General features: G+C 40.1%; 2 protein-coding genes across 5 annotated transcripts in view; both read left to right on the top strand.

Annotated features, from left to right (window-relative positions):
* DNAJC28 (DnaJ heat shock protein family (Hsp40) member C28) overlaps window positions 1–2578 on the top strand; it is a 3235-nt gene extending 657 nt beyond the window's left edge. Inside the window, exon 2 of the mRNA XM_046647921.1 lies at window positions 604–2578. Coding sequence (XP_046503877.1) covers window positions 635–1795 — 1161 coding nt within the window. The 5' untranslated portion in view covers window positions 604–634 and the 3' untranslated portion in view covers window positions 1796–2578. The remainder of the gene's footprint in view (window positions 1–603) is intronic.
* A 13159-nt stretch (window positions 2579–15737) lies between these two features.
* Window positions 15738–65454, top strand: TMEM50B (transmembrane protein 50B). Of its 4 annotated transcripts, none has more exons than XM_046648290.1 (7): window positions 15738–15864; window positions 46302–46406; window positions 51968–52080; window positions 53620–53687; window positions 57544–57636; window positions 60801–60858; window positions 63950–65454. In XM_046648290.1, the coding sequence occupies exons 2-7, from the start codon at window positions 46308–46310 to the stop codon at window positions 63993–63995; spliced, it is 477 nt and encodes a 158-aa protein (XP_046504246.1). In that variant the 5' UTR covers window positions 15738–15864; window positions 46302–46307; the 3' UTR covers window positions 63996–65454. The 4 variants fall into 4 exon arrangements, with proteins under 4 accessions (XP_046504246.1, XP_046504244.1, XP_046504245.1 ...); XM_046648288.1 differs by having other exon boundaries at window positions 46268–46406; XM_046648289.1 differs by lacking the exon at window positions 15738–15864 and adding an exon at window positions 16332–16444 and having other exon boundaries at window positions 46268–46406.
* The last annotated feature ends 6224 nt before the right edge of the window (window positions 65455–71678 follow it).

The raw sequence follows: 71678 nt of genomic DNA, 5'->3' as shown, positions 1-71678 counted from the left end.
TCCCGGCATGTAACAAATAGCTCCTTCCTAATGAGATAGAGCTTAAAAGTCTTTTGGACGCTTGATTCTATTCAGTTTAGTGTCAGACTAGTTCCGTACTATGTTCTCTGATTCTTTTGTGTGTAAGTTTTCTCATGAGAAGACTCCTTGAGACTGTAAAGACCGTGATACATTAAAGAAATCGTGGTGCTGATGAAGTTTATAATATGCTGGAGATACAGACAGTTAAGCAAGTGTCTTGTGCCCTAACCCTAACCATTTTGCTTACACCTTGCTATGTGACTTGGTTATGTTGCTTAACCTTCTGGGCCTAGATTTTCTCCTAAAAGGAAAAGATTGGATTAGATGATCTCTAAGAACTTGCCAGCTGTAAAATTCTGTGGTTAGTGAGGAGTAGATTCCAGATTATATCACAATATATTAATGCTAAACATCAACTTCCGTTTCTCTGCTAACATAAGTGAAATAAGCTATAAGAATTTTGGCAGCAGCGTTAGAAAGAATTTCACCTTCTTGTACTTGTAATTTCTTCTGTGTTGTTCAACATATCTAATTAGCTGGTAATACAACTTTCTTCTCCGTTTACTTCTTGTCGTTTTATAGAACATCACTAGGAAGAACTCTGGGTACAACAATGAACACAATGTATGTGATGATGGCTCAAATCCTTAGATCTCATCTGATAAATGCTTCAGTGGTTCCTAATCGAAAGAAAATGCTTCCATATCTTGGTGTTATTAGAAATAGGATGATGTCAACTCATAAATCCCAAAAGAGGATCACAGAATATTATAGGCTGCTGAATCTGGATGAAGGATGCTCTGCAGATGATGTCAGGGAATCTTTTCGTAAACTTGCCAAGCAATACCATCCGGACGGTGGCTCTGGTACCGCTGACTCTGCAACATTTATAAGGATCGAAGAAGCTTATAGGAAAGTGCTTTCCCACGTGATAGAACAAACAAATGCCAGACAGAGTAAAGTTGAAGAGGCAGAAGAAGAAGAAGAAAAATTCAAATATAAAACACCCCAACACAGGCATTATTTGAGTTTTGAAGGTATTGGTTTTGGAACTCCAAGTCAACGAGAGAAGCAATATAGGCAATTTAGAGCAGACCGTGCAACTGAGCAAGTGATGGAATACCAAAAGCATAAACTACAAAGCCAGTATTTCCCTAATAGTGTAACTGTTAAAGATGTAAGACAGAGTAAGGAACAAAAGATAACTCAAGCAATAGAGCGATTGGTGGAGGATCTCATTCAAGAGTCAATGGCAAAAGGAGACTTTGACAATCTCAGTGGGAAAGGAAAACCCCTAAAAAAATTTTCTGGCTGTTCATATATTGATCCCATGACTCACAACCTGAACAGAATATTGATAGATAATGGATACCAACCAGAATGGATCCTAATGCAAAAGGAAATAAAGGATACTATTGATCAACTCAGAGAGGCAATTTTAGTGTCAAGGAAAAAACTTGGGAATCCAATGACACCGACTGAACAGAAACAGTGGAACCAAGTTTGTGAGCAGTTTCAAGAAAACATCACAAAACTAAACAAGCGCATTAATGATTTTAACTTAATTGTTCCCCTCCTGACCAGGCAAAAAGTCCATTTTGATGCACAGAAAGAAATTGCCAGAGCCCAGGAAATATATGAGACCCTTATAAAAACAAAACAAGTCAGAGATAAAAACCCAAATAACATTGATCAGGGAGAAGGGGAGAAAACACCTGGAGTCAAGCCAGGTTTTCTAAACTGGATGAATGTATGGAAATTTATTAAAATATGAGCATTTCAGTGTTCACAGTACTGCCCCAAATCATTTTCAGTTGCACTGACATCACACATAGAGGCTGATTTATTGCTATAACACAAGAGTTTGAGAATTGTGTGCCTCTGTACTTTTCAGAAAACCTGATCACGTCTCCAGTGTCAGGGAGAAAGCTGTAAGAAACTGAGCCAGCGAAATGTTCAACCAGCTTCGTTCTGAGCATATAGCAAGAAGAGAAAAGAACTTCCAAGAAAACAGCTTAATCCGTTTCAGAGTTTAAATATCAGTCGTCAGGTGAAATGAGTTAAGACAGGGACTCAGACTGGGGATCATAAAGCGTATTCCAACATCTTAGTGCAGTTTTAAGGTTTAATAACTTAAAAACAGTTGCTGTTTGCCATATTCAAACACAGGTACTTCAACAACAAAAACTAAAAATGTGTTATCAAAAGTCACAAAACTAAAGAAGTGTAAAATGTAGGCAAGTTAAACCTCCAGATGATATATGTTTTTTTGAAAATTTGCTGCATTTATATACCTGAGGTTATTAAAGCTCAAAACTGTTCTAAGACTTTTGGGACACTCTCTGCATGGTTGGAAATGTTAAGATCAGGAAACTAGCCTAATGGAGTTGCTGCACTCTTCTTTTTTTATAAAGGCCTTCTCCGTGGGTACTGAATTAAAAATATCTGGGTTGTACTTTTCCTGCCTAACTTCATGATCCATTGGCTGCAGCAATTGATCAGCCAAGCTAGTTGATTTAGTTTGTTCTGGAAATAAACCCCAGTGTCCACTTTTAAAGAGTCTGAGTGTATTTTCTGACCTTTTGGAGGTGAAAAAAAAATCACTGGGTTCAGTGAAAACTTAAGATTTCACTTCTGGCTTCATGTCTAATCGGAGATTGAAATGTTAGCTTTTCACAAATCTACCTGCAGTCTGTGTCGTGTGTCAGACTATCCAGAGGGTTTTTCACAGAAATGACAATCTCAATTTGCTGTCTTAGGGATCCAATTTCCTGTCTTAGGAACCCTATAATAAGCAGAGACAAGATGTCTGAATTTTATGCCAGTTTCCCCTTTCAGCAAATGACAGGAAACTGACATTCATGAGGTTGTTGTGTCCCATCCACTTTCAGAAAATCTGATTTTTAGGTCTGTGTAATTGCTTTAACCACAGAATTGGACAACTAGCAGGATATGGAGAGTGGTCAAGAGGAGCAGATCTGTTTCCTTATTTAATCCAGAGCATTGTTATGGACGTGGTTCAGAAACATGACATTTGCCACTCCGATTTTGGAAGAACAAGTTATTTTGTAAAGTGTTTGATAGTTAAAACAACAAATAAAACTACATCTTCAAAAGGAGATTTCAAGCTTTTCTGCTTAGATGATGGGACATTAACTGGTATCATATACGATTATTTTATTGAATGAGTTATCGTTTGGCTTCTCCAATGATCATATTACTCTAAACAAAATTGTGAACAGTATGAAGTAGAACTTTATAGTAAGAGCTATAGTTCTAAAACATTTTAGAAGGTATGATTCTGGGAATCTTGTCAAAAATGGGAATTAGGTATATATTACCTAACTGCATTGCAGCAACTTAAATGAAGGAAGCCACTTTCAATATTGGATAATGGGAAGGTAAGGTTACCAGAAAACTCTAGTAAATTCTTTCTTTCTTTCTTTTCTTGTGAGGAATATTGGCCCTGAGTTAACATCTGTTGCCAGTCTTCCTCTTTTTGCTTGAAGAACATTGTCCCTGAGCCAACATCTGTGCCACTCTTCGTCTATTTTATGTGAGATGCTGCCACAGCATGGCTTGACGAACAGTGCTGGGTCCGCCCCTGGGATCTGAACCTGCAAACCCTGGGCCACCAAAGCAGAGCGCAGAACCCGACCACTACGACACTGGGTGGCCCTCTGGTAAATTCTTAATTTTAACATGGCACACTTTATGTTTGTAAATGTCTTTATTAATAAAGTTAATTTTAATGATTATGCAATGGTCCATTGTATGAACAACTAATAGTAATAATAATAACCATATTTTTGGCTGACCACCTAAATAAGTGAATTTTATCTTTTCGATTGATGATATCAAAATTGACTGTGACATAGATAATCTTCTTAAGAGGGCAAATTCACTTATGTAGAAACAGATTTACTTATTTAAGTAACCAAATTCCAGGCCAGGAAAAAAGATTTTGGCCAGTTGATCAGAGTTTCTTGAATTGGAATTTGACACTTATTTCTCTTATGAGGCAGGATTGACCTTTCGCTGTTAAGTTTTCACCTTCTAACTTTGTCAGCTTTTCAGGTGTGGTGGTAATCTGTTGAGATTTGTGAAGTCGCTATTATATTAGGCACATATCAAAGTCTGCCTGCTTTCCAGCCTTTTTGTGGATCCTTTCTTCAAACTGTAGGACTAGGACCCTGGCCCAACACCCAGAGGAGAGAACCTCAAACTCCTGGCTTTGGTCTCCCAGCTCTGTGAATCATTTTTTTGCCCTGGCTCTATATGCCTGAGGTTCGGCACAGTAGTTGGCTACCTCAGGACTATGGTTTTAAATTCCTTGATAGAATGACCGCAGGACATTCGTTTTCTTCATCGTGCCCCCAGAACACGATGGGGGTGCCCCTCCCACAGGTAGGAGTCTCCTGAAACCTTGTCTCTATGGCTGGGGCCTATTACTTCCTGAAATACTTCCCTGCTGCCAACTGCCTGGGTCCCTATCACTGGGCCTCAGTCACTTTTTGGGACATTCCTGATACCTCTCAGGGGCGACTCATGCTGATTTGCCTATTCCTAGAAGTGTTGCCTTTCCTTTTTGACAATGTTCTGTTTACTCAACGTACGTTTATTGAAGTCCTGAAAGGGAATCCACCATTCCACTGTCTGGATTCTCAGAAATCAGTAACTGAGAGGGACAAATGGACCCCTCAGCCCCAAATGTAACCCTCAGATACTTTCCTTGGTATTACGGGTGTCAGCACCACCCAAGCTCCACCGGGGGGGACAGGGCTCCCTCTCCTCCTCTGGCCTAAGGGTAGACCCACAATTGCTGTCATCATGCCTCTTGCTGGGCTGAGATCATCAAAATGCAACTTTCCTCAGGGCTCGGGGATGACAGAAGGGAAGGGGAGACAGTCCCTGGAGTGAGAGAATCTGGCCTGCGGCCCTCTCCAGTTTGCCTCTGAGCCCGGTCCCCAGCCTGCTGTGGAGTGGCCGTGCCCACCATTCTCCCACCTCTGGGAGAACCCTCGAGTGGCCTGAGCATGCCTCCACTCCGCCGAATCTAGGCCTAGGAAAGTAAGGTCTAAGGGGTTTTCTTTCCTGCCAAGACCAGTTTCAAAGGTCTGGTTTCCTCTTCAAGGACCCACATCTTCTCTAGATGATTGATGTATGCCACTGTCCCCCAGGCCACCTAAGTGGCAGACCCTACCTGAAGGTCTCTAAGGACACATACATCCAAATATACCCCAATAAGCTTGCCATTGTTATGAGAGAGACCTACACACACTTGCGGGGCGGGGTCCTTCCTGCTCCTCCCCTTGAGGACCTTGTCGTGAGGATTATGGTCCAGTGGCAACTCACCTTTGGCAGTTATAGCTGGGCCTCTATGGTCTCTGTGGTTTCACCTCTGGATCAACCTGGTTCCTTCACCTCGTCCTCTCAACTTTCCATTCAACCACAGTTTACACCACGATTTGCCCAGTTGAGTGCCAAGATTTTCAGTGAGCTTTGCTTAAATGATGCCATGGACAGCTGTTGTCCTTTTGGCTGCCTGTCATGTTCCAAATGGCCCATCTTGATGGTGGCATGTGTCATTCATCTGGGGAAGATGTGGTTCTTAGCATAGGAAGTCAGAATTCTGAAGGTGGTCTTGGCAGGAGAGAAAACCCCTAATTTTCTTAAATATGCTCAGAAATGGGCATGTGACCCAGGCTCTGCCAACAAGACTTCTCCTTGGGAGATGTGGGTTCAGCATGAGGCACGGAAGGAAATGCGTGGGCTCAATGTGGCAGTTCCACTCAGCTGGTGCAAGAAGCAGTGGCTGCCAGGTGGAGCTCCTGGCACAGAGTGATGGCAGTGGCAGTGGCAGTCAAGTTCCTAGCTTGTAGTGGGTGGTGGTGACCACAACAACTTCGTTGTTTTTCTCGCCAGGCTAGTTCCTGAGTCTGGTTTTAGGCATTGTTCCTGGAAACAACCTTGGGCTACTTTCTTCGGCCCTCCCCACATCCCTGTGTCCTTTAATAAATCCCTATTCTGCTTAATCTAGCTAAGTGGGGACTGCCATTTGCAACTAAGAACTGTGATTGATACGGATGAGATCACGAAAATCTCATGGCTCTGGGATGGACAGGAGGTACACACTGGATTGAGCTCATGGAGCACGTGGACTCTGGTTAAACTCTCAGCTCTACCGTGTTGCAGGTGTGTGATCCTGGGCGAATTACCAAACCTCGCTGACCTACAGATTTCTGAGGTGTAAGCAGGAATAATAGGTTATTGTGAGGATTCAGTGAGATACATGTAAAGAATCCAGCTCAGTTACTGGTGCATGAATGAGCACTCCATTCTAAGTATTAAATTATATATGCTGTTGTGCTAATATAATAATAAATCGAAGTTCTTATTATTTTTGATTTGTTAGGAAAAAATGTTCCATAGATTTCTCTTGGGGGAGTATAGATTTCAAAGCTAGTCAATTTCCTAAAGTTCCTGAAACTGCTCTCTGTCATGCCTTCAGCTAGCAAGGGGCTCTAAATGAAAATGTAGAAGGAGCCAGTCAAGAAAGACCACATATTGTATGATTCCATTTATATGAAAAGTTCAGAATAGGCAAATCTATAGAGACAGAAGGTAGATTAGTGGTTGCCTGGGGCTGTAGAGTTTGGGAGGAAATGAGTAATGACCACCAATGGTTAACGGGTTTTCTTTGAGGGGGTGATAAGAATGTTCTAACCTTGATTGTGGCAATGGTTGCACAACTCTTTAAACATACTGAGAACCATTGAATTGTGCCCTTGAAATGAGTGAATTTTATGGTATGTGGAAAGACTGTTTTTTTTTTTTTTTAAAGATTTTATTTTTTTTCCTTTTTCTCCCCAAAGCCCCCCCGGTACATAGTTGTGTATTCTTCGTTGTGAGTTCTTCTAGTTGTGGCATGTGGGACACTGCCTCAGCGTGGTCTTATGAGCAGTGCCATGTCCGCACCGAGGATTCGAACTAATGAAACACTGGGCCGCCTGCAGCGCAGCGCGCGAACTTAACCACTCGGCCACGGGGCCAGCCCCGTGGAAAGACTGTTTTTAAGAAAAGAGAAAAGTAAAAGAAAATACAAAGTGGTTCTGAATTTGGCAGGTCGCTTGCTACTTTTTTTTTTTCCTGCTTTTTCTCTCCAAAGCCCCCCGGTACATAGTTGTATATTTCAGTTGTGGGTCCTTCTAGCTGTGGCATGTGGGATGCTGCCTCAGCGTGGCCTGATCAGTGGTGCCATGTCCATGCCCAGGATCCGTACCGGTGAAACCCTGGGCCTCTGAAGCGGAGCACATGAACTAAATCACTCCGCCACAGGGCCGGCCCCCCGCTGCTTTTCTATAAGCAAGAAATGTCTTCAGAAACATAACAAATAAGAGAACTGATTTAAATTGTGTTAAGCTTAAAAACAAGCACCAATGTTTTAAGAACTTAAGTTTAGATGCTTTTACATCCACAGCAAAAGCTGATTATTACTTACAAATTTCCTCCCCAAAACCCACAAAACTTTGTTAATATTTCCTGGTATTTGCTACTGTGTCTTTCTTACAACAAATAGTTACTCTTCCCAATTGAGTGGTGGCCTTACATAAACAACAACCCACAAAGTGGAGAAAAGCTAAGTAAAAGCAAATGCACATCTTGTAGAAATGACTGACAGAAAATGGTCTTTAATTACATATACAAAACTTTTAATTCTGAAACTCAGCAGGTGATCAAGCAGTAGTTAAGATGGCAATTCCTGTTACACATCATGTGGCCCACAGCCTCTCTTCTCTTTCTTCTCTCCAACACCCAAGAAAAAGTGTCTTGAGAAGCCATGACTCTGTGGCCTTCTGGAAACGAGTGTCAGGGAGCTGGCAGAGGGAAGAAGTGAGCCTTTGGGTCCCACTCTTCCAGACTTGAGTGTCTTTGGAAGATGCCTGGTGTAAATTTATCACTTACAATGCCTGCCTGTCCACAGCCCCACAGGGGCTAAGGACAGCAAATACATCAACTCGCTGATGAAGCGTTATATAGTACAACAAAGTAAGGTGTTTTTAATTTTGAAAATTCACATGTATACAGTAAAAAATTCTATCAATGCAAAAGGATAGGCAATGAGCAAATGGGTTCCCCTTTACCCCAGACACCCTCAGATCCAGACCTCTTGAGCCTACTCCCCAGATCTAATCACCAGGAACAATTTCTTGCATATTCCTATTAGTTTTCTATTGCTGCTGTAACAGATGACTACAAACTTAGTGGCTTAAACTGCACAAATTTATAATCTTACAGTTCTGGAGACCAGAAGTCTGAAGCAGATCTCACTTGGCTAAAATCAAGGTGCTAGGGGGCTTCCTTCCTTCTGGAGGCTGTAAGGACGAATCTGATCCTTGCCTTTTCCAGCTTCTAGAGGCTGCCCAAGTTCCTTGGCTTGTGGCCCCCTGTTCTATCTTTGAAGCCAGCCACAGCAGGTTGAGTCCTACTCATGTCACATCACTCTGACTCTCCTGCCTCCCTCTTCTACTTTTATTTATTTATTTTTTTTGGTGAGGAAGATTGTCCCTGAACTATCATCTGTGTCAGTCTTCTTCTGTTCTGTATGTGGGACACCACCACAGCATGTCTTGATGAGCAGTGTGTAGGTCCGTGCCTGGAATCTGAACCTAGAACCCCGGGCCACCAAAGTGGGGTGTGTGACCTCAACCACTATGCCACCAGGATGACTCCTCCCTCTTCCACTTTTAAGGACCCTTGTAATTACCTAAGGCCCACCCAGATTATCCAGCATAATCTCTCTATTTTGACGTAGATTGATTAGCACTCTTAATTCCATTTGTAACCTTAATTTCCTTTTGCTATGTAACAGCATATTCACAGATTCTGAGGTTTAGGACATATTTGGGGGGCCATTATCCTGCCACCACAATATCCTTCAAAAAATTTACACATATAAATTAAACACACACTGTCTCTCCATCTTTCTCTCAAAAACACACAAATGTGAATACACTATACATACTCTTATCTTTTTCTTCACCTGCCTATTAATATATCTTAAGATCTTTCCAAATCAACACATGTGGCTCTATCTCATTTGTTAAACCTGCCTGAGATTGTTGTATGCTGTCACGGAAATTAGAACTAGTCAATACTGAGCAAATGAAATAAACAGCAGTGCAAGGTTATGCAAAGAGAGAGCGCAAGGCGTAGAGAGGGCAAATGCAAGCTGAAGTTATCAGGAGTCAGGAATGAGATACGGCACAATAACAAGGCATAAGGTATGAGGTCCAGAGAAGGTACAGTAGCTCCTGCTTGTTGAACACCTTCCTTGAGTTAACTAATTTAATCTTCTGTCGACGAAAATAATCCATAACCAATCTATAAATGAAAATTTGGGTGAGTTTATTCTGAGCTGAAATCTGAGGATTATAACCTGGGAGAGTCTTTCCACAAAGGAACAGAGCACTCCAAAGAAGTGGGGGTATACAGGGTGGTTATATACCCTCAAAGAGGATGTTTCACATATGATTGAAATGTCCCTTTTACAATAGTCATGAGGCTGCTCTGTTGGCACAGCGATTGATGGAAACAGCAGATAGGTCTGCTGTCTCGGTGAACGCCTCGAGCTGGGTGGTCACAGATGAGCACTGCAATCAGTTCCCAGCCTAAGGAAAGATGCTTAATCTTTAAGGAGATGCCAACGTTGGGAGGGGGAGGGAAGTTGCACCTTTATCTCAAAATGTCTAAGCAGATATACAATGCATGCTCAATGGCCACAGTCAGGCCCTTTTGGAAAAAACAAAGTCAGGCCAAATTAGGTTTATACCAAATGGCTTCCTCATATACTCCAGTATATCCTATTGCTTGCCATTTCAATTTCTCACTTCGCAACTCCATGAAATAGGCACTATTCTTAACTCTTTTTGAGAAATGAACAAACTAAGGCACAGAGAGGTTAAGTAACAGCTAGAATGTGGCGGAGTTGGGCTATGGACCTAGGCTGTCTGTGGCTGGTCTGATTCCAGATCCCTGTTCTTACCCACACGCTACACCATGGTGTTGGCAGAGAGGAGACCGGAGCAGATCACTTTAGTGAGAGCCTCTGGAATGAAGATTCAAGAACTCCGTACACTGAGGTTCCTGCCGCTGCCTCAGATTCAGTGTGTTTTACAGTTGGACTATCACTTGTGTTCTTTATTTCCCTCAAGGTCCCTGCCTCCCTGATTGCCCCTGATACCATAAGTGAGAGGCAGTGTGATGCAGTGGAAGGGGCATGGGCTTTGGTGCTAGGGAGATTTGAATGGACCCAGGTTTTGCCACTCACTAGCTACGGGACCTTCCTGAGCTTCCGTTTTCTCATCTGTTAAATGAATATAATCAGACCTAACCTGCAGGATTGTTGTAATCCCCGGAGATGATGAACATTGAAATGCTGGGTGCAGGCTGGGGTCCTCAGTGCCAAATCAGTGGTTTTCAGCAGACACATTACTGCCCCCGCGAGGACGTTTTTGAAATTTGTGGAGGAATCTTCAGTCGACAAAAATAATTGGAGGGGCACTACTGGCAGAGCTTCTATTTAGCCCGTTTGGAGGAGTATGTTGTGCTGGCTGGCATCTGTTCTGATTGGTTGGTAAGTCTACGCAATCCTAGCTGTTAAATATTTCTAACATAACCCCTGACCACAGGCATTTAGGAGGTGGGGCGAGGGGTGCTGGGTGTTCCACAATGTGCACGGCAGTCAACCAAAAAGAGGAATTGTTCTATGTCCCACCCAACATTCAAATGTCCCACCAGACATTGATGTGGGTGAAAAATCTGCTACAATCAACTGGCCTAGAACAGAATCATATTGCATATAAACACAACATACTTTTTGCATGATTTTAAATATACTGTTTTTTTCTTTCACAAATGCAACTACCGTGAAAACTGTAATTCATTTTCTTGGGAATTTTACCAAGAGTTGTACCCCATTTCAGAAAAACATGACTGATGGCACATGGCGTATGGCATTTGAATTACCAGTACTACACGCCTACTGCAGTTTGCATTTGTAGTGTTTGGATGCAAATATGTAGCAGAGGAGACTGGAGATCCCCACAAATTTAGAACCAAATATTACTAAATGAGTGGATGTCATAGCCAGAGTCCAAGATGATCCCCAAAGATCCCCACTTTCTTTCTTCATTTTTGTGCAGTGCCCTCCCACATGGTATCAGAGTTGGTTTGTGTGACCAACAGAATATAGCAGAAGTGATGGCATGTCACTTCTGAGGCTGGCAGCTTCCTGCTTCCTCACTTTCTCCCAGATCACTCACTCTGGGTGAAGCCAGTTGCCACGTCTTGAGGCAGCCTTGTGGAAGGGCACATACGTCCAGGGACTGAGGCCTCCAGCCAACAGCCACATGAGTGAGCTCTGCTGGCAGGCTTCAGATGTCTGCAGCCCTGGCTGACAGTTTAAGCTCATGAGGAATCCTAAGCCAGAACAACTTAGCTGAGCGGCTCCCACATTCCTGACCCTTAGAAATTGTGTAAGATAATAAATAAATGTGTGATGTTTTAAGTTGCTAAGTTTTGGGCTAATTTGCTGTATAGCAATAGACAACTAATACAGTAGACATACATGAAACTCATTAATCTTGTTAATTTCACCAATAAGCCTTCTTTTAAAAACACTTCATATGTGCTTCCATTCTAGTATAATTAAAGCCAATCTATATTATAAAAACTACATGTCAAAATGATTTATTTATTTGGGGTCACCTATTGTGTTTCTGTCTTATCTTATACTGTCTCTAGAGGCCTTCTACTTAAATTCTCTTTGGCTTCTTGTACTCCCACATATACTACAGTATCTTTTTCTGACTCATCTTCTGTTCCTTGTTACCAATTGAAGAATTCATCTCCACAGCAGTCTTTTAAACACTCGTCTGAATATATCCTGGACATAGACTACTTGTGATCCTTCATCACCACCTTTTCCTGTATCACAATATAGATGATTATTTTAACACACACTTACAAAAAAGCCTGACTCATTTTGTGAGAGTATCATACTTCTCATTTTCTCCAAACGTATCTCTATTTCAAGCAAACCCTGGTAGCCTAGTGATTAAGCTTCAGCACTCTCACTGCTGTGGCAGCTGTGTGTTGCTGTGATGCTGAAAGCTCTGCCACCGGGGTTTCAAATACCAGCAGGGTCCACCCATGTGGACAGGTTTCAGCAGAGCTTCCAGACTAGGAAGAAGGACCTGGCCATCCACTTCCAAAACATTAGCCATGAAAACCCTATGAATAGCAGTGGAACATTATCTGATACAGCACCGGAAGGTGAGAGGATGGCACAAAAAGATTGGGCAGGGTTCCGCTCTGCTGTCCACGGGGTCAGCAAGAGTCAGAATCAACTCCGTGGTACTAACAACAGCAATCTCCATTTCAACTGAGATTATGTTCCCCTTTTTCAGTTCTAAAACTACATTTGTTTCTTTTCTTTTTTTTTTTACTACTCTAAAAAGCCATTTTGAGATTACTTTTTCTGTTACTTTGAACTGAAAGAAACCAACAGATAAATGTATCCAATGTCGTTCACTCTAGACTGCAGAAAGAAATGTTTCCTCTTCAGCCCGAATCAAATAATCTAAGCTTTGGTATCCTGTTTCCCATCTACAGACCAGTCTTTCCTCCAAATGATTGACACGGAATATCCATCCTTTCATGAGAGGGTCATTTCAGATCCAATGGAATGTGACCTTAGTCTCAAGACACCTTTATCCAAATTCAACAGTTCAACTGACTTACTCACACAAAGTCTTTTTGTTACACAACCCCATAAGTTTATGGAGGAAAACAATTTTTTTTGCAAGTACGCGACTACACAACATGCTTTAATCTTTCAGCTAGTTCCTGCAGTACACATTTGGTGTGTACTCTTAGAAGATGGGAAGTGAATGCTACTCCATTAGAGGAAGTTCAAGAAGCGGCCTTGAGAAAGAAAGAACAAACCAGAAACTGTGGGACCTAGTGTGAAGGACAGCCTGGATTATTCCTTTCTCTTAGTAGGCTTGAACCAACTGGACTGGATTCTCTCTGTCCAGTTCAGGTGAAGTAGGTCTTTAAGAAACTATCCTGGCCCCAACCTTAAAACGGTCCTGAGTCACGAAGACTTAGAATCTCAGAGAGCTCCTGCAAGATGGTTAGGTAACAGAAATTTAAGAAAACATGCTTAGGTTTACATGATAGAAAACCAACTGAATGCGGGCATGTGTGGAGTTTTTTTAAAGCTGATTTGCAATTTTACTAAAGACAGTATATTTGAAATGCTGACATTGAAATGTTGACATTAGCAACTTAATCCCAGTATCTTTCAAATGCACCTATTTTTGAAAGCACAGCTACATATCTGTTTGAGTCTCTTTGTGAAGTAGAGGTCTACAGAATGAGAGAGAAGCAAGCTGCACTCAGGTAAGTCCCCACTCACTTCTGGAAAAGCAACTCAAAGCACGTGCATCCTAATGGTAGGTCAACAGTAACATCTTCCTTCATACATGGAGGTAAGCATTTTCTTACTGATATTCATCTGTAAAAAGGCTTTAAAAAATCTCAGGGAGGGGCCGGCCCGGTGGCGCAGATGTTAAGTGCACATGTTCTGCTTCTCAGCAGCCTAGGGTTCACTGGTTTGGATCTAGGGTGCGGACATGCCAATGCTTGGCAAAAGCCAAGCTGTGGTAGATGTCCCATGTATAAAATAGAGGAAGATGGGCATGGATGTTAGCTCAGGGCCAGTCTTCCTCAGCAAAAAGAGGAAGGTTGGCAGTAGTTAGCTCAGGGCTAATCATCCTCCAAAAAAAAAAAAAAAAATCTCAGGGCAGGGCCGGCCCAGTGGTGTAGTGGTTAAGTTCAGTGTGCTCTGCTTCAGCAGCCTGGGGTTGTGGGTTTGGATCCCAGGTGCAGACCTACACCACTAATCAGCCATGCTGTGGCAGTGACCCACAAATAAAGTGGAGGAGGACTGGCACAGATGTTAGCTCAGGGATAATCTTCCTCAAGCAAAAAACCCCCCCAAAAATAGGGAATCTGAAAATACTTAATACTTTCAAAAGTGATGAGATTTAAGACTATGGTAGAAACTCCTTCTTGTCCCCCAATAGTCAGTCAGCCTTCCTCAGCACTGAAATTCCATTTTCCAGCCTTCCTTGTATTTAGTGTAGCTAAGTGACTAAGTTTTTTGCCGGCAGAAGGAAAGCAGAAATGCTATATGCAACTTTTGGAAAAGGTTCTTAAAGAGAAGGCGTATTCCCTTCTTTGTCTTTTCTTCTGCTGGTTGGAATGCAGGCATAATGGCTAGAGCTGCAGCAGCTCTCTTAGACCATGAGATAATATTGGGAATGGAACCTGATATCTTCGCAAAGCCCATATATTTGAAAGCATAAATAAATGTATGTGTCTCTCTTCACTGGAACAAGGAGGCTGGATCTGTCTCCATGAAGTGCCAGCCCAACTCCAGAATAACTCTGGACTTCTTCAACCTAAGAGAGAAATACCAATTTGTGCTTAAGCCCCTTGCAGTCAAGTCTAATCCTAATACAATAATCAAAACAGAAGCAAGTTTTAAAAACTTATTTTTAAAAAGTCAACCTTTGTAGGTCACCAATTTAACTAGTTTTAAGGTTGCACATATTTCAAAAGTAATTTATTCAGCAAATATTTATGGGGAGTACCTAGATCCTAGCACATGTATGAGGATGATGGATACTGTAACTACAAGTGTAATATTTGCCAATTTATAAGATATAAAACATAGAAAAATAGTATCCAAGACAATGAGAACTGAGGGAGAGTCGAAAAATAACAAAAAGTAAGGATTGTTCCTCTTACATGTATAAGACCCACAGGAATAACAGGAACGTAAGAGGATGGGATTTTGTGATAACTTGAGACACAAAACCTTTTATTTCATTATCCTTCAGGTAAAAAATTTTTAGATTCCCATTGATAACACCTGGACTTAACATAGTGCCTTTCCCCCAAGCAACTAAATGGCGCTTTATGTTCTTTGGGAAATTTAGACAGAGCTTCCAAAGGCTGTTGAAGTTATGCTGAAAATTCAAGATGCAGTGTCTTTAAAAGAGACAGTAGGCAGGGACCCGACTATAAGAAAGCCAAAAATCTGGGTGGATGGCAAGGAGAAGCATCAAGATAGAATTATAAGGCCAGTCGTATTGCGTTTGTAACCTCGGGTTACATACAGCACTAGGTGGTAGCCTTGAAAGAGTAACTTCACTTTCTGGGCCTCCATTCTGAGCGGCAGAGATTAGAAAGGGGCATCTCTGCAGCCCTTCAGCTCCTGCCAACCTTCCCCGAGCACGCGCCCTACCGTGGGCAGCTCACGGCCAACGCCGCCGAGCCTACAGGCAAAGAGAGTCCCCGCCCTCTGAGTCTTGGGATCCCCGCACGTGATCTCACGGAGGCTGCACTTGAAGTGCTCGGGCAGAACCGCAGCGGTGGGAGCCGGGCCGCGGCCGCCGCCCAGAGGACCCCAGGAGTCCACGCGGCCAAGAATCCTAAAGCGCCGAGAGAAGCCGGCAGGTCCCGGAGGCCCGCGGAGCGGCGGCGCATCGCCCCGCCCCTTAGCCCCCGCCCCGCCCCCGGCCGGCCACTTGCTGCGCGCCGATTGGTTGCCGCGGTGCGCACGGCGCCGCGCCCCGCCCCGCCGGCGCCCTCGCCTCACGCCTGCGGTCCGCGCCCGGCTCCCGCAGCTGAGGTGGAACCGAGGACGCCCGCCCGGCCGCGGCGCCGCCGCCTCGTCCTCTGCGCGTGCGCCTGGAGTCGGGGAAGCCGGTGAGTGCGGTCGGCGCTCTCGGGCTCGCGGGGGGTTCGCGCGCGTGGGGAGGCGCCCCCGGCCCGCCCGGCCCGGCCTTTCGGTGCGGAGGGGCCCTCGGGTCACCCGGCGGCCTGCGGGGCAGGGGCCTCCGCCTCCTCCTCCGGACCCGCCCGCGTCTTCGGGCAGACGGTGGCCGTGACGCGCGGCGACCCGCCCTTGGCGGGCAGGGACCTCGCGGTCGGACGGTTTCGCCGGGAGGTCTGGAAGGGGTTCCTCTCGGGTCCGCCCGCTTCCTGGGGCCACGGGCCGGGGAGAGACCGCGTACGGCCGCGCCGGGCGTCGGGGCGAGCCGGGGACGCCGCGCCCTCTGCACCGTCGCTGGGGGCGCGTCCGTGTCGTCGGACTTTTCCGACCCGGTCCTTACGAGCGAGGGACTGAGGTGGGGAGAGGAAATGGGAGAGGATCACCGTTCCTGGGGAATTACTCATCGGGCGTGGAGTGTCCCTTCAGTTGGGTGGCAGCAGAGTCGCCCCTGAAGTCGTGGTCGTGGTGCTGGGAAGACCGTTTTGATTTTGAAGCAAGATATTGGCTTCCGAGGTAATCGCTGGGAGGTGCTTAATCTGAAAGGTGAATATGTGACCTTTTTAAAGTCCAAGCAGTGATGAGATCGACTGTGCGCGCCCTCCCCGCTGCTGGTGCCGTGTGTGTGTGTTTGGGGGTGGTCAAGCCTCCGATTGTGTAATCAGCGTTATGCCTCTCAAAGACGTGGATGTCTCTTCTTGGAGTGTCCCACCCCTTTTCTCAAACTCTTCACCTGCCTGTACTGTAAGTCCCTTTTCTTGACAGTTCCCGAGCCTCTTTCTCCCAGGCTTGTCCCATTTCTTTTCCATCATCTTCAGTCACTTCTTATTTGTCTTCTCTTCTTTCAGACCTGCGTAGGTTTCAGACGTAGAACAAACGTTAAACGTTCTTACCGATAATAGTGTTGCAAGACTCTTCCTTCTTAAGGTGAAAAGAGTTACCTTGAATATTGATGTCTCAGGAAAAGCAGGTTTGATAAGAGCAGGGGGAGGAGATCGTTTTCGGAGACACGCCCTCTCTTTTCCGTCCTCCTCTGGCGACCAGCATTAGGCCACCTTAACTGGCCAGTCTTTTCTGAATTCACTTCTGGAGTCCAAGATAAAGAACTTATTTATTCGTATTTGCTCCTTTTAAGTGATTACAGTAATACATCAGATTGTAAATTTTTTTTTAATTTTACAGAAGAATATCAAGTAAAAAGTTGGAATTCCTTGTTTCTTCACTTTGCGTCTTCCACATCCCCAATTCCGCTCCCTGGGAGGAGATCATCCCATTATACTGTTGGGCAACTGACTTAGTGTAAGGACACCTTGCCGTTTCAGCATATGTGCATCGAGCTCATTTTTAAAATGCTGCATACTATGCCATTGTTTGGGTGTATTCTGATGTATTTTATGGGTCCCTTACTGATGGACATTGTGGTTGTTTCTGGGTTTTAGCCATTAACAGCCTTGTTGCATGAAAATCCTTTTGGCATTGGAGGATACGTTTCAGGTAGATAATTTAAACAGATCATTGTACTTCAGTATAATTTTAATGCTCTTTTCACCAGGGATCTTTTTGTGACTTAAAAGATTTTGTAATTTAAAGGCAGTAGCTAATTCTGTTTGATTTAAATGCATTTCGTAGAATCTTTGTGTCCTTTTATATTTAGAGACTGGATCAAGGAAATTTTGAGGACCAGGCTAAATAATGGCGAATTTATTCACCTTGTTACCACTTACTGGTGTTGACTTTAGGGTTATATTGACTCAGTTGATTGGCTTGGCAGGAATGAATAGAGAGGGCCTTCAGGAAGAGAAAATGTGAACAGACCATATTTTGTGTAATACCGTCTGGTGGTAATTCCCTTGAATAGTCAACAGTAACAAAAATTCTTGTTCTCTTTTTAAATGTTTCTTTACTGTGAAGTGTATCTCAGGCACAAAAAATGTGTGTATAAAGTACATATATATAATTTAAAGAATTCTTTTGCAGTGATCATCATTGTATGTACGACCACATTAAGAAACAAAATATTTGTCTTTCTTCCAGAGATAGGCTCTATTCTGATTTTTTTGGTTAATCTTTCTCTCTTTTAAAAGTAAGCTTTACATGTATGTATGTTTAGACATGTATACTTAAATGCACGCACACACACACACATCCTAAATGATATATTTAGTTTTGAATGAGTAGTGTTAAAAACACTTCCCATACAAATAGATACTGAGCATGTTTCTGAGTTTTATTTAGTTGTTACTGAGAGTGCCGCAAGGAGCTGGTTTGAAGAGGATTTAAGGAATAGATATTTTTGTGGTCTGTAGGGAAAGGAATGTCTCAATAAAATTGCTGAGTTAGATATAATTGGTTAATGTTCCACAGGGCAACAAAATCATAATACCTTTGGGATTAATCTTTTCTACCAGGCTAAAAAATCATAACACCTTATTAATTTCTGCACTTAAACTCGTATCTTACAGACTGTAAGCTATGTCTTTATTAACAGTGGATTTCTCATTAAATAAACTGTGATAACAAAGTTATTTTCCCCAGAGCACAGCTCAGGTCCAAAAAGGCTTATTAAAAAATGCCAGAGCTTTCAAGACTGGAGATTAAAATTTTGTTACATAATTCTAAGCACAAACCTGACTGTGTAAGGACAGGACAATATTGTCACTATTAGATGAAGCCTTTCAGGAAAAGATGAGCAGAACAGAGTGGCTTCCGCCTTCCTGACTCTTTGCAGGGGCCGTGTCTGAGGAGGTCAGTGGGCAGTGTCGTGGGCGAGTCTTGGGAAACAGGGTTCACCACCGTCAGGGCACCTGGAGGGCTCCAGTGTGACCAGGTCCTGGAAGGACAGCAGAAATGCAGTCAGAGGGACTGCGCCGCTTGGTGTTTTCTGCCTTTTAGCTCACCGTGGCCTGCCTGCAGTTATCAGGGTGAGTCAAAGCAGAAACCTTCTGTGAGGGAAGTGAGTGGCCTCTGCTGATGGCGGCTGCAGGACTTGGAAGGCGAGCAGGAACTGCATCAGCAGATGATCAAGATCAAGCCAAGCCCAGCTGAGTACAGATAGGAATGGATCTGGGCCAGGTTCACGGGGCATTCAGTCCTCAGGTTAAAAAGCTGGTTTAGCAGCTGGGACATGTCTGTCTCCAGTTACACTGCCTCAGTCTGGCCTGGTTATCCTCCTTGTCTCGGGCACAGCTGGATTCTCTTCAGTTCTGCTGTGTTGGATCTTTCTGGGATTCTCTTTTATTGATTTACTCTCTCTGGTGGCACTCATACCACAGAAGCTTATTGACAAGAAGAGTTACATTTTTTGGAGGCTTTGCCTGTCTGAATATGTTGTGATTCTGTCCTCATGCTCAACTGATATTTTGAGTGGTAATAGAATTTTAGTTGGAAATAATTTTCCTTCAGAATTTTGAAGTATTGCTCCATTGTCATCTTGCTTCCAGTGTTGATGTTGACAATTCCAAGCTATTATGATTCCTGATCCTTTGTATGTGACCTGTTTTGTTCTCTCTGCAAACTTATGGAATCCACACCTTGACCCCAGTGTTTTGAAATTTAAAATGATGAGTCTTAGTGTGGGTCTGTTTTGATCCATTAGATTGAGTATTTAACGGGCCCTCTAAATCTGGAAATACAACTTCTCTTCTGGGGCAATTTTCTTGAAGTATTTTGTTATTTTCTCCCTTCTCTTTTCTCTGTATTCTCTCTTCTGAAGCACCTGTTATTTAGATATGAACCTGTTTAAAAGTCTGAATTTTCTTACCTATCGTCTTCTGTTTTCCGTCTATCTACTTACTGCTAGATTTTCTTAACTTTTTTTTCCCAATGCTTCTATTTGGATTTTTAAAAAAATTTCCACAGTCACGTTTTTAGTTTCCAAAGGCTATTTTTTAGTCTCTGAATGTTTCTTGTGGTAGCATCCTATGCTTGTTTAATAGATATGTATGTTCTTTTATCTCTGAGGTTATAATGATTTTAAGTTTTCTTTCTGTGCATAGTTTTCCAGCTTCCTATCTAGAAGGAAAGGATCTGGCTGCCGGTCTCCTGAGCCAGAACAGAGGAACAACGGTCCCTTATGTCCAGCTTTCAGTATGATACCTGCATCTTCCATTGTGCCTGGTATCCCCCAATCCAGAACACACGAAATAGAGAAAAAAACCTCAGACTTCTGCCAGGATGTGGAAGAAGCAGTTGCTAGCACCATGAAGAGAAAAGGGACAGGATCTGGGCATCTCCCTTCTGACTGCTCCCCCAGGTCCTTACTGGGTTGCTTCTTAGCCTTTCCCGCTGCTGGCTTGGGAATTCAGCTTTCTTGCGTGTGTTGAGTCAGTTACCATTGTCCATCTGCTTTCCCGCTTGCAAAATTTTCTTGATCTTGCCTCCTCTTCTGTTCTCCCTATCATTAGGGGTTTATGACTTTTTAAAAACTCCTTTTATTGTAGTTTTAGTGAAGTTTCAGGAGGAAGCAAAATGAGATGCTTATGTACGGTCTGCCATCTTTACCCAGAAATAGTAATAGTTTTTCTTGACCAAAGAGTGATAGCAGTACTACCAGGAGCAGAGTGCCCTCTACAAAGCAGTCATATGTATGTGAACCATCTTTTTGGCAGGTAGTGGTTGACGGTATTGAGTGATCACATGTGCTGGACACTGCTGTTCTTACTAATTCTCACTTTCTGAGGGACATGCTGTCATCACCCTAGGAGACCAGTGCCTAGGGAAGTTTAAAGCTCCAACAGCGCCTGGCACATAGCAGCTATTCCATGAGGAGTAGAATGGATAAATGAGCCTGGCCAGGCAGGCACAGCTGGGAAGTGCTGAATGTAGGAGGGGGCCCAGGGCAGTGCTAACCCCAAAGTCGGCACTTTCAGCTGCCTCTGTGGTGGCTAAAGATGGAAGATGATCCTTGGTACTTCAAGGTGTCCACTTCCTTTGAGCCCTTTGGAAATATTCTTACTGAGGCCTTTGCTTTCCCAGTACTGCTTTCCCAGTACTGCTTACCAGGAGGGTTTCCTTTCACCCGTGTGGGTTGAAAGCTGTGACCTGGAGCCAATTTCTCTGAACTGGGGAGTAGACCATTTACTGAGCAATCCCAGAGGATGCAGAGTTGCCTGAGCAGGGCTCCTGCTGGGGAGCCTAGGTAAAGATGGCCTCAGAGACTGAGTGGAATTTTGCCATGGCTGGATCAGCTCTTGGATTTGTAGCAGTCTGCGTTCAGGTGGCAATTCATGATAGAATGCCTTTCTATTTTTTCACTTTTTATTACAAAAAGTTTTAGGCATACAGAAAAGTTGAACAGTAGATTCAATATTTTAACATTTTGCCGTATTTGCTGTATCATTTTTTCTTTGCTTAACCATTGATAGTGTGTTGCTGACATTGACACTTTACCCCTACGTATGTGAGATTGCGTCTGCTAACCAAAAGTTCGTTCTCTTTACATAAGCACAGTTCTGTCATTATCACATTCAAGAAAATAATTCTGTAACATCCTCTAATGTCTGGCTTGTCGTATTTCTCCAATTGGCCCACTGGGCCTTAAAGGAAATTTTTTTTGAAGCCAGGATCAGTAAATGCGTGCAAATTTCACTTGGTTTGTTAATTGTTAAGGTTTGACATAGATGAAATTAATGATGAAATCCTTTGAAGTTTCTAGCTCATATTGCTGTTGGAGGCTGCCTCAGTGCTGGAGAGGTGATGATGCTTAGAATCTTGGCAATGGAAGGGACTCTTGAGGTAATTTGGTGTAGTGATTCCAAAACTTTGTGAGGATTAGGTTTACCTGAGGAGTTTTAAAAAATAGATAACCTGGTTTTAGTCTTGACATTCTGATCTTTGGGAAGGTGGGTTCCAGTTGCCTTTTTTTCTCTTAAACTCTCCAAGTTACTATGAAGTTAGCCTGGCACTGGTCCGTGGACCTGTGTTTGGAAACCACTGATTTAGTCCATCCTTCTCATAGGCTGGTGTCACACAGCTAGAGAATGTCAGAGCTGGTACTGGAAGCAGGGTTTCCCATGCTCATTTTTTTCCCAGACATTATTTGAATACCATTTGCCAAGCATACGCACAAAATAATTGCTCTACGATTGATGTACTATTGTTAAAACAAAACAAAAACTGCTCATGAAAGCATTTACACTAATTCTGCCTGGAGAAGAAAATGTTTGATGTGTATTCTGAAGGTTGAGTTGGGAGTTTGCCTGTAGACAAGAGATGTGTGTATATATATATATATAGTATAGATATATAGAAAATTTAGCAATTTGCCTGACAGTAGGTATTGAATAAGTATTGGCTCCCGTCTCCCTTCTCTTTCTTTGTGGCTGGAGTATAGAGTGTCAAGATAGTGAGATAAGAAATCTATGTTAGGGGAAGATTGTAAGTACACTGTATATTTTGGACTTTATCTCACAGGCTGTTGGAAGTTTTTCAGTGAATGGCGTGATCCAATCTTGAGTTTTAGAGAGAAAATTCTGGCAGAATATGGACTTGGGGAGCAGGGAGGATGATTTTAAGAAATAATATATTTAAATATATTGTCACAACAGAATTTATTTCTTTCACCAAAATGATGTTTCTTATTATTGGCTTCTACAAATTATCAGTTTAAATAAACCTAGGTATAAAGTTGACTGTATATGTTTTTGTGACAGGAAAGTGAGATATGTATTGCATTTCAAAATTCGAAGGCTATGGTAGTTAGATTCAGTTATTCAACAAGTGTCTGAGTGCCTGCTGTGTGCCAGGCACAGTGCTAGGCTCCGGGAAGACTACAGTGAGCAGAAATGGACTTGGACTGTCCTTCATGGATCTTGCTCTCTCCATGGGGAGGTAGGTATTAAATCATAAGATTAATAATGAAATACTTGGGGGGTTAGATCTGATCGTGGAGTCAGGAGGTCATGAAGTCAGTTTTTGTTTTTCACTTGGATTATTTCAACAGCCTCTTCACAGGTCTCTCTTTCCACTCTTACCCCTGCAGTCTCCCCACAGCACCCTTCGGGATCCTTTTAAATGTAGTCACTCCGCTCAGAACTCTTCTGGCTCCCTATTTCAGTCAGTAAAAACCAAAGTTCTCACGGTGGCCTGTGTAGCTCTCTAACTACCCTTCGTTGCCCCTGTTACCTGTCTGATGTTGTTTTCTCCTGCTTTCCCCTCTCACTCATTCCCCTGGGCCACACTGGCTTCCGTGTTGCTCCTGGCACAGTAGCCAGGCACTGCCTGAGGCCTTTGCCTGGTGCTCTTCTCTGTCGGATATCTGTATGGCTGACTCTCTGCCCACCTCCAAGTATTTGCTCAGCTGTCATCTTCTTGGCGGGGCCCACCTTGACCACCAGTTTGACCCTTCAACTGGCCCCACTATGGCCTGTACTCCCAATGCCCCTTACTCTGCTGTGTTTTTTCCCCCATGGCACTTACCACTTTCTAACGTGGTATATAATTTACTTCTTAAGTTATGTTTATTTTCTCTCCCCCTTGCCTGAAGCGCCATGTAGCCAGTGCTTTTTATCTGTTCATTGATGTATCTTAAGTGTCCAGAACAATGCCTGGCATGTAGTAGACACTCTGTAAATAGATGTTGAATGAATGAAGGGAAAGCTGATGTTTGAGTTGAAAACTGACAACGAAGCCGGCATCTGGCAGTCTGAATAGGAGTTAACTTGGTGAGCTCGGATGGAAGGTATCATACAGAGGGTGTGTGGGTTTAGATGGCGCAGTTTAGCAAGCATGAGGCAGTAAAAGAGAACCCAGGGTGACTGGAGGAAAGAGACAGGAGAAAATGTTATCAGAGAAAGCTGGGACAAGTAAGGGCTGGCTGTGCTATAGAGTTTTGTCTTTAGCTTCAAACAAATGGGAAGGTAATTAAGGTTTTAAGCAGGAGGGTTTGTGCTTTTTTTAAAATCGTTCCAGCTGCAGTATGGAGAACATATTGATGGGGACAGGAGTGGCTGTGGCTCGAACAGCTGGGAGGCTGCTCTACGGGGACAGGTGAGAGAGTGGCACTCAGGTCATGGTGGTGGAGGAGATGGAGAGAAGGTAGACTTGGGAGGTATTTAGGACGCATAATCAGATAGTGGATTGGAGGAGGTGAGAAAGAAGTTACAAGGATGACGCCTGCGTTTCTGCCTTGTACAGATGGATGGATGGTGGTTTATTCATTGTAGGGGATCCTGGAATGGAATCAAGTTTGGAGGAGGAGATCAGGAATTTGGGTTCGGAATGTTGATTTGGGGGTGACTTTCAGACAGCCAGCGGATGTCAGGCAGGGAGGTAGTTGGATGTATGGATCTGAGACTGGATATCGAAATCCGAATCAACTGCACAGAGAAGCTGTGGCGGGGAGGATTCACCACATAATCCACGTTTGGAATAACTAAAAGTTGTTAAGGAGGGGCTGGCCCCGTGGCCGAGTGGTTAAGTTCGCGCGCTTCGCTGCAGGCGGCCCAGTGTTTCGTTGGTTCGAATCCTGGGCGCGGACATGGCACTGCTCATCAAACCACGCTGAGGCGGCATCCCACATGCCACAACTAGAGGGACCCACAACGAAGAATATACAACTATGTACTGGGGGGCTTTGGGGAGAAAAAGGAAAAAAATAAAATCTTTAAAAAAAAATAAAAAAAATAAAAAAGTTGTTAAGGATATGACTGGGGGAAGCTATGTAGTTATAAAATTAGTCTCGTCAAAAATCTGTTCTCCCTATCTTTTACTTTGGTTTTTAGATTTAAATCTTTTACCAAAATTGGTGGCACTTAGGATATTTTATTTTTGTTATATGTCAGAAGGCAGATAAGCATTCCCTGAGATTAAGTATGTAAAATGTCTTTTCCAAAAGTACTTAGATCTCTGAATAATTCATGCTGTTGGATTTTAAGGCCTATAAAATATTCACACTGTGAGTACCTAGAAACCAGATTTATAGCAACCCCAAAACTGTGTTCTCCAGACTCCTTTGACAAGATTTGAATCAGCAGTAATCACCACGATCTTGCAGACCTCATTGGACTGCTTTCTTGTATTTCCAATGATCACAGTGTTCCTCTAAATTGGGGCTGTTTCTCTTCCACCTTGTTCTTCTCGCTCTCTTCACCACGGTCAGTGCAACAGTAACGTTCTCCTCATGAAGTCTGAATGCGAGAAATGCTGTGAAACTGTGATGAGCAGCGGTATAATGTAAAGGTCATGAGCACAGATTTTGGAATCAGATCTGAACTTCAGTGAAAATCCTGGCTGGCTTCCTTCCTAGCTGTGTGACCTTGGGCAAGTCATTCTCTAAACCTTTTCAGTAATATGAGGCAATAATAGTAACCGCATTAGAGTATCCGTGAGGATTCAATGGAATAGTCCACGAAAGGAGTTTTTCTGAGGGTAGAATGGAGTGGTCTGTAACCTGTAAGCACCCTATAACTAATAGCTAGTAGTAGTAGTAATAGTGGGGCACGTGTAGATTTTGTTTTCGTTTCATTTGAGTCAACTTGTTTTGCTCTGGCTGTGTAGACCTAATGTCTTAAATGGTGTTTCTATTTTGTTAATCTCCTGATTTTTGTAACAGATAATTGTAATTTAATTTTAAGAAGTGTTAATTGATTTTTCTCCTAGTTTGTAAATCCCTTAATGATGAGGGCTAAGTTTTATTCATGTTTATTTTCCCCACACTGCCTTACTCGTAGGAGTTGTTCTGTGAATATTCAGTACGTGCTCTAGAGGAGTTTTGTGCTGATTCAGTACTCTTCTGTGTGTCGGTTCCTGTAGTGCCTGGCACACGGTAGTTCAAGGAAGGAATGAGTGGGTAGAGGTGAGCTCTGAATTGAGCCTCACCCTTCTGCCGTGTTTTCTCCCAGAGATGCCAGCTGCCCTTATGACTTCAGTTACCACTTAATTACTGCGAACCTCTAATCTGTGTTTCTGTCTTAAGCCACTCTTTCACTGGTTTCTGTACGTTTGTGGTATGTACGTCTCCACTTGAATGTCCTTCTGTCATATGCGTGTGACGTTATGCATAATATATCACACTTAAACTCTCGTCTCCCATTCTCCCCTTCTTGTTTTAGTTAGTGGTGTCTCACCAACTGTTGGCCACCCAACCATAGTCGTTCTTAGCCCCTCCCTGCCTATTGATAATACCACTTTAATATTTTTCAAATAAAAACCCTTTTGTTAGCTTGTACCAATATGTCGTTAGGCACGTTCTCCGTATTCTCTTCCTGTCTGGAATGAGGGCAGATGTCTTTAACATTTCTCTTCAGTCCCTCCTCCACACTGCTGGCACTAGAACTATCTTTCTGAATCACATAGCTTATCTTGTTCCTTCCCTGCTTACAAGCCTCTGGTGGTGCCCTCTTGCTTAGAGCAGAGGTCTGCAAACTATGACCTGTGGGCCAAGTCTGGCCTGCTACTGGTTTTGTAAATGAAGTTTTATTAGCAGACAGCCATGCTCCTTTGTTCACGTATTGTCTGTGGCTGCTTTTATGCTATGGCAGCAGAGTTGAGTGGTTGTGACAGAGGTTGTTTGGCCTGGGAAACCAAAAACGTGTACTGTTCGGTTCTTTACAGAAAAAGTTTGCTAATCCCTGGCTTAGAGTATAGAATTCAGACTTGAGTGGGCTGAAAAATCCTTCACAGTCTTATTCCAAACAGGTTAATCATCACTTTTTGAAATAACTTAAACTCTACCCTCTTCTTTTCTGGGCCTACATAATTTTGCATGTTTTATTCCTTTTTCATCTGTCAAACTCCTATTCATGCTTCAAAACTCAGATAAATTTGTTCTTCCTCTATCAGGTTTTATTTCCTGGCAAATAGTATCCTGTAACACTTTTTTCATATTTCTGTTATACCACTTTTGTATTATGGCCCATAGTGAATGTGTATTATAGCACATATTGTAAAGCAATTATTTGTTCTTCTGACAGTGTCCCTAACTAGACGATTCTCTACGCTGAGTGTCTGAATCGTTTTTATCTACGCACTGCCTAACACTAGTAGCATTTAGCAATTAGTGAAGAGATGGATGAACAAACAGACGGTAGTATAGAAGTTTGATTAAAGGAAAAATTTGTGAATTAGATATGTTATTTGGGACTTTGATGCATACGGAAATTGCTCAGATCATGTTGGTGTGTAGTAATTGTTTTCTCTTCTTGGTTTTGCAGATGTCCTTTGGTTTCCCAAACTGAATTTTTGGAAATGAAATTTTGACAGTTGAATCACTTAAAATGCCCTATAAGAAGGGTTTATATTTTCTTTTATAGGGAGTTGCCTCTTTTAGTAATAGGAATAATTGCTATAAGACTTATGAGTCAGACTAGCAATCCATTAGTTTGGTTCAATAATCTTGTTTTTTTAAAATTTTAAAATTTAAAATTTAAAATTTTTTAAATTGACGTTATGATAGTTTACAACCTTGTGAAATTTCAGTTGTACATTATTATTTGTCAGTCATATTGTAGGTGCACCATTTCACTCTTTCTGTCACTCCCCGATCCCCCCTTTCCCCTGGTAACCACTAATCTGTTCTCTTTGCCCACATGTTTGTTTATCTTCCACATATGAGTGGAGTCATACAGAGATTGTCTTTCTCTGCCTGGTTTATTTCGTTTAACATTATACCCTCAAGATCCATCCATGTTATTGTGATGGGACAATTTTATCCTTTTTTATGACTGAGTAGTATTCCATTGTATATATACACCATATCTTCTTTATCCAGTCATACATCGATGGGCACTTAGGTTTCTTCCACGTCTTGGCTATTGTGAATAATGCTGCGATGAACATAGGGGTGCATAGGTCTCTTTGAATTGCTGATTTCAAGTTCTTTGGACTGATACCCAGTAGTAGGATGGCTGGGACATAGGGTATTTCTATATTTAATTTTTTGAGAAATATCCATACTGTTTTCCATGGTGGCTGCACCAGTTTGCATTCCCACCAGCAGTGGATGAGGGTTCCCTTTTCTCCACAACTTATCCAACATTTGTTGTTTTTTGTTTTGGTTATTTTAGCCATTCTAACGGGTGTAAGGTGATATCTTAGTGTAGTTTTGATTTGCATTTCCCTGATGATTAGTGATGATGAGCATCTTTTCATGTGCCTCTTGGCCATCTGTGTATCTTCTTTGGAGAAATGTCTGTTCATATCCCCTGGCCATTTTTTGATCAGGTTGATTTTTTGTTGTTGAGTTGTGTGAGTTCTTTATATATTATGGAGATTAAGCCTTTGTTGGATATATGATTTGCAAATAATTTTTCCAAGTTGGTGGATTGTGTTTTTGTTTCAATCCTGTTTTCCCTTGCCTTGTAGAAGCTCTTTAGTCTGAAACTTCATTTGTTTATTCTTTCTATTGTTTCCCTTGTCTGAGAAGACATGATGTCTGAAAAGATCCTTTTAAGACTGATGTCAGAGAGTGTACTGCCTGTATGTTCTTTTAGAAGTCTTATGGTTTCAGGTCTTACCTTTAAGTCTTTGATCCATTTTGAGTCTATTTTTGTGAGTGGCGTAAAAGAATGGTCTATTTTGGGGGCCGGCCCCATGGCCGAGTGGTTAACTTTGAGCTCTCAGCTTCAGCGGCCCAGGATTTTGCTGGTTCAGATCCTGGGCATGGACACAGCACTGCTTGTCGTGCCTCGGTGAGGTGGCATCCCACATGGCACAACTAGAAGGACCTACAACTAAAAATATACAACTATGTACTGGGGGGATTTGGGGAGAAAAAGCAGAAAAAAAAAAGAAGATTGGCAACAGTTGTTAGCTCAGGTGCCAATCTCTAAAAAAAGAAAAAAGGAACGGTCTATTTTCCTTCTTTTACATGTGGCTGTCCAGTTTTCCCAACACTGTTTGTTGAAGAGACTTTCTTTTCTTTACTGTATGTTCTCAGCTCCTTTGTCGAAGATTAGCTGTCCATAGATGTGTGGTTTTATTTCTGGGCTTTCAGTTCTGTTCCATTGCTCTGTGTGCCTGTTTTTATACCAGTACCATGCTGTTTTGATTACTATAGGTTTGTAGTATATTTTGAAGTCAGGGCTTGTGATGCCTCCAGCTTTGTTCTTTTTCCTCAGGATTGCTCTAGCAATTTGGGGTCTTCTCTTGCCCCATATCAATTTTAAGATTCTTTGTCCTATTTCTGTGGAGCATGTCATTGGGACTCTAATTGGAAATGTGTTGAATCCGTAGATTGCTTTAGGTAGAATGGACATTTTAACTATGTTTATTCTTCCAATCCATGTGCCTGGAATGTCTTTCTGTCTCTTTAGGTCGTCGTCAGTTTCTTTCAGGAAAGTCTTGTAGTTTTCATTGTATAGGTCTTTCACTTCTTTGGTTAAATTTATTCCAAGATATTTCATTCTTTTTATGCAATTGTGAATGGGATTGTGTTCTTGAATTCTCTTTCTGTTAGTTCGTTGTTAGACTATAGAAACGCTACTGATTTATGTAAGTTGATTTTGTATCCTGCAACTTTGCTGTAATTGTTGATTACTTCTAGTAGTTTTCCAATGGATTTTTTAGAATTTTATATGTATAAGATCCTGTTGTCTGCAAACAGTGAGTGTTTCACTTCTTCATTGCCTATTTGGATTCCTTTTATTTCTTTTTACTGCCTAATTGCTCTAGCCAAAACTTCCAGTACGATGTTGAATAAGAGTGGTGGTAGTGGGCATCCTTGTCTTCTTCCTGTTTTCAGGAGGATGGCTTTCAGTTTTTCCCCATTGAGTATGATGTTGGCTGTGGGTTTGTCATATATGGCCTTTATTATATTGAGGTACTTTCCTTCTATACCTATTTTATTGACAGTTTTTATCATAAATGGATGTTGGATCTTGTCAAATGCTTTCTCTGCATCTATTGAGATGATCATGTAGTTTTTGTTCCTCATTTTGTTAATGTGGTGTATCACGTTGATTGACTTGCAGATGTTGGACCATCCCTGTGTCCCTGTTAAGTCCATCTGGTCTAGTTTTTCATTTAATTCTACAATTTCCTTGTTGACTTTCTGTCTGGATAATCTATCCATTGGTATAGGTGGGTTGATGAGGTCCCCTACTATTATTGTATTATTGTTAATATCTCCTTTTAGTTTTGTTAATAGTTGCTTTACGTACTTTGGTGCTCCTGTGTTGGGTGCATATATATTTATAAGTGTTATGTCTTCTTGGTAGAGTGTCCCTTTTATCATTATAAACTATCCCTCTTTGTCTTTACCTGTTTTGCATTGAAGTCTATTTTGTCTGATATAAGTATGGCAACACCTTCTTTCTTATGTTCACTACTAGCTTGAAATATCGTTTTCTAACCCTTCATTCTGAGTCTGTGTTTGTCTTTGGGGCTGAGGTGTGTTTCCTGGAGGCAGCATATTGTTGGGTCTTGTTCATTAATCCATGCAGCCACTCTGTGTCTTTTGATTGAAAAATTCAATCCATTTACATTTAGAGTGATTATTGAAATGTGGGGGCCTAATGCTGCCATTTTATCACTCCTTTTCCAGTTCTCCTGCATTTCCTTTGTTTCTTGTCCCATGAATTTCGGACTACCAATTCAGTTAGGTAGTTTTCTGTGTTGATTTTCTTCTTATATGTAATTTGTGTCTCTGTTTTAATTATTTGTTTAGTGGTTACCATGTGGTTTATATAAGACATCTCATAGATGAGATAGTCTATTTTCTGATAGCCTCTTATTTCCTTAGACTAAGCTGGTTCCATCCCTTTCCTCTTCCCCTTCTAGGTTGTTATTGTCACATATTTTTTTCTTCTTGTGTTGTGAGTTTGGGTTAAAATGGCAAAATTGTATTTATTCTTGGTGTTTCCCTTCCCTTTATCTTTAATGTTTTACTTAAGCATTTGCTAACCTGTTCTGATGGAGAGCTGCAGTTTTCTGATTTTGTCTTTCTGCTTATCTCCTTTGCTCAGGGTTTTGTAACCCCTTTCCTTTTCTTTTTTTCCTCAAGTATGAGGGCCTTCCTGAGCATTTCTTGTAAGGGGGGGAGGGTCTTGTGGCAAGGAAATCCCTTAACTTTTGTTTATCTGGGAAAGTTTTTATTTCTCCACCATATTTGAAGGATATTTTTGCTGGATAGAGTATTCTTGGTTGCAAGTTTTTGTCTTTCAGAGTTTTGAATATATCATTCCACTGTCTCCTACCCTGTAAGATATGTGCAGAGAAATCTACTGACAGCCTCATGGGGTTTCTTTGTAGGTTATTTTCTTCTACTTTGCTGCCCTTAATGTTTTGTCTTTGTCGTTGACTTTTGCAAGCTTCACTACTGTATGCCTTGGGGTTGCGCTCTTTATATTGATAAAGTTTGGAGATCTATTAGCTTCTGTCACATGGATATCCAGCTCTCTCCCCAGGTTTGGTAAGTTCTCAGTTATTATTTCTTTGAACAAGCTTTCTGCTCCATTCTCCTTCTCTTCTCCCTCTGGGATACCTATAATCCTTATGTTGCATTTCCTAATTGATTCAGATATTTCTTGGAGAGTTTCTTCATTTCTTTTTAGTCTTAGTTCTCTCTCCCCTTCTATCTGAAGCACTTCCATATTCCTATCCTCCAGACTGCTAATTCTGTCCTCCATAATATCAGCCCTTATGTTCAGGGAGTCCAGATTTTTCTTAATCTCCTCCATTGTGTTTTTCATCTCCAGCATTTCTGATTAGTTCTTCTTTATAGCATCAAGCTCTTTTGTAACGTAGCTTCTGAACTCATTGAGTTGTCTATCTGTATTCTCTTTTCACTCATTGAGTTTTTTAATGATAGCTATTTTGAATTCTTTTGTCATTTAGGTTATAGATTTCTGTGTCTTTGGGATTGTTTTCTGGGTACTTATCATTTTCCTTTTGTTCTTGAGATTTAATATATTTTGTCATACTGCTTGATGGCGTGAATTTGTGCCTCCACATAGAGATAGAGTTTGGTTACTGCTTCCACTTGCGCTTGGGAGGGGGCAGCAGCTGTGTAGTCTGCACCGACCAGGGTCCCTGTCAGCTGTTCCTGACTGAGCCTGGGCCCCTCCTTGGGGCCGCAGTCACCCTGTGGGGTCTCCCGTCAACTGTGGGAACAATCACACGGGGGCTTCAGGTTGCTGCCACCTGCTGCCACAGACCCACCTAGACACACTGCCTCCTTAAGGCACTGCAGCGGTGTTATGGGCTTTTGCAGCAGCTGGGAGCTGGTTTGCCCAGACTTACAGCTCTGCCACCATCTGGTCCTGCTGGATCTCTCTTGTTCACTGTAGGTGCAGCAGAGCTATGGGCATCTAATGCAGCTGGCAGTTAGCTCGTCTGGCTGTACCACTTCTGCTTTTAGGTTGCCCAGCCTTTGTGCTTGGTGGGCGGGGCCTCTCCACTAGGACCGAGTAGAGACTCTCCCTGGGCGCTGTGGGACTGTGGATTTTCCTCCGGACAAAGGAGCAGTCACTTTGGGGCTCTGGATTGTCCTCACCCATTCACATGTTCCTGCTGGATCTCACTTGCCCTCTCAGGGCCACAGCAGAGCTATGGGTGTTTAATGCACCTGGTAGGTAGCTCACCCAGCTGAGCCACTCCTGCCCTGAGGTCGCCCAGCCTTAGTGCTTGGTGGGTGGGGCCTCTCCACTAGGGCCAACCACAGACTCTCCCTGTGGCCACTGTGGGACTGTGAATTTTCCCACTGGTCCACAGGACAATCATGGGGGGCTTAGGGCTGTAGTCACCTGTTTCCACAGTTGCACTGATGCACACGCCTGCCCTCGGGGCTGTGGCAGTGCTGTGAGCCTATCAGCCAGGAGAGAGTCACTCTCAGGTCCTAGGCTGTCTGGGGGCCAGAGAGTTTTCACCTATCTCCACCTCCTCCCCAGGGGTAGTCCATCCATCTTCTGATGTATAGCAGCACGGGCCTCTCAGGCGTCCTGAGGTGCTGCGTGAGTATCCTCCGTTGATAATGAATGTCCATTTAGTTGTAGTTTGAAGGGGGAGAGATAAAGAAAACCACTCACTCTGTCATGTTGCTGAGATCACTCCTAATCTTGTTTTTTTTTAATTGATACAAGCATCAGTTTTGTGGGAGAGTATACCAATAATTTACTTGAGCTCAAAAAAATCTTTGTAAGTTTGTTAAAAGCAGTTACAGACATTACATCATGTATGAGGTTTCTCAACAGGCAAGAAGAATCAACAATTTATTGTGTTAATTACAATAACTTTTTAAAACTGTATTTAAAAAAATGTGATTCATGCTCAGTGCAGCTAACTTGAAAATAGACGAAAAAGCAAAACAAACACATGATCCCATGACCCATGTACATGACAGTATTATGTAAGCACTGGTGTTTGTCCTCCAGTATTTCTACATATGTATGTGTTTACATTTGTATACTGTTAATTCTTTTTTCTAAAAGGGAAGTAATGCTATACAGTTTTAATAATCTGCTGTTTTCACGTAGTCATTACAATTTACTCATGCTATTAAATGTTATTCAAAAATAGATTTTTTAATGTCTGCATTAAGTAAACTATTTTGCATAATCATTTATTCTCTTATTGAACATTTAGCTTTTCTCTAGGTAGTCTTTGCCTTCATTAAGTCTCCAAAGACCTATCATCTTATATTAAATCTAGTGTACTTGTTTGTACTTTAAGCCAGGGAGCCAGTGTTAGTATTGTTAGTTTCCATTAAATCAAGACTGTGTCATGATAAAATATGCTTATCTTTTGGTAAATATCAATAATAAAACCCACATGAAAGTCAGTCTTCCCCGTCGAGAGTGTTAGTTTTTAACACGTGAGCCCTTTCCCCTCACTTTGCTCTCCTAAGTGTTTACCATAGTGCTGGGGCTCTTGGTGCCTCGGCTCCTTTTCTCTGTGAAGTTCTTCAGTTGGTTTCCCGTTACAAGTCAGTGAAACCCCAGATCTCTCATGAAGTCCATGTTAATCCGAAATGTGGTCTGGCCCTTACCTGTCTCTCCTCAAACTTATTCGAAGCCACTTGCTCCACTGACTTAACATATCCTGATTCTTTTTGGTACCAGCTAACTCTTCCTTGCTGGTACCGAAGGGACTTCGGGGCTTTGTGTACAAAGTTCCCTCTCCCTGCCCTACTTCTTTTGCTTCTCTTTAACCTAATTAACTTTACTCAGCTTTTGAATTTCAGTATGTTTTACAATTTTGCCAAATGTTACCTATTCAGAGAGGCTTTCCCTGACCACCCATTCTAAAATAGATCTCCCCTTTATTCTTTATTAGGATGCTGTGCATTTCCTTCTTAGAAATTATTTATATTACTTTGTTTGATGTTTTTCAGCCCCAACTCGTCCCTGACCCTCCATCTGAAGCCCCAGGAGGGAGTAGATTATGACATATCCGAAATCGGTGTGTGGAGATAGTAATATATTTTCTGCTTATAGAAGTATTTATAATAGGTTATTATATGGGAAATGAATTTTGTAATAGGAAATAAGACTTATGTTTTAACCTTCAGACATTGTCTTGTATTCATGATAACCTTCCCTGTACTTTCTTTTAATTAGTTAATATTTAATCTTTGATAATAGTTCATTACCGTGCCTGCAGAATAGCTTGATAAAACGTGCCCATCGTGCATACAGGGTAAGACTTTAATGCAACTAAAGCATATCTGAATGATAAAATTTTAAAAACTTTCCCTGTGTAAAATTTACATGCTGTAAAATATACAGATCTTAAGTGTACACTTCAATGACTTTTGATAAATTTGTGTACTTGGATAACCACTATCCTACTCAACATATAGAATATTTTGGGGCCAGCCCCATGGCCTAGTTGTTAGGTTCATGTGCTCCACTTAAGCAGGCCAGGGTTTCACCGGGTCGGATCCTGGGCACCGACATGGCACCGCTTGTCAGGCCATGCTGAGGCAGCATCCCACATAACTCAACTAGAAGGACCTACAATTAGAATATACATCTATGTACTGGGGGGCTTTCCGGAGAAGAAGAAGGAAAAAAAAGAAGATTGGCAACAGAGCTTAGCTCAGGTGCAAATCTTTAAAAAGAAAAAAAGATATGGAACATTTTCATCACCCTAAGAAAGTTCCCTTGTAGTCAGTCCTCAGGCAGCCACTGTTCTGAGATCTGGGACCATTGATTAGTTTTGCCTCTTCTTAAACTTCATTTAAATGGAATCATGCAGTGTATACTCTTTTATCTCTGCCGCCTTTCACTTAAATCATGTTTTTGAGATTTTTTTTCTGTGTGGTTATCAGTTCATTTTTTTGTTGCTGAGTAGTATTCCATTGTATGAATCCATCATAATTTGTTTATCCATTCTTCTGTTGATGAATGTTTGGGTTGTTTCAGTTTGGGGCTATTATGAATAAAACTGCTACAAACTTTCTTGTACAAGTCTTTGTGTGTGGACATGTGTTTTTACTTACCTTAGTAAATACCTAGGAATGAAATTGCTGGGTTATAGGGAGGTTTATTTTTAACTTTATAAGAAACTGCCACCAGAAATGTATGAGGTTTCCAGTTGTTCTACGACCTTACCAACATTAGTGTTGTCAGTCTTTTTACTTTTAGGCATTCTAGTGGCTGTGTGATATTTCATTAATTTGTATTTCACTGATGACTAATGATGTTGAATACCTTTTTATGTGCTTTTGAGTCATTAATTGTCTTTTTAAGTCTTTTGCCCATTTCAAGTCTGTTCAAGTCTTTTGCACATTTTTGTTGCCTATATTTTTTCTTTTTATTATTAATGTTTAGGAGTTCTTTCTATATTGTGATAAAAGTCCTTTGCCAGATGCTTGCTTTGCAGATATTGTCTCCCAGTCTGTGTTTCCAGTGTTCGGACCTTCGGTAGTATATTTATTGTACTTTTTTTCAGATTAACAATTGGACCCATTACTTTGAGATTTTTCACCTGCATTCATTTAAGCATCAGTATGCAAATGCCCATATGCATTTAAGCATATTACTTGAAAATATCACTAACATGTTGTTTAGAAATAAATTTATCTTTGTGGACGTTCTATACAACATTGTAATTCTTTTTTCTTTGTGAGGAAGATTTGCCCTGAGCTAATATCTGTTGCCAGTCCTCTTTTTTGCTTGAGGAAGATGGTTGCTGACCTAACATCTGTGCCAGTCTTCCTCTGTTTTATGTGGGATACCACCTCAGCATGGCTTGATGAGTGGTGCTAGGTCCATGCCCAGGATCTGAACCTGTGAACCCCAGGCCGCCGAAGCAGAGCACACAAACTTAACCACGATGCCACCGGGCCAACCCCTACAATGTTGTAATTTTTGCTTTAAGTAGTTGTCTTTTAAATAAAGAGAAGAAAATAAAAAATAATCTTTCATAGTGATCCACATATTGATCATTTCTGGTATCCTTCATTTTTTCCTGTAGATCTGAGATTCATCTGGTGTCATTTCTCTTCAACCTGAAGAATTTCCTTTGGCATTTTATTAGTGCAGATCTGGTGATGAATTATCTCAGTTTTTGTTTACCTGAAAATATTTTTATTTTATTTTATCCTCATTAAAAAAAACTTTATTGAGATACAATATGCATATGATGACATTCATCTGTTTTAAATGTACAATTCGGTGATTTTTAATAATGTATTTACAGAATTGTACTGTCATTGCCACAGTCTAATTTTAGAACCTTGTGCGTATTAGCAGTCACTCCCTATTCTACTCCCCTCAAAACTAGGCAATTACAAATTTACTTGCTGTCTATAGAATTGCCTCACCTGGACATTTCATGTAAATGGAATGATACAATTTTGGGGCTTTTGTCTTAGCATAATATTTTTGAGGTTCATTCATATTCTAACACGTATCAGTACCTCATTCATTTTTATTACTGAATTTGTATTCCATTGTATGGATATCCCACGATTTATTTGTCCATTTATCAGTTGATGTATGGTGGACTGCTGCATTCCTTGGCTATTGAGAGTAAGATGAACATTTGTGTACGAGTTTTTGTGTAGACGTATGTTATCATTTCTCTTGGATGGATAGATAGGAGTAGAATTGCTGTCACCCTCACTTTTGAAAAATATTTTTGTTGGGTATAGAGTTTAGGATTGATTGTTTTTTTTTTTTTAAAGCACTTTAAAAATGTCCTTCCACTTCCTTCTGGCCTCCATTGTTTCTGATGAGAAGCCAGCTAGCATGTATATTGTTCTCCCACCCCTGTATGTAATGTGTTGATGTTTTTCCTAAAGTTGCTTCAAGTGTTTCTTTTTATCTCTGGTTTTCAGCAATTTGATTATGCAGATTTCCTTTTATTTATCCTCCTTGGAGTTTGCTGAGCATCCTGGATTTGTAATTAATATTTTTCACCAAATTTGGGAAATTATCAGCCATTATTTCTTCAAATATGTTTTCTCCCTTTTTCTGTCTTTTCTTCTGGGACCCAATTAGACAAATATTAGACCAATTACTAGTGTTTCTCAGCTCACTGAGGCTCTGTTCCTTTTTTTTTTTTCCAATTTAAAAAAAAATTCCTGCTTTCTAGATTGGATAATTTCTTTTGATCTTTCTTCAAGTTTACTGTCATTTTCTTCTACTATCTCTAATCTATTAAGCCCATCTAGCTAATTTTAATTTTCAAATACTGTGATTTTCAGTTCTAAAATTTACATTAAAAGTTTCTCTTTCTCTATTGAGATTCCATCAGTTCAGTTATTTTGATCATGTTCCTTTAAGTCTTTGAATGTGTTTGTACTGGCTGCTTTAAAGTCCTTATCTGCTAATTTCAATATCTGAGTCATTTTGGGATCTGTTTCTATTGACTGCTTTTTTTTTCTCCTTGAAAATAGATCACAATTTTTCTGCTTCTGTGAATGTCTACTAGTTTTTTTTTTACTATATATTGGACATTGTGGGTGATACATTGTAGATACTCTGGGTTCATTTATCTTCATCTGAAGAATGTTACTTTTTATTCTGATAGGCAGTTAAAATACTGGCTGATCACTTTAGAATTATGGAGACCTGGTTTTACACTTTGTTAGGGTATGGAAATCCCAAGGTATTGTCTAATCTCCTCTGACTTGGTGGAACTCAGACTTCAAAATGTCTTGCAGTAGGCAGCAGCTGAAATCTCTGCTTAGTTATTTTAGCCTTCCAGCTATTTTTTTACGCTGAGTTCCTTGGAGTCTCCACCATGCATGTGCTGATCATGGGCTAGCTAGGTATTTAAAGAGAATTTATATTAAAGTGTTTGGGGCTCCCTACTGTGACTCACACCTCTCCAAGATTTCCCTATTCATTTTCCAGCTGCTCTGGTAATCCTGAGCTCCATCCTCTGATACCTTAAGCCAGATAGACTGGCTTTTTGCTCAAGTTTTAGCCATTTTATACCACAGGGGCTCACTTGACTGGGCGTGGGAGGTTAGGGGTTGTGCAGGGGGAAAAGCTATATAAAAGTGGATCCTACTCCTTGTGTTGTCTTTCAAGGATCACATCCCCTCCAGTTTCTGCCTGCTTTTCAGCACTCTTCAGTGCTTTTTTCTTTCTTTCTGGAATTTAAGGTGAGGTCCCTGAATTACCTCATCTGAATATACTCTCTTTGTTTTGAAAATTCCCACAGTAAGCTGTACCCTAAGTTCTTTATGCACATGATTTTTCTCCTTCTAGTTGTTTATTGCTGCATTACAGGCAACTCTAAAACTTAGTAGTTTAAAACAGCCATTTTCTTATGCTTATGGTTTCTGTGGGTCCGGAATTTGGAAAGAGTACAGCCAAGATGACATATGTATTTGGGGCCTCATTGGTAAAGGCTTAAAGTCTGGGGATAACACTATAGCTGGAACAGCAATCACCTAGAAGTGTCTACTCACACATCTGGCAGTTGATGCTAGCTGTTAGCTCAGGCTTCACCCGGAACTGTGGGCCAGAACATCCGCACCTGGTCTCCTCACAGCACTGTGGCCTTGGATTATTTTATCTTATTTTATTGAGGTCCTAACAGTTAATAACATTGTGAAATTTCAGTTGTACATTATTATTTGTCAGTCACCATATATTTGTGCCCCTTTACCCCTTATGTCCACCCCCCCAACCCCTTTCCCCTCTGGTAACCACTAATCTGTTCTCTTTGTCTGTGTATTTGTTTATCTTCCACATATGAGTAAAATCATACGGTGTTTGTCTTTCTCTGTCTGGCTTATTTCGCTTAATATAATACCCTCAAGTTCCATCAGTGTTGTTGCAAATGGAATTATTTTGTCATTTTTTTAATGGCTGAATAGTATTCCATTGTGTGTGTGTGTGTGTGTGTGTATGTATATATATACCACATCTTCTTTATCTATTCATCGATCATTGGGCACTTGGGTTGCTTCCACATCCTGGCTATTGTGAATAACGCTGAGATGAACATAGGGATGCATAAGTCTCTTTGAATTGTTGATTTCAAGTTCTTTGGATAAATATCCAGTAGTGGGATAGCTGGGTCATATGGTATTTCTATTTTAAGTTTTTTGAGAAATCTCCATACTGTTTTCCAAATTGGCTGCACCAGTTTGCGTTCCCACCAGCAGTGGATCAGGGTTCCCTTTTCTCCACATCCTCTCCAACATTTGTTGTTTTTTGTCTTGGTAATTATAGCCATTGTGATAGATGTAATGTGATACCTCATTGTAGTTTTGATTTGCATTTCCCTGATGTTTAGTGATGTTGAACATCTTTTCATGTGCCTGTTGGCCATCTGTATATCTTCTTTGGAAAAATGTCTGCTCGTATCCTCTGCCCATTTTTTTGATCGAATTGTTTGTTTTTTTGTTGTTGAGATGTATGAGTTCTTTATGTATTTTGGAGATTAACCACTTGTCAGATATATGATTTGCAAATATTTTCTCCCAGTTGGTGGGTTGTCTTTTTGTTTTGTTCATGGTTTCCTTTGCCTTGCAGAAGCTCTTTAGGCTGATGAAGCCCTGTTTGTTTTTCTTTTATTTCCCTTGCCTGAGTAGACATGGTATTCGAAAAGATCCTTCTAAGAATGATGTCAAAGAGTCTACTGCCTACATTTTCTTCTAGGAGTTTTATGGTTTCACATCTTACCTTCAAGTGTTTAATCCATTTTGAGTTAATCTTTCTGTATGGAGAAAGATAATGGTCTACTTTCATTCTTTTGCACGTGGCTGTTGAGTTTTCCCAACATCATTTATTGGAGAGACTTTCCTTTCTCTGTTGTGTGTTTTTAGCTCCTTTGTTAAAGATTAGCTGTCCATAGATGTGTGGTTTTATTTCTGGGCTTTCAGTTCTGTTCCATTGATCTGTGTGTCTGTTTTTGTACCAATACCATGCTGTTTTGATTATTGTAGCTTTGTAATATGTTTTGAAGTCAGGGATTGTGATGCCTCCAGCTTTCTTTTTTCTCAGGATTGCTTTGGCTATTTGGGGTCTTTTATTCCCTCATATGAATTTTAGGGTTCTTGGTTCTATTTCTGTGAAGAACGTCACTGGGATTCTGATTAGGATTGCACTGAATTGGTAGATTGCTTTAGATAGTATGGACATTTTAACTATGTTTATTTTTCCAATCCATGTACGTGGAATATCGTTCCATTTCTTTATGTCATCATTGATTTCTTTCAATAATGTCTTAGAGTTTTCATTGTATAGGTCTTTTACCTCCTTGGTTAAATTTATTCCTGATATTTTATTCTTTTTGTTGCGATTGTAAATGGGATTGTATTCTTGAGTTCTCTTTCTGTTAGTTTGTTATTAGAGTATAGAAATGCAACTGATTTTTGTAAGTTGATTTTGTACCCTGCAGCTTTGCTGTAGTTGTTATTTCTAATAGTTTTCTGAAGGATTCTTTAGGGTTTTCTATATATAAAACCATGTCATCTGCAAACAACAAGAGTTTCACTTCTTCCTTGCCAATTTGGATACCTTTTACATCTTTTTCTTGCCTAATTGCTCTGGCCAAAACCTCCAGCACTATGTTGAATAACACTGGCCAGAGTGGGCATCCTTGTCTTGTTCCTGTTCTCAGAGGAATGGCTTTCAGTTTTTCCCTGTTGACTATAGTGTTGGCTATGGATTTGTCATATATGACCTTTATTATGTTAGGGTACTTCGATACCCATTTTATTGAGAGTTTTTATCATGAACAGCTGTTGAATCTTGTCAAATGCTTTCTCTGCATCTATTGAGATGATCATGTGGTTTTTATTCCTCATTTTGTTAATGTGGTATATCACATTGATTACTTTGCTGATGTTAAACCATCCCTGTATCCCTGGTATAAATCCCACTCGATCATAGTGTATGCTCCTTTTAATGTATTGCTGTATTCGGTTTGCCAATATTTTGTTGAGGATTTTTATATCTATGTTCATCAGCGATATTGGCCTGTAATTTTCCTTCTTTGTGTTGTCCTTGTCTGACTTTGGGATCAGAGTGATGTTGGCCTCATAAATGTGTTAGGAAGAGTTCCATTTTCTTCAACTTTTTGGAATAGTTTGAGAAGGATAAGTCCTAAATCTTTGAATGTTTGGTAGAATTCTCCAGAGAACCCATCTGGTCTTGGACTTTCATTTTTTTGGAGGTTTTTGATTATTGTTTCAGTCTCTTGTGATTTGTTTATTCAGATTCTCTATTTCTTTTTGGCTCAGTTTGGGGGTGTAGTATGAGTCTAAGAATTTATTCTTTCTAGATTGTCCAGTTTGTTGGCATATAGTTTTTCATACTATTCTCTTATAATTCTTTGTATTTCTGTGGTATCTGTTGTAATTTCTCCTCTTTCATTTCTGATTTTATTTATTTGTGCCTTCTCTCTTTTTTTCTTAGTGAGCCTGGCTAAGTGTTTGTCAATTTTGTTTATTTCTCAAAGAACCAGCTCTTAGTTTTTCATTGATCCTTTCTACTCTTTTTTTGGTTTCAATTTCATTTATTTCTGCTTTTACTTTTATTATTTCCCTCCTTCTTCTGACTTTGGGCTTTGTTTGTTCTTCTTTTCTAGTTCTCTTAGGTGTTTATTTGAGATTTTTCTTGTTTGTTAAGATTGTTTATTTGAGATTTTTCTTGTTTGTTAAGGTTGGCCTGTATTGCTCTGAATTTCCCTCTTAGGACTGCTTTTGTTGCATTCCATATGAGTTGGTGTGGTGTGTTTTCGTTTTCATTTGTCTCCAGATATTTTTTTTATTTCTCCTTTAATTTCTTCAGCAATCCATTGGTTGTTCAGTAGCGTGTTGTTTAGCCTCCACATATTTGTTGCTTTCACAGCTCTTTTCTTTTGTTTTTGTGTTTTGGTTTTTTTTGAGGAAGATTAGCCCTGAGCTAACATCTGCTGCCAATCCTCCTCTTTTTTTGCTGAGGAAGATTGACCCTGAGCTCACATCCATGCCCATCTTCCTCTACTTTATATGTGGGATGCCTACCACAGCATGGCTTGCCAACAGGTGCCATGTCCGCATCTGGGATCCAAACCTGTGAACTCCAGGCTGCTGAAATGGAACGTGTGAACTTAACTGCTGTGCCACCAAGCCGGCCCCTCCCAGCTCTTTTCTTGTAGTTGATTTTTAGTTTCATAGCATTATGGTTGGAAATGATGCTTGATGTGATTTCAGTCTTATTAAATTTATTGAGGCTTGCTTTGTTTCTCAACACATGGTCTGTCTTTGAGAATGTTTCATGTGCACTTGAGAAGAATATGTATTCTGCTGCTTTTGGATGGAGTGTTCTGTATATATATATTAAGTCTGTCTGGTCTAGTCTTTTGTTTAGTTCCACTATTTCCTTGTGGACTTTCTGTTTGGATGATCTATCCATTGATGTAAGTGAGGTGTTAAGGTCCCCTACTATAATCATGTTGCTATTAATATCTCCTTTTAGGTTAATTAATAGTTGCTATATGTACTTTGATGCTCCTGTGTTAGGTGCATATATATTTATAAGTGTTATGTCCTCTTGATGGAGTGTCCCTTTTATCATTATATATTGACCATCTTTATCTCTCAGTGCCTTTTTTGTCCCGAGGGCTTCTTTGTTTGGTATAAGTATGGCAACACCTGCTTTCTTTTGTTTGCCATTAGCTTGGAGTATTGTTTTCCATCCCTTCACTCTGAGCCTGTGTTTGTCTTTAGAGCTGAGGTGTGTTTCCTGGAGGCAGCGTATTATTGGGTCTTGTTTTTTAATCCATCCACCCACTCTGTGTCTTTTTATTGGAGAATTCAATCTATTTGCATTTAGAGTGATTATTGTTATATGAGGGCTTAATGCTGCCATTTTATCACTTGTTTTCTGGTTGTTCTGTGTTTCCCTTGTTTGTTGTCCCATGTGTTTCAGACTGCCAGTTCAGTTTGGTGGCTCTCTGTGATGGTTTTCTCAGTTTTCTCTTTATTTGTAATTTGTGTCTCTGTTGTGATTTTTGTTTTGTGGTTACCATGAGGTTTTTATAAAAGATCTTGTAGATGAGACAGTCCATTTTCTGATAGCCTCTTATTTCCTGAATCTAAGCACGTTTCATCTCTTTCCTCTTCTCCATCTAAGTTATTGTTGTCACAACTTATTCTGTTTTGTGTTGTGAGTTTGTGGTTAAAATGAAGTGATTATATTTGTTCTTGATGTTTTCCTTCCTTTTATCTTTAATGTTATAGTCAAGTGTTTGCTAATCTGTTCTGATAGAGAGTTGCAATTTTCTGGTTTTGTCTGCCTGTTTATCTCCCTGCTCAAGGCTGTGTAAACCCTTTCTTTTCTTTTCAGGTATGAAGACCTTCTTGATCATTTCTTGTTGGGGGCTCTTGTGGTAATGAACTCCCTCAGCTTTTGTTTTTCTGGGAAAGTTTTTATTTCTCCATCATGTCAGAAGGATATTTTCGCTGGATAGAGTATTGGCTGTAGGTTTTTGTCTTTTGGAATTTTGAATATATCATTCCACTCTCTCCTACCCTGTAAGGTTTCTGCTGAGAAATGCACTGAAAGTCTGATAGGGATTCGTTATATGTTATTTTCTTCTGCCTTGCTGCCCTTAATATTTTTTCTTTGTCAGTTACTTTTGCTAGTTTTACTAATATGTGCCTTGGAGAAGATCTTTTTGCGTTGATGTAATTAGGAGTTATATTAGCTTCTTTTCTTTTGTCTTTTTTAAAGATTGGCACCGGAGCTATTTTCTGTTGCCAGTCTTCTTCTGTTTTTTTTTTTTTTCTTTGAGGAAGATTACCCCTGAACTAACATCTGCTGCCTATCCTCTTCTTTTTGCTGAGGAAGACTGGCCCTGAGCTAGCATCCATGCCCATCTTCCTCTACCCTACATGTGGGATGCCTGCCACAGTATGGCTTGATGAGCGGTGTGTAGTTCCACACCTGGGATCAAAAGGGGTGAACCCTGGGCCACCAATGTGGAACATGGGAGTTTAACAGTTGTGCCACCTGCCTGGCCCCAGTCGTTTTTTTTTTCTTCTTCTTCTTTTTCTCCCCAAAGCCACCCAGTATGTAGTTGTATATTCTAGTTGTAGGTCTTGTGGTTGTGCTATGTGGGACACCACCTCAGCATGGCTTGATGAGTGGTACGATGTCTGCTCCCAGGATCCAAACTGGCGAAACCCTGGGATGCTGAAGCGGAGTGCACAAACTTAACCATTTGGCTGCAGGGCCTGCCCCCATATTAGCTTCTTTTACTTGTCATTCCAGCTCCTTCCCCAGGTTTGGGAGGTTCTCAGCTATTATTTTTTTGAACAAGCTCTCTGCTCCTTTCTTCCTCTCTTCTCCCTCTGGAATACCTATAATCCTTATGTTGCATTTCCTAATCGAGTTGGATATTTCTCAGGGAATTTCTTCATTTCTTTTTAGTCAGTTCTCTCTCCTCCTTCATCTGAAGCATTTCTATATTTCTATCCTCTTAATTGGCAATTCTGTCCTCCATATCTGCTCTTTTATTTAAGGATTCCAGGTTTTTCTTTATCTCACTCGTGTTTATCATCTCCAACATTTCTGATTGTTTTTTCTTTATAGTTTCAATCTCTTTTGTGAGCAACTTCTTCTGTTCATTAATTTTATTCCTGATTTCATTGAAAGGTGTTTTTGAGTTCTGTTGTAAGTCGTTGAGTTTTTTATGATAGCTGTTTTGAATTCTCTGTCATTTAGAATGTAAATTTTTGTGCCTTCAGGATTGATTACTGGGTGTTTGTCTTTTTCCTTCTCGTCTGGAGTATTAATATACCTCTTCATAGTATTTTATGGGGTGGATTTGTGCCTTCACATAGTGATAGTATTTGATTGCAGATTCCACCTGCCACTACTCAGTGGGGCAGGAGCAGTGTATTCTGAGCCTACCTTGATCCCTGTTAGCTCTGCCTGTTCAAGCCTGGGCTATTCCATGGGACCACAGTGGCACTGTGGGCTCTCCCACTGTATGAGAAAGCAATCATGAAGGGGCTCAGGGCTGCCACTGCCTGCTCCCACAGTCCTGCCAAGATGTGCTTCCCCCTTTGGGGCTGCAGCTGTACTGTGGGCGTTTGTGGCAGCCGGGAACTCATTTGCCTGGGTGTGCAGATCTGCTGCTTCTCCTCCTAGGTCATACCAGCTGTTGTGCTTGGTGGGCAGGGCCTCTGGGCTCTCCCACTGGACAGGAAAGTGATCATGTGGGCGTTTAGGGCTATTGTCACCTGTTTCTGCAGTTGCACCGAGTCATGCTCCCACCCTTGGGGCCACAGTGGTGCTATGGGTGCTCCAGCTGGGAGAGCCATCGCACATGTGCACAGGGCTGCTGGGCGGGGGGGCTGGAGAGTACCCACCTCTCTCCACCACCTCCCTGGGCGTAGTCCATCCACCTTCAGATGTATAGCTGCATGGGTCTCTCAGGCATCCTGTTGTGCTGTTTGGGTATCCTCTGTCGATCAATGAATGTCCTTTTAGTTGTAGTTCAAAGGGGGAGAGAGAAAGGATACAGCTCACTCCACCATGTTGTTGACGTCACTGCCTGGCCTTGGAATTTTTACATAGCAACTCAGGACTCTAGTGTTAATGTTCTACAGAACCAGCTACACGCTGCATTGCCTTTTATGATCTAGTCTCAGAAAATGGCAGAAGTTACATAGTAGCACTTCCTCTACTCTGTTGGTCAACCAGTCTTTATTGTTGGGTCAAATTCAAGGGGAGAGCCACCTCTCAATATGAGAAGTGTCAAAGAATTTGCAGGCATGTTTTAAACCACCATTCTCATTTAGCACATAGTAAGCTCCCCCTTGTGTCTGAACACAGTCCTTTGTACATTTCAGTAGGTATTCATTGAATTATTGAGTTTTTCTTCGTAAATATAAGATTTGGACCCAAAGTAAATTTGTGTTTAAAACTTTAAGAAACGAGTAAGATATTTCACTTCTCAAAAACATTTTCTTAGACTGATTATATTTTGTCTTTTTATTTGTAGAATACAGTATTTAATGAAAACCCATGCTTAACAGGTGAAAATGGCAGGTTTCCTTGATAATTTCCGTTGGCCAGAATGTGAATGTATTGACTGGAGTGAGAGAAGAAATGCTGTGGCTTCTGTTGTAGCAGGTATATTGGTAAGTGAAAAGGCCTGGGTGGTGACATTTATGCCTCATCTTTTGTCCTGAAAATTAATGTTGATTCCTTAGAACTTTGAATACCCTTCCAGAACTGTGTATTTCACTGTTGTTTTGTATAAATAATGATCAGAGTTCTAGATACTATTACTGAACAAATCATGGAAGGCCCTTAGTTCATTTGACTTTGTAAATTTGTTAAACTTAATATCTTTCCTTCGGTTCCAGTGATAATACAATTATTGTAGTCAGTAGCATTTGCAAGTTAATGATACAGTATGTATAAGTCCTTTAAGATCCTCAAAGGCTCAGAATTTGATGTAACCAAATATTTTGTGACTCATTAAAGTTCAGGGTGTGTAGACAGCAGTCATGACCGTAGGCTGCGTTAGAACCGCAGCCCTGCATCGCTCTAGGGAAGGCGTGCTCTCCATCTCCATTTCCCTAGCTGCAGCACTTGGGGGAGGTGAGAGGAAGAAATTCATGGAGGAAACTGTAGCTTAATTCTCTTCCCAATGTTTTTTTTTTACTTTTTCTTATTGAAAATGTCAAGCATATGAAAGGGGTACAGGGACACATATATATGGTGACGGATAAAAACTGGACTGTTGGGGGTAAAAATGTCAAGCATTTAAACAAAAATAGAAGGGTATAAAGAGGCCCTCTCCCCTCTTGCCCCATGTGCTTATCATCCAGCATCAAAAAAAATCAAATCACGACCAATCTTGCTTTAGTTTTCCATCATCCACTCTCTGCCACCACTGTGTTTGTTTGTTTGTTTGGTGAGGAAGATTGGCCCTGAGCTAACATCTCTGCCAATCTTCCTCCATTTTGTATGTGGGATGCCACCACAGCATGGCTTGATGAGCAGTGTGTAGGTCCATGCCCAGGATCCACATCCATGAACCCTAGGCCACCAAAGTGGAATGCGCAAACTCAACTACTGTGCTACTCAGCTTGACCCCCTCACTGCATTTTTTGAAGCAAGTTTCAGTATCTATTTTAAAAACTTAAAAAATTCATTAAAAAAATTCATCTCTTTCAGTGTGCAGTTCTATACCTGAAGTCCAAGAGGAAAAAATAAATAAAGCAGAGAAGGAACTAAAGATAATTGTGAAGCTGTCTGCATGCAGAATTCTTTTAGATGTTTCTAAGTTTTTCTTGCTGTTTTAAAAAAAATTTTTTTTATCATGGTCTAAACAGTTTATAACATTGTGAAATTTCAGTTGTACATTAATATTTGTCAAACACCATATAAATGTGCCCCTGCACCCCTTGTGCCCACCCTCCCCCCTTTCCCTGTGATAACCACTTAATTATTCTCTTTGCCCATAAGTTTATTTATATTCTACATATGAATGAAATCATACAGTGTTTGTCTTTCTCTGTCTGGCTTATCTTGCTTAACATGATGCCCTCAGGGACAATCCACGTGGTTGTGAATGGGACGATTATGTCTTTTTTATGGCTGAGTAGTATTCCATTGTATATATATGCCACATCTTCTTTATCCATTCATCAGTTGTTGGGCACTTGGGTTGCTCCCACGTCTTGGCTATTGTGAATAATGCTGCAGTGAACATAGGGATGCATAAGTCTCTTTGAATTGTTGATTTCAAGTTCTTTGGATAAATACCGAGTAGTAGGATAGCTGGGTCATATGGTATTTCTATTTTAAGTTTTTTGAGAAATGTCCATACTGTTTTCCAAAGTGGCTGCACCAGTTTGCATTCCCACCAGCAGTGGATGAGGGTTCCCTTTTCTCCACATGCTCTCCAACATTTATTATTTTTTGTCTTGTTGATTATAACCATTCTAACAGGTGTAAGATGATATCTAAGTGTAGTTTTGATTTGCATCTCCCTGATGGTTAGTGATGTTGAGCATCTTTTCTTGTACCTATTGGCCATCTGTATACCTTCTTTGGAAAAATGTCTGTTCGTATCCTCTCCCCACTTTTGATTAGGTTTTTTTTTTGTAATTCAGTTGTGTGAGCTCTTTATATATTATGGAAATTAACCACTTTTTGATATATGATTTGCAAATATTTTCTCCCAGTTGGTGGGTTATTTTTTCATTTTGATCTTGGTTTCCTTTGTCTTGCAGAAGCTCTTTAGTCTAATGAAGTCTCACTTGCTTATTTTTTCTTTTGTTTCCCTTGTCTGAGTGGAAATCATATTTGTAAAGATCCTTTGAAGGCTGATGTCAAAGAATGTACTACCTATATTTTCCTCCAGAAGTTTTATGGTTTATGGTCTTACCTTCAAATCTTTGATCCATTTTGAGTCTATTTTTGTGTATAGAGAAAGATAATGGTCTACATTCATCCTTTTGCATGTGGCTGTCCAGTTTTCCCAGCACCATTTATTGAAGAGGCTTTCCTTTCTCCGTTGTATGTTCTTGGCTCCTTTCTCAAAGATTAGTTGTCTGTATATGTGTGGTTTTATTTCTGGGCTTTCAGTTCTGTTCCATTGATCTGTGTGTCTGTTTTTATACCAATACCATGCTGTTTTGATTACTGTAGCTTTGTAATATGTTTTGAAGTCAGGGATTGTGATGCCTCCAGCTTTGTTCTTGTTTCTCAGGATTGTTTGGCTATTCAGGGTCTTTTGTTGCCCTTTATGAATTTTAAGATTCTTTGTTCTACTTCTGTGAAGAATGTCATTGGGATTCTGATTGGGATTGATTTGAATCTGTAGATTGCTTTAGGTAATATGGCCATTTTAACTATGTTTATTTTTTCAATCCATGTACATTGAATATATTTCCATTTCTTTATGTCATTATCAATTTCTTTCAGTAATGTCCTATGGTTTTCCTTGTATAGGTCTTTCACCTCCTTGGTTAAATTTATTCCTACATATTTATTTTTTTTGTTGTGATTGTAAATGGGGTTGTATTCTTGAGTTCTCTTTCTATTAGTTTGTTATTAGAGTATAGAAATGCCAGTGATTTTTGTATGTTCACTTTGAATCCTGCAACTTTGCTGTAGTTGTCGATTATTTCTAATAGTTTTCTGATGGATTCTTTAGCATTTTCTGTATATAAAGTCATATCATCTGCAAAGAGTGAGAGTTTCACTTCTTCAGTGCCTGTCTGGATTCCTTTGATTTCTTTTTCCTGCCTAATTGCTCTGGCCAAAACCTCTAGTACTATGTTGAATAACAGTGGTGAGAGTGGGCACCCTTGTCTTGTTCCTGTTCTCAGCAGGATGGCTTTCAGTTTTTCCCCACTGAGTGAGATGTTGGCAGTGGGTTTGTCATATATGACCTTTATTATTTTTGAGGTATTCTTCTTCTATACCCATTTTATTGAGAGTTTTTATCATGAACGATGTTGGATCTTGTCAAGTGCTTTATCTGCATCTATAGAGATGATCATGTGTTTTTCATTCCTCCTTTTGTTAATATGGTGTCTCACATTGACTGATTTGTGGATTTTGAACCATTCCTCTGTCCCTGGTATGAATCTCACTTGATCATGGCATATGATCTTTTTAATGTATTGCTGTATTCGGTTTGCCAATATTTTGTTGAGGATTTTTGCGTCTATGTTCATCAGCAATATTGGCCTGTAATTTTCCTTCTTTATGTTATACTTGTCTGGTTTTGGGATCAGGGTGATGTTGGCCTCGTAGAATGTGTTAGGAATATTTCTGTCTTCCTCAATTTTTGGAATAGTTTGAGAAGAATAAGTAATAAATTGTCTGAATGTTTGGTGGAATTCTCCAGAGAAGCCATCTGGTCCTGGACTTTTACTTTTGGGGAGGTTTTTGGCTACTGTTTCAATGTCTTTACTTGTGATTGTCTTATTCAGATTCTCTGTTTCTTCTTGGTTCAGTTTTGGAAGGTTGTAAGAGTCTAAGAATTTATCCATTTCTTCTAGATTGTCAAGTTTGTTCATGTATAGTTTTTCATAATATTCTCTTATAATCTTTTGTATTTGTGTAGTATCCATTGTAATTGCTCCTCTTTCATTTCTAATTTTATTTATTTGAGCCTTCTCTTTTTTCTTGGTGAGTCTGGCTAAGGGTTTGTCAGTTTTGTTTATCCTCTCAAAGAATCAGCTCCTTGTATCATTGATTCTTTTTACAGTCTTTTTTGTTTCAATTTCATTTATTTCTGCTCTTATTTTTATTATTCCCCTCCTGCTGACTTTGGGCTTTGTTTGTTCTTCTTTTTCTAATTCTGTTAGGTGTAGTTTAAGATTGTTTATTTGAGCTTTTTCTTGTTTGTTAATGTGAGCCTGTATTGCTATAAATTTCCCTCTTAGGACTGCTTTTGCTGCATCCGTAAGAGTTTGTATGGTGTGTTTTCATTCTCATTTGTCTCCAAATATTTTTTGATTTCTCCCTTTATTTCTTTGATGACCCATTGGTTGTTCAGTAGCTTGTTTAGTCTCCACATTTTCATTCCTTTTCAAGCTTTTTTCTTATAGTTGATTTCTAGTTTCATGGCATTATGGTCAGAAAAGATAGTAGATATGATTTCAATCTTCTTAAATTTATTGAGGTTTGTCTTGTTTCCCAATATATGGTCTGTCCTTGAGAATGTTCCATGTGCACTTGAGAAGAATGTATATTCTGCTGTTTTTGGATGGAGTGCTCTATATATGTCTGTTAAGTTCATCTGGTCTATTTTTTTATATTTTATAGTATTTTGTTTTAATTCCACTATCTCCTTGTTGATGTTTTACCTGGATGATCTATCCATTGGTGTCAGTGGGGTTTTGGGGTCCCCTACTATTACTGTGTTGTCATTGATATCTCCTTTTAGGTTTGTTAATAGTTGCTTTATGTACTTTGGTGCTCTGTGTTGGGTGCATACATTTTATAAGTGCTATGTCTTCTTGGTGGAGAGTCCCTTTTATCGTTACATCCTGCCCCTCTATGTCTCCCCTTACCAGTTTTATCTTGAAGTCTACTTTGTCTGATATGAGTATCCTTGTATGCACTTAATTTGTCTATGAAATTCTTTAGCAGCTTTTCTACTTTAAGTCTATTCAGCTTAGTTTACATAGAGACGTTATATTTTACAAATTTGTGTTCAGTCAGTTATACAATATGTAACCAAATTACCTAATTAAAACTATAGCATGTTTAAATGGTTTTGGAGATGTGACAGCTGACTCTTGGTAAGCATAGAGCTCATTTGTGGAGGCAGAAGTGCTTGGGCATATTAAAAAGGAATGTTGGCAGAGAGAATGAAACACGTCAGGTAATCAGGGAGCTGGTTAGTGGAGGTTAGTTCAGAGAACTTCAGTTGAACATAATTATTGTGGATGACAGAAAGAGATCATCCATTCCCAGATAATAAATTTTTCGTCTTGCACTGAGAGCAGAACTTCAGAATCTTACACAGATTTGATTAGCTTCACCTTATATGCTGTAAAGAATAAGTCAACAAGGGATTCTTATTTTTTATATTTTAACATGCAAAACTCAAAGTAAAAATATTTTATGTTTCATTTATGATCTGTAGAAAAAGAGGGATGTTAAAGAGCAGGCATCATGCTCAGCCAGAGTATTAGTGTTATTTTAATGACTTGGACTCCTTCTCAAGTTTTTTACAGGTTGGTGGATAATGATTGACGCAGCCGTGGTGTATCCTAAGCCAGAACAGTTGAACCATGCCTTTCACACATGTGGTGTATTTTCCACATTGGCTTTCTTCATGTAAGTATGAAGGTAATTCTCAATTCAAGATTATTTTTGTAAAAACATGTTTTCCTTTAAGTTTAATGCTATTTAGAATAACTTTTTAATTTAGTATATGGATTCCTCTTTAAAGATTGGCACTTGAGCTAACTACTACCAATCTTCTTCTTTTTTTTTTTTTCAGCTTTTTCTCCCCAGATCTCCCCAGTACGTAGTTGTATATTTTAGTTGTGGGTCCTTCTAGTTGTGGCATGTGGGATGCCACCTCAGCATGGCCTTGTGAGTGGTGCCAGGTCTGTGCCCAGGATTCGAACTGGCAAAGCTCTGGGCTGCTGAAGTGGAGTGCACGAGCTTAACCACTTGGCCACAGGGCTGGCCCCTGGATTCTTCTTTAACATTATAAATATATATATTTCCATTTTACTAAGATTTTTATCAAGAATGAGTGTTGAATTTAGTCATATATCTTTTTAGCATCTATAAAAATTATGATTTTTCTCCTTATATTTGTTAAACTAGTTGATCACTATATTTTATCAGTCTCAAGATTATTTTTGATATTTTAATATATCTGAATATGAGGGTGCTGCTTATAGTCAATGGTATCTTAAAATTACAATTGATAATATCTTTTCTTTCTTGGCAGTGTAAAAAATAACGGTACATCTTAAAAATCAGTGGCATCTTAGATTTAATGGGATATATTACATTTCTAGCTTTTTTTATTAGTGAATCATCCTTGAGTATTGTACACTCAGCTTTCACTGTGGAGTATTATTGTTCTTAATGTGTTGCTTGACTGCCAGTATTTGGAGGGCAGGCAGGATTGGCCTCAAATGAGATTGATCTGTGGCTTTTCTTTTTTATTAAATCATTTTCAGATTTATCTGTTATCTCACTTCATAAAAGAGTTTGGAAGCTTTTTATGGATGTCTTTTAATAATTTTTAAAAATAAGTTAAACAGTAAGATTATATAATTTCCTTATACTGTCAGGAGTTTTAAAAAAGATTCGATTGTAAAAGATGGAACTACTGATATCCATTCAGGATGCTAAGAAAAGGCAATTCCTGCTACAAATGCACTGTGCTCTAACAAAAATGGAAAGAGAAGCAAAATAAAGTGGGTCTGTTTATTGTATGTAGAGCACATGTTCTCTGAGTTTGAGAAATGGATCAGAGAAAATCACTTGACTTTTAGTACAAAGAGAAACTTTTTAGCTCTTGATTGTGATGAGAACCTTAAAATGGGATAACTCACACTGAGTCATTCATGCATGAATGTAAGAGGCAAAGGAATCAGAAAATTGGCCCGTCTTTCATAATCTCTGGAGACAAGGGATAGTAATCTTAAAATTGTGTGTTTTCTTGGTGTACTTTAGGACAGTAAGACTAATGTAACATTTCTATCCACTAGGATATTTGTTAAGTTAAAAGATATGTTCAGTTATTCATATACTGACCTTAGCTAGGAAATGTTTTCCTTCTCAATGATATGTAAGTATCTGTGAATATTTTAGCAGCATGAAAGCTTATTAGATAATTTTGTATTGTTCTAGGATAAATGCTGTGTCCAACGCTCAGGTGAGAGGTGACAGCTATGAAAGCGGCTGTCTAGGAAGAACAGGTAAAGGCACTTTGAGTTGTGAATGTATATGCTGGCTAAAGGGATTTATCAGCAGAAAAAGCAAAGTGTCTAGCGAGTCTTTATTTAGGACTGATAGTGATTATCTAGAAATTTTTTTTAACTTAAAAAAAGTTATAGTGTTATGTAAATTCTTAAGACAGTTAAAGTTACTACCAGAAGTTACTATTTTTGTCATGTTATACTGCCCACAGTATATAGATACAACGTTACTGTTCAGAATCAATGGATCTTGGACTCCAGATTACTCGTCTAGTGCTGATGATGGATTTATTCTCATCCTAAATGTCGACCAATAATAATACTTACGAGATGGCTGACCATGATTACTAACAGCAAAGTGTGGACAATTAGGAAGTCAAACCTAGGACTACAGTGTTTTTCACATTCTGTTCTGGTCACCTGAGTAACTGCCCGCAGACTGCAACAAAATTGTTCAGAAGAAGCACGCTGCCTGTCTACGTATAAAGTCTTTGTTTGGAGTTTGAATTCTTTTGAATTGTCTTCCAGTGGTATTTTTCTTTTAGTCAGGTTATAACACATTCTTTTAGAATCCAGGGGGTTGTTTTCAGTGGAATTTCCATGCTCTATGTAAAAAGCACAGGCCTAGAAATCCTGTTTCTAACGTTTAAGGACTGGGGAGGGCGATTTGTGGTTTTGGTCAGACATTTGGAGTAGGTGGGAGAGGAATTTTGAAGGATGATTAAGAATAATAGCAAATACTTGTAGAATACTTAGTGTGTACCAAAGACTGTTCTGAATGCTTTACACATATTAACTCATTTAATTGTCACAATAGTCCTGTGAGGTAAGTGGTCTTATTGTCCTCAGGTTTACATGAGGGAACTAAGGCACGGAGAGCTTAATTAACTTGTCCAAAGTCACAAAGCAAGTAAGTGGTAGAGCCAGGATTTGAATACCGACAGTCTGGCCCCAGAGCCAGTGCTTTTAGCCACCAGGCTATGCTTGTTTCTAGTCGAGAACTGTTTGGTCTCTTTGTCTGGTTAGTGCTGTGTATGTGTGTGTGTGTATATGTGTATATATATTTATTTTTGTCAGTTTGATGGAGTTTAATTTATATAAAATATAAAATAAAGTCACCAATTTAGAATGTACAGTTTGATGAGTTTTAATGAATGCAGACAGTTGTGTAACTACCACTGCCGTCATGATATAGAACATTTCCATTACTCCAGAAAGTTCCCTCATCCCCATTTGCAGCTAATCCCCTTCCCCACACCTCCTGGCCACCACTGATCTGCTTTCTATTACTGTAGTTTTGCCTTTTCTAGACTTTCATGTGAATGGAATTATAAAGTAAGTATCATTACATTTTAAACCAAATAAAGGAGCTGTGATGAGCTTAGCTTTTTAAAAAAATTAAAAATTTTTTTTGGTGGTAAGAACACTTAGCATGAGCTCTAGAGACCCTCTGGACAAATTTTTCAGTGCACAATATAGTATTGCTAATGTGGTGGACAGCAGATCTCCAGAACTTGCTCATCTTGTGTAACTGAAACTTTATACCCATTGAACACCAACTTCCTGTTTCTTCCTCCCCTAGCCCCTGGCAGCCACCATTCTACTCTCTCTTGCTATGAGTTTGACTATTTCAGATACCTCATATAAGGGGAATTGTGCCTGAAAAAAGAAGGAAATCTTGCTATATGCAACAACACAGATGAGCCCGGAGGAGATTATGCTAAGTGAAATAAACCAGTTACAGGAGGACAAATTTGCTTTCTTTTCTACCTGATGCTTTAAATGTTGATACAGATTTTATGACTTCTCTCCCATTGGGATCCTTGAATTGGGGAGGAGGGGGTATAGTGACAAATGACAGATGAACCTAAGTTAAAAGTGCCCTGTGTGTGTGTGAACATGCATGTCTTGTGCCCCTGCCTCAGCAGGTAATGTCAGGAATGAGGGAGAGTACAGAATAATACAGCATGTATTAGCAGGTAAAATGTTGGACATAGGAAACACAGTAAGTTTATTTGGTCGTTTTTCTTTAAAGAATATTCCACAGACATTGCTGTGGGTTATATTAGTATTAGCTATTTTCTATAGGAAATTTCATTGTAACTTACCCAAAGTTTTTTAGCTTAAATGTAAAACTTGTATTTGCCTTGGGTCTGTCTGGTTCCAAAGCCCGTAGTTTTTACCCTCACCAATTGGCTATTACATTTTATTCCATGATTTTTCCCTACCCATTAAAATTCACAATACAGTTTATATTTATAAGTGGTGCATATGTGTAAATTCTGTCTAGTGCTTCAGAAATTAAGGGCAAACTGTCTTATGGGACAGTGGTCCCATAAGCTTAGTACCATATAGTGTAGGTGTATAGATGGCTATACCATCTAGGTTTGTGTAAGCGCACTCTGCGATGCTTGCACAACAAAAAAATCGCCTGACAACTGATTTCTCAGAATGTATCCCCATCCTTAAGCAACGCCTGACTGTAATAAATATACTACAAATGAAACTGCTGAATGATAAAGCTACAAAAAGGAATGGGAGCTAGGTAGAACAAAGATCATGTACTTAGAATCTAGGACAAGATGGATGCTCTTGATTGTTCATTAACTTGGACACTGAGCCTCCTTGTAGTCAAAGCAAAAAAGAGAAAATGTTATAGTTTTTTATTTTTTGCTATACAAAAGCATACTGATTTTTCAAGGGAAATTTTTTCTTGTGTATTTGAAAATTTGTGTGTGGTCATATATAAAGGACATGAGGGAAAATAATTCCAAGCGTTTTTGACGTTTTACTCACTTTAGATAAAAGCCGTGATTGAATATAGTTTGGAGAATATCTTTCTCCAAGGAACTAATCATTACTTTATATTTATGGAGTTCTGCTTAGTATTATAATAAAACTCAGATAATCTAGAGACCTATTTCTGTCAAATATCAGCTGTTCTAACCATGCTGAGCTTTGATCAGTGCTTCCTTTGTATCTGGAGTCTAAAACATATGAATTTCTGTTCACTTAGTAGCAGATTATCTGCAATCGAGGCAACTTTGCTTTCTCTTGTGGTAGTTGGTTTGGGTTCTATTTTCACCTCAGCGGAGCTTTATTTCCCGTCCACAGGGTGATGGGCTGTCAGTATACCTGTGATCAGGGTCTGGCACAGAGGTTAACCTGCTTTCCTACAAATGTGTCGAATCTACTCAAATGTCCAGACAATTGCTTTAGTGAGATTCTGTTGTATAGATTCTAGAAGTTCATACAGTAGAGAGGTGAAGAGATGCTTCTGACCTTGAACTTTTCAGGGGTGTGTGGCGCAGTTTGACTGCCTCAGCCATAGAAAGAGACTGAATATACTTTTGAAGAATGGCTCCTGTTTGCACCATATTAAATAACGGCATGATTTTAACATTGATGAAAAGGGGACACATTGGTCCTTATTCATTTGTAGTCTCTCCTTCCTGTGTGGTGATGGTTATCTGAAATACACTTGCTACTTTTAATAGAGCAATTACTTTGAAAATATATATAACAGGGTAGTTTTTCAGTTAGGATTTAATTAGTTTCATAAAAAAATTACTTATGAAGCTTGCCTGGTTTAGTTTACTCAGCTATTAGTGTCTCTAGCCAGTGGAAATGTAACTTTCTCTTTTTCCCTTTCTGGGTATGGCTTAACCCCTTTTAGGTTTTTGGGGGTTTTTTAAAAATCCTCATTCAGTTAATTGTTAGAGCAGGTGTATATAAATATGTTACTGTCTTCAATATGCATAACATATATTAGGTTAACAGTGTTTCTCGTGTTATGTATTCCTAAGATGTAGAGCTGTGGAAATGAGCAAAATCATAAATCCTCTTGTTCATACAGGTGCTCGAGTTTGGCTCTTCATTGGTTTCATGTTGATGTTTGGGTCACTTATTGCTTCCATGTGGATTCTTTTTGGTGCATATGTTACCCAAAGTAAGTATTTATTCCTCCTTTATTTCATAGGAGAGATTCAGATATGTCTTCTATATTTGACTTAGTCTCAACTCCATCTGGAGTAAAATTTAGTTTAATTATTCAGTTAACTTGAAGGTCTGACTGTGTGAAGGTACGTGAGCTGTTTAATAAAACTTCTCAGTGGGGCCGTATCACTACCTGCCGTTGAGTGCAGTGGGACAGCCTGGTTAGGAAATCCAAGCCGCTGGCAAGACCGTAACTCTCAGCCATCTCTAGAGTTTCTGATCTCCTTCCTTCCCCTGGACAGCTAGGCTCCATATGCGAGGCTGTTTACTGAGGGTTGTAGTGGTAAGAGCGAGAAACCTGTCCAGGTTTGCAGTCACTTATACACAATTCTAAAATCCACAAAGTGCTGAAAGTGAAGTTTTTCATAACTAGTTTGGCAGCAAAGCCTGACCTAAATTGATATGAGGCTCATTATGGTCTTTATTCCATGTAATAAGTATTCAGGTCTTTTCTTGCAGGAATATCGTTGTATTTGCTGGTCCAAACTCAGCTAGGGGTGCTTTGTAACATTTATGCCCCATGTTACCATTCTTAAATCTGAAAAATTCTGAATTCCAGAACATACTTTACCCCAAGGATATCAGATAAGGGGTTGTGGACCCCAGGATCTTTCTTTCCAGTGATACCGCCTTCTCTCTAACCCCAACCTGTCATTTTTCAGTTATAGGTACAGGAGGAGTTTTCTTTTTGAGGAAGATTAGCCCTGAGCTAACATCTGCTGCCAATCCTCCTCTTTTTGCTGAGGAAGACTGGCCCTGAGCTAACATCCATGCCCATCTTCCTCTACTTTCTATGTGGGACGCCTGCCACAGCATGGCTTGCCAAGCAGTGCCATGTCTGCCCCCAGGATCCAAACCGGCGAACCCTGGGCTGCCGAAGCGGAATGTGCAAACAAACCGCTGCGCCGCGGGGCTGACCCCAAGAGGAGTTTTTTAAGGGCAGGACTGAAGATGTGTGTGTAGCCTTCATGTGGAAACTTGCTGCAGTGCAGTGCGCTCATAGTGCGCCATCCTGAGTTTTCTGGCTGTTCAGGCGCCACAGCTTTCATTCAGGGAGGGGTTGAAAAGTGCGACCCAGGCCCAGCACGTACCTCTGGAAGCATCAGAGGAACCTTTTCACTGGCTCTCTCCCTTCACTCCAAAGACAGAGTCAGTTTCAGATAACACAGCTTAGTTATCTTCCGGCCTCTCTATCTCTGGAATCTCTGTCTCTCTGCTAAACTGTCGCATCTCCTTGTCTGACCCACAGCTGACTTTTTAATACTCTTGATAGGATCCCTTAATTCCTGTAGTTACTGCTCACCAAATATATCCAAAATGTGTTATTTTAGCTAATTAAAAATACTAATGGAGCACACAGTTATAGTATGAAACTCATTTGAAGGAAAGTGCTTTTTTATAAAACACTTTATTGAGATATAATTTGCATATCATGTAATTCGTGCATTTTAAGTGTATGTACAGTTCAGTGTTTTTAGTATATTCACAGAGTTGTGCTACCATCACCACAATACAGTTTTAGAACATTTTTACCACCCCAGAAAGAAACCCCTTACCCATTAGCAGTCACTCCCCATTACCCTTCTCCACAGGCCCTAGGCAACTGCTAATCTACTGCTGTCTCTAGATTTGCCCATTTCATATAGATGGAATCCTATAGTGAAGTGCGTTTGAAGCTCATTTGATCCCTGACTCTGAGAAGCGTGGGCTGGGTTGGAAAGTCTGCATAGTTACTTGAAGCAACACATGAAACTTTCCAGTTACTATTATGAAAAGAGGAATAAATTATTCCCGAAAGGCGTGTAGGGAAGTATTAAGTTTGGAAAGGTTGTACACTCATTTGTATCTTAATCTTTAAAGAACTAGTACATATTGAGATATTTCTCAATTATGGATCTCCACATTTCTACAGCATTTTTTTTGTTTGTAAACTGAATATGCTTTTACTTCAGACAGCATTTTTAGCACATATTTCAAATGTTTTACTGTACAGATTTTCTTGAGCTGTTAATAATCGTAATAGCAGCTAACATTTATGTAGCAGTTTATGGGCCGGGTACTGTTGTAAGCACTATACACAGTCACACATTGCTCACACTCTGTGGGGTGGGTGCTGTTATAATGCCCATTTTACTGATGAGGAAACTGAGGCATAATGAGGTTAAGTAATTTGCTCATGCTCATACATTTAGTCAGTGGTAGAGTCAGGATTCAAATCCAAGTGTCTGGCTCAACTTGGAGCTCTTAACCATGCTGCTATATTATTTTCTATGATGTTCTATGATATCAAAAGCTAAAAATTGAACATTTCTTCATCTTATCCAGTATTTTAAATCAACATTTACAGTTTTATAAAAGTTAAATAACCACGAAAATTTAAGTCGTTTCCAATTTTTTCTTTTCCTATGAAGATAGTGACCATTTCCTTCAGGAGCAATTCAGTGAAAGAACATTGAATTATAATGACCTTTTTTTTAAACTTATTTATTTATTTATTTTTTGCTGAGGAAGATTTGCTCTGAGCTAACGTCTGTGGCCAGTCTTCCTCTATTTTGGATGTAAGCTGCCACCACAGCACGGCCACGGACGAGTAGTGTAGGTCTGTGCCTGGGAACCGAACCTGGGCTCCCAAAGCAGAGTGCACCAAACTTATCCACTAGACCAGCAGGGCTGGCTCAATGATCCTTTTTATATCTGTTGTGTTTTTACAGTAAAACTCCTGAATCCATGAAAGGAAATGAATGAACAGACTATTAAATCATCAAGAATTTAATCGTATCTTCCTAACGTTTTGTATTTCTGTATTGGCCGTAGGAAGTGAAGAGCTGAGCTGCTGCTTCCTCAGCAGTTTTGATGCAAATAGAACTATAGCGATTACTTTAGACAGAAAGGAAACCTGATAAGTTCACTGTTGTTGATCCAGAGTGGGAGCAATGCTTTGTTTTGGCAGAATGAGATTGGCGTTTTCTTATTTGTTTCATTACAGATTTCTTAGAGTTAATGAATAATAGCAGTATTTTGTAATATACAGAGCATGTCATTATGAATGGCGCTAGTACTTTGTTACTGCTGTTTGCTTTTTGTAATCTTCTAATCTGTTTTACTTTTTATGTGCAGACACTGATGTTTATCCAGGACTAGCTGTGTTTTTTCAAAATGCACTTATATTTTTTAGGTAAGTTGCCTAATTTCTTAACCACACCTGTAACATTTACAGAAATGTCATCTTTATTATAAGAACAGCATATGCAGTGGAACGTGTAAATCCTTTGGATTAGTTACCATTTATAGAACTTCTTTTAAAAGGTGAAAATTTGTCTGTTGCATAAGTGCATACATAAGCCATTTAATTAGGAGTCCTCTATGTGCCAAGACCTCAGCTGGATGCTTTAAGTATGTTACCTTTTGAATTCTCATTTAATTATCTTAAGTACATAAGCCAGGTGGTGGTCCCATTTTCATAGATGAGGAAATAGGCTGGAGCTTATTTAAGGACACCCAGCTAGGAAATGCAGAGCTGGGATTTGGACCCACACTGCTGCTTCCATAGCCTGTGTTTTGTTAAAAAATTGTATCAGGTACTTTTATTAAAAAAAGAGAAAATAAATAAGAATTAATACATTGTATGAATGTCATATACAAAACTTGGTTGGGGAATTGGAGTTTTTGATTAAGTTTTTAAGATTAAGCATAAAAATAAAACAATATTAAAAGTATTTTTTAGGGGCAGTCTTCTAAAAAGCCCTCAAAATGAAACCTGTATCCTGTGATTTTCAGAATGAATGTCTTTTAATGTAAAGATAGGTAATTTAGGCATCGATTTATAAAATTATATCCCCCCAACCCTACAAAATCATGCAGATCTAAGTCTTGAAGAACACTGGCTTTAAGCAGTTTGCTTATGATATACTATGGTGTAGTTTTCTTCTTACTTCTCCTTGGAGTTGATGAGTTTCTAGGATCTGTGGCTTTATAGTTTTCATCACATTTGGAATCTTTTCAGCCATTATTTCTTCAATATTTTTTCTGTCCACCCTGCCCTCCTGGGATTCCCCTCACATGTATATTGGGCTGTTAAAGTCGGCCCGCAGCTCACTAACGCCTGGCTTTTTCTTCATGTTTGTTCGCGCTCTGTTTCGGCAGGGATAGTTTCTGTTGTATCTGTACGTCTTCTGATCTGCTGCAGTGCCTAGTTTACTGTTACTCCCGTCCATCTCAAACATCATACTGTGCATCTCTGTTAGCATGATTAGGGTCTTTTTTTATATTTTCCATGTCTCTCCTTAACATGCTCATGCTTTCCTCTACCTTCTTGAACATGTGAAGTGTGCTTATAACTATTTCAGTGTCCCTGTCTAAGTGTGTTAATTCTGAGTCTATTCCTAGTGATTGTTTCTATTTTCTCTTCATTTTGGGTGTCTTTCCCCCTCTTTGCTTCTTTGCATGCAGCTGGTTGGGGGCTGGATTTCTGATATTCCTTAACGTTTTTGAGCTTTGTTCTGGATGCAGTTAGGTCCCTTGGAACAGTTTGATCCTCTCAAATCTTGCTTTTAAGTTTTGTTGGCAGGACCAGAGCAGCTTTCGTCTATGACTGATTTATCCCCTTACTGAGACAATACTCTTCTGAGTATTCTTCCTGGTGCTCCTTGTATTCTGAGGTTTTCCACTCTGCTTGGGAGATTGTGCAGTCTTCCCAGGCCTGTGGGAGCTCTGGAAATTGTTCTTTCCAGTGGTTCTTTCCCTTTTCTTGAGTAGTTTCCTCAGACGATCAGTACTTGGTGGAAGACTCAAGGGGAACCCCCTGCAGATCTCCTGAGCTCCCTCTCTCTTTAGCTCTCTCTACTCTGCCTTGCAAATTCTAGCCACTTTGGACTCCTTGAACTCTTGGCTCCATTTTCTCAACTTGGGGAGGCTGCTGTGCTCCACCTGGGTTCCCTCTTGTTGCACTGTGGCCTGGACACTCATGGTTTTGAAAGATGTTTGACAGCTTGTGCTATGTTGTTATTGTACTTCTAGGCCGCAACCTTCTGAGGATACAGTAACTTTTCATGAAGAGATCTTAGGCACTGTTTAGAGAGCAAATCTAAATTCAAATTCAGCCCTTTGCAGTGGTAGGTGAGTTTGCATAAATGACAGGTGGATGAAGAGAAACCTTGTATGTATAAAGGCCTGTGCTCATGTGGGCAGTGACTACTGCATCAGCACTGTACTCTGCCCAGGGGCTGGCAAGTTGTCTAGCCAGCTGTGTGCTTCCTGTGTGCTGGGCCTGTTCTGAGCACCCAAATGCAGCTCCTGCTTCTTTGGCCGCTCTTCCTCTGTTCCTTGTGCCAGCTGATCCTCCAGCCCTGGCCATGAACTTTCAGTTTCTGAAGGCTGTGTTCTAGGCCTCTTCTCTACTCGTTCTTTCTCTCTCTAGGTGAGCTCCTTTATGCTCAGGACTTCGCTTACTGCCCGTCTGCCAATGAGTCCCTGATGTCTGTCTCCAAGTCTAAACTGTGTATCCAGATTCCTCTTTATCACCTCTTAGGTAGCTGACATTTGAAATCTAACACATCCAACATGCCACAACTCAACTCATGGTCCCAGGGTGTTCTTTCTCTGCTCCTGTCTCTTTCCCCCATACTTTGCTGAGGTAATTCCCACTCTTCTTTTAGATCTCAGTTCAGTCATCACTTCCTCAAGAAGACCTTCTTGACCTCTCTAACTAGGTCAGATCTTTATATTTTACTCTCTTGGTACCACGTGCCTTGCCTTTATAGCATTTTTTTGCAGCTGGAATTTTTCTCCCTCATTAGAGAGTGAGCACAGTTGTCTTGTTTTGACTCACGATCACATTTCTAGCACTTAGCCAGGTGCCTGTTGCCTGGCCAGTACTCAGTGTACAGTAATTATTTGTTAAATGGGTGAAGAATTGCAGCGTGATCTGTTGTAGGGTGCTTCTGTTATTGTAGCTCAGATATGTAGGATCCTAGAGTTATAAAGTGGCCCTAGTGCCTGCTACTATGAGAAATGCCCCTTTTCTTACAAGTTTCCTATCTAGTAACCTTCCAGGCTTTAAGAAAGGATATTTAATTATGCTCAGCCATCAGGTCAACAAAGTGCTTTATAAAACAAGCAAATTCAGACCAGCACCACCCTACTCTTTAATTTTAGAAATTGATACAAAGGGATCAGTGAATTACCTGCCAAAGGGTATTTAGAAAATGAATTCTTTGTTTCTTGTTCCATGTGTTTTTTCCTTATGATTTATTTTAATATCTTTCTAGCACTCTGATCTACAAATTTGGAAGAACTGAAGAGCTATGGACCTGAGATCACTTCTTAAATCACATTTTCCTTTTGTTATATTCTATTTGTAGATAAGTTTTTATCTCTCAGTATAATTTACACATTGCCAAATGGAATAGATTGTACTTTAAGTGTTTCATTTCTTTACACTTTTATGCTCTGAGTTTTGAAATAGTTTTATGAAATTTCTGTCCTTTTTTTCATTGACTCGATTGTTGATATGTACATATTATAAGATTATATACACGGGGTGACGACTATCCGTTTTTCATTCCTGAAGACTTAAAGCTGGGCCTGTTCGCTGAGCCAGGGTTGCATCATCATGTCATTTTAGGGTTAACTATTTTGTCTCAGTATCTCTGATTTCTGAAAACGTGCAAAAAATACAGCTCCATGTATCTGAAATAAGCACTGAGCCATTAAAAAGGGTATTTCAGCAAGTTGTAATTTATTTTGGCTTAAAAATGAGATTTTTTTTAAAGGAAAAATGTTTGTTCTTATGTATTATAAAGAAGTGGACTTTTATATGAAGATTTTTTACATGGCTGAAGGACTAGTTTGAAAGCCTCTTTTAAAAACAGTTCCTCTAATATGACTTTATTTGAGAGGGGATAATACATGATCAGATAAACTCAGTTTTGTATGGTTAATGTAAAAAGAGTGTAAGGCTGCTCAGCAACATGCTTCTTGTAAAGCAGCTGAAATGACCTATCTACCAGGGTTCTCTTTTGACAGCTTACTGTTGTCTGACATTACAAAATTCCATGTCAAGCAAGTTTGAGACAACTGCAGTTTAAAAGCATGAAACATATAACAAAAAAGTGGAATAATTAGTTTCAAGATGAAGCACTTCTTCCCACAGGGAGTTGTTATGACCTAGTGAAAAATTAGGCATTCCAGCCACTTAGTTACTGACTGCAAGTCTCTTTTCGCTCTAGCTCTCAAGCTTTGGGTGAACTCTTCCTGCAAAATATGCCTTTAACCTGAAAGTTCATACTCCAGTCAGAAGCTTTTTTGCTGAGTTTGAAACACTGTATTTGCACTGTGTGTTCCTAGGAGAAACGTCAGAGGGAGATGTGGGTCTTTATTGCTACTTTGCTTTCCTTTGTTATGCAGGCTCGTGTTGTACTTTTTCCTCCAGAGCGATTTGATGAAGCCTCTTGTTCTAAGACAGAATACTATCAGTGGTATTATATGCAGCTTCTAACTGGAGCCTTATTTTGCTTAACTTCTCTCCTCTCTGAGAGAATTTGCCGCGCACAGAGTATGAAGCAGTTGTGGAATGCTGTGCCTTTGTCTAGACACCATCTTGTGTAATTACTTCTTTCTGTGTCTTCGTCGTTTCCCTCAAAATGTCAGTAAACTTTGTCTCGCCTCCAACAAATTGTAAGACTGATTACTTGTTTCCACTCTCTTGTAACCTGTTGCAGTAAATGTTACTTCTCAACCATTCTAATATTATTAAATCTGTTGGAGAAAATGAGCCATAAAAATTGGTTTGCTGTTCATTTTTTAATTATTCAAGGGAACCTGGTCAAAGAAGCAGTTTATCTTTATAAAAGAAGGAGAAATATATTATACTCAGATTTGTAAAATGCTAGTATGAAGGCTACTGAAAGGCATCCCGGGAGACCGACCGAAAATAGTGACTTTTTTCTATTCTTGACTCTGCCATGAATTTGATTTTTAATTGTTAGCAAATCCACTTAATTTCTCTCTGCTTCCTTATTGTAGAAAAAGGAGACAATGTCAGTATCTACTCTTAGAGATAATGTCAGTTAGAAAAGATAGAGTCCTTCATAATAATTTAAAAATATGTGTAATTCCCTTAATATAAGGATCTCCCTGTTACACAGGTTCAATGGCTGTTGAATCCGAGTCTTTTGATGTTGTTTGTTAGACCAATATTACCAGAGCATTTTGTTTTATTAATTCTACTCTTTCTAAGATCCTCATTGTGTTCCTTGTGTTGTTACCACTGAAGAAAAAATACAGAGGCTAAATTTTTCCACCATATACATTTTTGACATGTAGCAACATAACGAAGTAGCAAAATTGAAGACTGCAAGAATTGATGCTATCAAACCACATAGCGCTGGCTGCTTGAGCAAGAAGCCCACGAGTGTGACTGTGATTCGTTGAACTCAGCTTCCCTACATTTTTCCATCATGGGAGGATTTTCAATCATAATGTCAACTCAGGAGCATTTTTTTTTCATTGCTCCATATTAGATTTCATTACTTCATATCAAATAATCTCTGCCTATCTTAGACGTTTATGCCAGTTTTGCCTATACTCTCCTGTCATCGCACTCTGATTTTGATTCTGTTTAAAATTTATCAAAGAATAGGGCTGCTTTTTAGACATTTTAATTTCAAGTTACAACCTGTTAAATCCTAAGGGAGAAACATGGGATGCTAATTTTATTCTGCTCTGAACAATTAGTCACGTTTTGTTGTTAACAGCCTGTGCTGGTGTTTCAGAGCAGTCTCTTCACTGTATCATCTGTTCAGACAGGAAAGATTGAAGCAGAAGCTGCTTGATAGAGAAGTTGAGTTACTTTGTCGATTGTTTTTCTTATTTCTTTGATTGAAAACAAAAGAATAACCTGAAGTGATGGATGGGTTCAGTGCTTTTCTGAAGAATTACTGAGGAAAATCAGGATATGCTTATTTAATCTTAGAGTAGTTCTTTACCTTGAGGAAATTGTAACACAGTTTTTGCTTTTACAACCCACCCCCATCTTCCTAAAAATATTCGGTATCATATTTCCATTTTATTAAAAACAAGCTAATTTATATTTCCAGCTTGGTTTTTTGATATGTGAAGACAGTGTTTACTTTTCTTATCCTCCCTTCCCCTCAATTTCATTATGACCAAGCCCGAAATGTTTTCTCCACCTCTTTTCCCTTGCCCACTTTCTAAGTGTAATCAGTTCTCGTGGTTCACAATAGGTAGTTTCTATAAAGTCTCTCCAACACTGAATTAGCAAAAACTGAATCAGTTTCTCCTGTGGGAAAGACAGGGTTAGGCCACATTTTCCTCAACCATCAATACATAACCTTGCTTCGGTGTTTCTGTTTAAAAACATCATGTATAATATGGTTGTAAAACAGCACTGTAGCTGGTGCCTGAAGAGAGCTTCTGTGTAACGCCTGTTCTCTGTCAGGCCCGTCACAGCCTTCCAGCGCTTAGGAACACTGGACAGCACTTCAGCTCTGCAATTGGGGCCATTTTACACAGCGAAATCACCGGCAAAACTCAAAAATGTGAAAAACATGGCACTAAATAGACCATGTAAAGGACACTTTTTTCAGTATGAAAACTGAATCAAGAAGGTGAAATGTCGCTTTGTCCCAGCTCTGATGGGATGGTGCCGGTCAGGTGACTCAAATTCTTAGCCACTCCACACATTTCCGCAAACAACTGGAAAGTACCCTGAGTGTTGATTTGGGAGTTAGAGATAAATATTATTTTTTTTTCCTGCAAAGTTTATTATTTTTTTTTTAAAGATTGGCACCTGAGCTAACATCTGTTGCCAATCTTCTTTTTTTTCCCTTCTTCTTCTCCCCAAAGCCCCCCAGTACATAGTTGTACATTCTAGTCGTAGGTCCCTCTGGTTGTGCTATGTGGGATGCCGTCTTAGCATGGCTTGATGAGCAGTGCTGGGTCCACACCCAGGATCCAAACCAGGGAAACCCTGGACCACTGAAGCAGAGCTCGAACTTAACCCCTTAGCCACCGGGCTGGCCCTCAGATAAATATTTTAGCAAGTAGGTAAACTTTCAAATAATGAAGATCGACTGTAGCTAAAGAGCTACTACTGACCTTATTTTCCTTCCATCATTTCTTTCCTCATTCAGTACTCTACTGCCAGCTAAGACTTACCGTTTTAGGGCCCTGTTTCATAATGTCATTTTTCTGTTCAACACTGATAGCTAACATTTATTCAGACCTTTCTTTGTCCCTGTATTGTCTCATTTCATTCTCACAGTTTGGAGGTAGGAACTTTTATCTGGAGCGGTTAAGTAATTTGCTGACCGAAGGGATCAGGGCACAGGCCCTTTCTCCTTGAGTGTAAAGCCCTTTTCTTCTCTCCAGCATTTCCCAGGCTGCTGCAGAACACTGGTATTCCTGTAGGAAAAAGTGCGCCGTGGCCAGAGAAGCTTGCGAAACCCTGGGCTGAACTAGATTAAAACACTTTTTTTCTGTAAAGTGTTTCCTTAGAGCATTTTGTAAATTGTGCCTTGGATGGTTTTAAGAGGGCAGTGTCAATTGCATGATATTTTCCATAGCCGAGATTTGGAAATTGATCTCCTAGAACACTGAGAAATAAAATTTGGGGAAACTGCTGTTATGGTGGCTTGAGAAGACTGGAAAGCAGGAAATTAATACAAGGAGAGTTGTGAATGCTGCTGGCCTTGGGAAAAGCCAATGGCCAGCTTGACGTGGAGAATAAAAATGGTGAGGATGAGATAGGAGGAAGAGTATTTCCAGTTGCATTGTTAGTAGGGATTTCTGGTTTTGGAGTTGGGATTCTTGGGGGACTATGCATTTTTGTGTAGGTGGCTTTACTTTTCCCTAATCCTGGCACTGCCACTTGTTAGCTCTGTGCCCCGAGGCTGTTTGCCTGTCTGTAAGTGTTGTTTGAGAATTAACATATGGAAATACCTTAGTACAGTGCCTGGAAACAGTGAGTGAGCAATAAATGCGGGCCCTTCTGATCTTTCCTGGATGGGATGTTTTCTTCCTCATTCGATGGCTTTTTTAGCCTTTTGTCACAAGGTGGCGTGCCACCTTAAAAATAAGAGAGACTGGGGGCTGGCCCCGTGGCCGAGTGGTTAAGTTCGCGCGCTCTGCTGCAGGCGGCCCAGTGTCTCGTTGGTTCGAATCCTGGGCGCGGACATGGCACTGCTCATCAGACCACGCTGAGGCAGCGTCCCACATGCCACAGCTAGAAGAACCCACAACGAAGAATACACAACTATGTACCGGGGGCTTTGGGGAGAAAAAGGAAAAAATAAAATCTTAAAAAAAAAAAAAAAAAAAAAAAAATAAGAGAGACTGGAGCCAAATTTGGTTTTTGTTTTGTTTCGAGCCTGCCAGTGCTTATATTTTTGTGGCAGTTTTAATCAGCTCAAGTCATTTTACATAGGGCTTTCAGGTGATAATATATGTCTCTTCAATTCTTTTAGTTGTAGAAAATGGGATATTTTAAATTTCTACAAGTGTGGCAGGGCAGGCCTTCCAGACCCTTGTGGGTTTTGCTGGTGCAGAGAGCACCAGACCATGGTTTGGGAGCAACTTGATTTCTCCCCATCCCAGAGGCCTTGACTGAAAACCAGAACTCTCAGAAAACGGCGTAAACAGGGCTTATTTCCAACTGTTCTGTTACAGGGGCCAGAAGGTGAGTCAGGATGTAAAGTGTATCTACCTCCCACTATCAAAGTTGTGAATTTAGAGACTGATTAACTTTTTATTTTGAAATAACTTCAGACTCACAGGAAAGTTATAAAAATAGTTCAGAGAATTCCTGTATAACCTTCACATTCCCCAAATGTTAACATTTTACTGCATTTACTTTAGTCTATTTTTTCCTCAGGTGTTTGACCACATGCTGCAGACGCAATGCCTCTTTACCCTTAAATACTTCTGTGTGTATTTCCCCAAATCACCACTGCCATATGACACCCAAAGCAGGAAATTAACCCTGATCCAGGACTCAGCACTTCACTCAAATTTTGCAGTTGCCCTCCTAACGTGCTTATTATAGGAAAGAAAGGTATGCTTTTTTCTGTTCCAGAATCCAGTCTGTGATCACACATTGCATTTAGCTGTCACGTCCCTTTAGTGGCTCTTAACTCTGGAACAATTCTTCATCCTCTGTCTTCTCTCATGACTAGGTATATTTTTGAAGAATGCCCCTCCATTCGGGCTTGTCTGATGCTACCTCACGATTAAGTTCAGGTTCTGCCTTTTTGGCAGGAATACCACAGAAGCGATGTTTGTTCTGTTTTCAGTCCACCATATCAGCAAGCAGTTAGCCCTCACAGGGTTGGCGGTTTTAACTTTGCTCACCCGCTCAGGGTGGTGTCCGCCCGGTTTCTCCACTGTAAAGGAGCTGTTGCTCTCCTTTGTAATTACTAAAGCACTTTGTGGGGAAAGAGACTGGTTAATTTAACAAATTGGACAAAGTCATTCTAGTTTTTACCAACAGCATTATATGGAGTTGAACTGAAGTGGCCCCGTGACATGACAGGAGGGACATAGAATTTGTTACACAACAAATTATAGTCTTTACCTTACCTGTGGAAGTGCTGCTCCTCTGCTGGAAGGAAAACCCCGATGCAGGGGAGAGAGGGCGGAGGATTTACCCTCATCCCGAAATCTGCATGTTTTCAGGCCCTTTCATCCCAGCTGCTCTTGGGCCCAAGCATTGTGCTTTCATCTTACATGAAATTTTTGATATTTTGTTATAAAAGAGAATGTTCTCATAGAAAATGGCTGGAAAATATAGACTAGAAAGAAGAAATTCACATTACCACCTAAAGTTTACTAGTGGCATTTTGGTGTATCGTAAGTTTTAATCTGATTTTACAGGTTACCATGGAAATCTCACCATTCATTTTGACAGTTTTTGTAAGGAAATTCTAAGCCTCAAAGGAACCAAATGTGTTTTTGGAACTTCAGTGGCTTATAAATCAGGATTACTAGCAGTGGCTGTGTATATTTGTGTCTTGTGTGTGTAAATGGCACACAAATGTATGCATGGCCCTGACTACTGTTACTCTGTACATCTTTTAGTAGTGACATGGGGCTGGCCACTTGGGAAGTGTTTGGGGGACACTGGAGGTGTGCACAGTTGTACTGAGGTTCACAGTAACGTTTCAGGAAGGAAATACAGTAGTCCCCCTTTCCTTGGTTTCCCTTCCCACCGTTTCAATTCCCTGTGGTCAACCAGGGTCCAAAAGCATCAATGGAAAATTCCAGAAGTAAACAATTCTTAAGTTTTAAATCATGTGCTCTTCTGAGTGGTGTGATGAAATCTCGAGCTGTCCCGCTCCATCCCACCCCAGATGTGAATCATCCCTTTGTCCTGTGTATTCACACTGTACATGTGACTTTCTCTTAGTCACTCAGTAGCCATCTCAGTTATCAGATCGACTGTGGTGTCACAGTGCCTGTGTACAAGTAGCCCTACTTTACTTGATAATGGCTCCAACGCGCAAGAGCAGTGATGCCAGCAACGCGGATCTGCCAGAGAAGCCTTAAAGTGCTTTCCTTAAGTGAAAAGGTGAAAATTCTTAACTTAATAAGGAAAGAAAAAGAAATCATATGCTGAGGTAGCTAAGATCTACAGTAACTTTTATTACAGAGTATTATTATAATTGTTCTATTTTATTATTATTGTTAATCTCTTACTGTGCCTAATTTATAAATTAAACTTTATCATAGGTATGTATGTATAGGAAAAAATGGTGTATATTGTGTTTGGTACTATCTGTGGTTTCAGGCATCCACTGGGGGTCTTAGAACATATCTCCCCAGGATAAGGGGGGACTACTGTAGTCATGAAACATATTGATGTAATTGATTAATGGAATTTTATGCCAAGCCCTTTATCAGCCTCTTCACAAGGACCTCAGGGTCCTTCCTGGGCTCATTGGCTCTTTAACTCTCTCTTATGCTTTCAACAACAAAAAGTAG

The sequence above is a fragment of the Equus quagga genome, chromosome 21 (assembly GCF_021613505.1).
Source record: "Equus quagga isolate Etosha38 chromosome 21, UCLA_HA_Equagga_1.0, whole genome shotgun sequence".
NCBI classification, from domain to species: Eukaryota; Metazoa; Chordata; class Mammalia; order Perissodactyla; family Equidae; genus Equus; species Equus quagga.
This window is presented reverse-complemented; position numbering and strand designations above follow the sequence as displayed.

Excerpts from the sequence above, each read along its gene's own strand:
- TMEM50B (XM_046648290.1), top strand. The coding sequence starts at position 46,308 with ATGGCAGGTTTCCTTGATAATTTCCGTTGGCCAGAATGTGAATGTATT. Across the intron at positions 53,688-57,543 it reads CGGCTGTCTAGGAAGAACAG|GTGCTCGAGTTTGGCTCTTC; the intron begins GTAAAGGCACTT and ends TTGTTCATACAG. Across the intron at positions 57,637-60,800 it reads TGGTGCATATGTTACCCAAA|ACACTGATGTTTATCCAGGA; the intron begins GTAAGTATTTAT and ends TTTTATGTGCAG.